The sequence below is a fragment of the Hibiscus syriacus genome, unplaced genomic scaffold (assembly GCF_006381635.1).
Source record: "Hibiscus syriacus cultivar Baekdansim isolate YM2019G1 unplaced genomic scaffold, ASM638163v2 tig00110469_pilon, whole genome shotgun sequence".
Lineage (NCBI taxonomy): Eukaryota > Viridiplantae > Streptophyta > Magnoliopsida > Malvales > Malvaceae > Hibiscus > Hibiscus syriacus.
Window position 1 is genome coordinate 1,306,762 of NW_024062751.1, and position 72,089 is coordinate 1,378,850.

General features: G+C 35.3%; 2 protein-coding genes and 3 pseudogenes across 2 annotated transcripts; 1 reads left to right on the forward strand and 4 right to left on the reverse strand.

The window, feature by feature from the left end:
* Positions 1-17,201: 17,201 nt before the first annotated feature.
* Positions 17,202-26,080, forward strand: LOC120127571 (annotated as a pseudogene).
* Positions 26,081-27,177: 1,097 nt separating this feature from the next.
* Positions 27,178-30,844, reverse strand: LOC120127586. Its single transcript, XM_039145442.1, has 11 exons — positions 30,776-30,844; positions 30,573-30,695; positions 30,364-30,487; positions 30,026-30,159; positions 29,799-29,943; positions 29,253-29,428; positions 28,942-29,182; positions 28,628-28,726; positions 28,255-28,400; positions 27,945-28,052; positions 27,178-27,373 (listed from the first exon to the last, which is right to left on the reverse strand). The coding sequence occupies exons 1-11, from the start codon at positions 30,842-30,844 to the stop codon at positions 27,281-27,283; spliced, it is 1,458 nt and encodes a 485-aa protein (XP_039001373.1). The 3' UTR covers positions 27,178-27,280.
* A 4,365-nt stretch (positions 30,845-35,209) lies between these two features.
* On the reverse strand, positions 35,210-36,027 carry LOC120127572 (germin-like protein subfamily 3 member 4). Its single transcript, XM_039145434.1, has one exon. It carries the CDS (start codon positions 36,009-36,011, stop codon positions 35,415-35,417), a length of 597 nt encoding a protein of 198 aa, XP_039001365.1. The 5' UTR covers positions 36,012-36,027; the 3' UTR covers positions 35,210-35,414.
* Positions 36,028-36,813: 786 nt separating this feature from the next.
* On the reverse strand, positions 36,814-38,135 carry LOC120127549 (annotated as a pseudogene).
* An 18,432-nt stretch (positions 38,136-56,567) lies between these two features.
* Positions 56,568-59,563, reverse strand: LOC120127588 (annotated as a pseudogene).
* Between the last annotated feature and the right edge of the window lie 12,526 nt (positions 59,564-72,089).

Sequence of the window (72,089 nt, forward strand, 5' to 3'; positions counted from 1 at the left end):
CTACTAACAAAAAAACTTTTTGTGGCAAGATAAAAAAACATCTCATTTGAGTAGTAGAGTACCATATAAAACATATGGGATGGCTTGTGAAGAGAATTTATCAGTGGGATGAATTTGTGGTATAAGAAAATATCCTCGTATGAGAAAGATTGGTGGTTTGTTATAAAAGATTTTGAAAGGACTTTGCTAATTTAAAACACTAGAAGGTAATTGATTTATAATGTAACATGCATCTTCACACATTTTCCCAAAATTTAGCAAATATTTGAATGAAAATGTTAAGCCGAGCGACCTTTAACAAATGTTTATGTTTTTTTTATCTCCCCATTTTGCTGGGGTGTACCAGCACGAGCGACCTTTAACAAAGTTTATGTTTTTTTCTTATCTACCCATTTTGCTGGGGTGTACCAACACAAGAACTCTGATATATTATTTCAAGGAAAAACAACTAAAAAAACCAAGAGCTAAAGAACTCCAATTCATTATCACTCTTAATTGTCTTAACAGAAGTAAATGATGGTTTTGAACAACAACAAAAGTTCTTAATAGAAAGAATGGCATCACTTTTATGTTTCAACAAGTGGATTCAAGTTATTTGAGTACAATCATCAACAGTTGTAAAACAATTTATGTCCTCTTGGGAAATTGAATGAGTAATTTCCCTATAACCAGATTAGTGAGAATACGAAATAAAAGCGGAATAATAACACCCTAAATGATAACGGAGTTCGACCAATTATGCCTACGTCTTCAGACTGTTGCAGATCTTTTACTAAAGGGAAAAAATTACAGGTGTTTACAAAACACTCAAAACTCACAGGAAAACTCTCTAAACTTAGTATTGGGAGAAAGAAATGATTTTAAAGCTAAATGGGTTAAGGTATTTATAGTTGAAGCTTAAGGACTAATCTTATAAATACCCTAAAGTACATAGACTAAATTTGGTAATTTTTCATTGCCAATTTTCACTATTTCAGTTGCTAACTTTCAACCAACTTGCTGCCAACTTTGAACCACCAAATTCACGGTGGCTACACAAAATATGACTATTGAAAGCTGCAAAATTTTGACTTTTCAACAATCTCCACTTGAATGATTTTAATCTATCTTCACACCTCTATCAATGCAGCATTTATGGTCTTGTTACTCTATCATGTCAACTGAAGGAAAGTTGTCTTCACATCTAACTGCTTAAGATGCCTCATATAGATTCTTTCTCCAAATCACCATGAAGGAAAGCTGTCTTCACATCTAACTGCTTAAGATATAGATTCTAACAGCTACAATTTTCAATATCAGTCTGATTGTAGACAGCTTCACGACTGGAGAGAAAATTTCATTAGTAATACTTTTTTTGCTGAAAACCTTGACAACCAATCTTGCTTTATAGCATTTTCTCTCATCGTGCTCTTCTTTGATCTTGTAAACCCACTTGTTATGGAGCGTTTTCTTTCCTAGTGGTACTTCAGCTAATTCCACGTCTGATTTGAAATAAGTGAGTTCATCTCATCTTTCATGGAAGACTCACACTTGACTCAATCTTCTACTGTATTACTTCATCATAGCACTCTGGTTCACCATTGTCAGCCAGAACAAGTAGTGCAAAGAAGGCGAATAACGCTGGGTTGGTTTAAAAATTCTGGAGGAGTGTCTCAGTTCTAGTGTGACAGATTATTCTTGAATGCTTCAGGACTCTAAACATCATTTCCAGAAATCTCCTCAAAGTCAACAAATTCCTTTGTTTCAGCTTCGTATTGGAGCTACTTGATTATATGGTTGACCTAGCTTTGTACTCACATTCTCATTAAAAATGATATCTCTGCTTCTGATGATCTTTCGATTTTCATAATCCCAAAATGGTAACCAAACTCATCACCCACCATAACAACAAAGACACATTTGTTGGACTTAGCATCAAGTTTCTTCTTCAGTAGAATTTATGTACATAAAAAAAATACAACCAACCACTCTTAAGTGTGAAAGGTTATTTCCAAAATTCCTCTGGTATTCCATCATCCAAGGGAACTGAGGGCCCATGGTTGATCAGTAAGCTACAGTGTTGATAGCTTCAGCCCATAATAATTTGGGCAAACCAACATGTATCCTCATACTTTTGGCACGTTCATTTAGAGTTCTGTTCATGCCTTGCTATGCCATTCTACTGTGGTGTCATGGAAACTGTTGTCTCCATATTGATCCTATTTTTGCACAAAATTCTCTGAATCTACTATTTCTGCACTCTCCTCCATTACATACCTCAACCACTTGACTTTTAAACCAGTCTCAATTTCCACCATGGCTTTCCATTTTCTGAAGGTGTCAAAGACTTTTGATTTCTTCTTCAGAAAATAAACCCACACCTTTCTTGCAGAATTCATCGATGAAGGTGGCATAATATAGTGAGCCTGCAAGATATGGAACTGGAGATGATCCCCATACATCAGAACCAACTCTAACTTTTCAGCCTTGGGTGTCTTGCCAATCTTTGTAAAACTGAATTTCTTTGTTTGCCAAAGATGCAAATCCTCACATAGAAATTCTTAAGAACACTCTCTCCCAAAGAGAACAATACAAATTTGCAAACTTACAAGGAAATCCTCACAAGGTAGATTGTTTGCACAATTCTAGAACAAAGAAAAGAACTAAAAATGAATAAAATTGAGCACAATAAGTGTTCTTGAAGCAAGATGAATATTGAATAAAAAATAGGCTTGAAATGCTCAAACTGAGGTTTGATGCTTTCTCTTTGATTTCTCTTGATTCTAGTTGCTTGATGTTTCTTGTTGTGATCAATGGATTCTAAGCTTGCTTAAATACACCTTGAATCACTTCTAAACGTTGGGGATCATTAATGAGATAATAGTCGTTTTAGTGTGAAAACAATTAATTAAAACAGTTGGTAGCGTCAATGCATTGATGCATACCCATGGTGCATCGGTGCATCAGTGTAAAATTCAAATATTTTGACCGTTGGACCCTTAGTGCATCAGTGCACTAAGAGAGCATCGATGCATCAAGTGCATTCGATGTTTCAAAATAGCCAGAGTGCATCGATGCATCAAATGCATTCGATGTTTTCATAAAATCCTCAGTGCATCGGTGCATGGTATGTGCATCGATGCATGAAATGCATTCGATGTTCAATTTAATTCATGGTACATCGATGCATGGATTGGTGCATCGGTAATCCAAGCATCGATGTATCACTCTGAAAAATTGATTTTAGGCTTGATTTTGGTTCAAAATACTTTGTGAAAATTGTTTCAAAAATATATTAACTATAAAACACAATTTTACACATTTAGTAAGGTTTGAAATTGATCTTAAAAGACTTGGAGTAATAATTTGATATTCAATTAATTAAATCAAATATACTTAGAAAATCATTTGTAAAATCTTAAAATTCATTTAAATTTAATTTGTAATATCGAAACACAAAATGTTTTCAACAATCTCCCCCTTTTTGATATAACAAAACATTTGTGTTATTTTAAGATTTTCTAAAAATTAATTTCAATTTAGAAAAATTACTCCCCCTTACTATAACACTTCTCCCTTAAAAACATTTTAACACTTAACATTTTCTCCCCCTTTTTGTTAAATCAAAAAGTAAAAATTGATTTGAACAAGGTTTTGAAAAACATAGCCAATTGATTAAATATCTATATATATATATATATAGCTTAAGCTGCTAAGATCACAATCAAAAGAGAGTTAGCCATTAGTTTCATGATCAATATTCATAAAAATGTGAAATGGTAAATTGGTCATATTACAACTAAAAAATAACTGATGCATATGTTGTAACAAACCAAAATATATATAATATCTAATAGTCGTCCAACAATCAAAGAAAGATAACCCAAAATGTTTTAACAATTCAAGTTCATCCCCAAAAAAAATAAGTCTATTCATCCATTGAAGGATTGGGAGGAGGAGGAGGGTGACGTGCTCTCATCTCAAGTGAGAGTGCATCCAAACGATCATTCATATCTTGTTGTCTAGCTCCCAAGGTAGAGAGCTGGGACTCAATGAATGTGAAGCGCGAATCCATGGACGCATACCGTAAATCAAATGTCTCCAAGAACGAACGAAATTACGGAGGCATTTGTTCTTCTTGTGGAGTAGGTTCCGGTGCAGGCTCGTCATCAGGTACTGATCATCAATGTCTTGCATAAGTTGTTGAAATTCAGGATCATCGTCATCAGCTGGAGCTGGAGGAGGAGGAGCACGAGAGGAGCTAGGAGCAGCTAGTGATGAACTAGCTCCCGGAGTTTGCTTTCCGGGTCTAAAAACCCATTGACCGGTAACCTCGTCTTACTTCCAATCCACTTTCTTCAAGGATGTGAGATTGATTTGATTTTGAAGAGGGATAGGATTGTCAAGAGAAACGTCTAGACCAAGTTTGATAAAGAGGTTACTAAGAAGACATCCATAAACTAATGTTTCGATGTTTTGAATGGAACAATGTTTATGACATCAACTAGTTGACTGAAGATAATGTGGGGTAGATTGATTTTGATTTATTTTTAAGACAACACCACCATAAATCCATAGCACGAAGTGTGGAGTACCTACCTCCGGAGGTCTAACCACCAAGAGATCATCAAATGGAAAAAGATCGTGATGAGATCGTAGAGTACTAACACTTGAGTTTGGAAGATAGGGATATTCCACATTTTCACTTTCATTATATACACTATTATCATCTAACCCAAAACGAAAAGCTATAGTCTCGGGGTCAATATTATACTGGCCTAAAAGATAGGATCTAATGGCTATAGTTCCACATTGAGTTTCATTTTGAATACATACCGCATTGGAATAGAAAATGCGGACCAATTGTTGATAGACGATGGGTTTAAGTTTAAACAATTTATCAAACTTCCAAGCTTTAAGAATTGGAAGGTATTCGAAATCGATGTCAACCATAACTTGAAGCGAATGAATACGCTCTTCACGGATTCTATAAGTTTGGAAAGAGTTTCTGTACCTAGAGTATAATTCGTCTCTACGACACTCACGCATGTTAAAACAAGATCCTAATAAAGATGAAAGTGGAGGAGGAACGGGAGGACGGTTTTGGTTTAATCGACTCGAAGATGACCTAGGTCGTTTAGGATTTGACATGATTAAAGGAAATTGGAATAAGGAATGTCACGTGCAATTTGAAACACATGTATGCATTATCAATCTCAAAACTCAAATAAGTCTTCAATAATTCAAGGTTCTCTAAATCATATCCTAATGAGCATGTTTTGAAAAACTATTTAAGATTAGTATGTGATAATCATAATATAGTTTTCATGAAAACAAAACAATTAAATCAAAAATCTTAAATTTTTTTTTTAAAAAAATTCGAAATTAATTTTTTTTTTTGAAAAATTGTTTGTTTTTGACGAAATTGGTAGTAAAATCTAGTTTGAAACCAACAAACAATCAATGCCTGATATAATGTGCATTCTAGAACTAATCAAAACTAGTTCTAAAATCAAAAGTTTGTAAAATAGAGGTTTTTAGAAAAATACCTTGAAAATTCGGATTGAGAGGGATGAGGAGTTATTTTGTACGATTTAATGATTGATGCAGGTTTGCAAGTTGAAAATCTTGAAGATTCCGACGAAAAATTATTGATTTTGAGCAAGAATGGAGATTTTAGAGAGAGAGAGAGAGAGAGGGACGAACGGTTTGGAGAGAGGGGTTTTTAGGTTTTGAGAAAATGAAGAAAATAAGGCATTTTATCCCAAAACCCGACGGATGCATCGATGCATGACCAGGTGCATCGATGCACATTCAAGGCGTGCATCAGTGCATCAACATGATGAATCGATGCACATTCAAAGGGATGCATCGATGCACTGTTAAGTGTATCAATGTACTAGGCATAGAAATGTCAAAAATCCGTTTTAAAACACTCATAATGGTAAATTAATTAGCTCCAGTGGTATTGGCAACTCAAATTTTGAAAATTAATCATGTTCAAACAATCAAATTAATCTATAACAACAATTTGAACATAAAATTAATTCACCAAATTACATAAACTCCCCCTAACTAATAGCAAGAATGCAATAAAAAAATTATCATTATAAGCATTTTTCATTTATTCTTAAAAGTGCTAAAAACTATTTTAAACAATAAGTGAAGCTAGGTCAGTTAAACCTAATTCTCTCCTAAGTGTCCAAAATCTTTCTTTGTCTAAAGGTTTTGTAAAGATATCCGCTAATTGGTGCAAAGTATCAACAAATTCTAGAACTACATATTCCTTAGTGACATGGTCTCTAATGAAGTGTTGTCTTATTTCAATGTGCTTAGTTCTAGAGTGTTGGATGAGATTTTTAGTGAGACAAATAGTATTAGTATTGTCACACTTGATAGGAATAGTACCTACTTCAATTCCATAATCAAAAGGTTGTTGTTTCATCCATAAAACTTGTGCACAACAACTACCAACTGAAATGTATTCCGCTTCAGTGGTAGATAACGCAACGCAATTTTGTTTCTTTGAAAACCAAGAAATCAACATATTTCCAAGGAATTGGCAAGTACCGGAGGTGTTTTTCCTATCTAATTTGCATCCATAATCCGCATCAGAAAAAGCATGCAAGCTAAAGTTAGAGTCTCTAGGATACCAAAGTCCTAAACTAGGAGTGTCCTTAAGGTATCTAAAGATTCTCTTAACATGATTCCTTAGGACATTATTGAAATCTAGCACATAAGCAAACACTAAACATAATGTCCGGTCTACTTGCATTTAGATAAAGTAGAGATCCAATCATTGACCTATATAATTTAACATCTACACATTTACCTCCTTCATCTAAGTCAAGCTTTGTTGAAGAGCTCATTGGAGTGTCATGAGGTTTACCATTTTCCAGTCCAAACTTCTTGATATCTTGACATACTTAGCTTGATTGATGAAGATGCCATCTTCTTTGCTTGATTTGGAGTCCCAAGAAAAATGAGAGCTCCCCATCATGCTCATCTCAAACTCACTTTGCATTAGCTTAGAAAATTCTTGGCAAAGAAATCATTAGTAGAACCAAATATTATATCATCAATATATATTGAACTACTAATAAATATTTACCTTTATGTTTTATAAACAATGTAGTGTCAACCTTCCCTTTTGAAAACCTTTTTAATTAAAAAATTGACAATTTCATACCAAGCTCTAAGAGCTTGTTTTAAACCATAAAGAGCTTTTGTCAATTTAAGAACATGATCCGGAAATTTTGAATCTTCAAAACCTGGAGGTTGTTCCACATACACTTCTTCCATTATAAAACCATTTAAAAATACACTTTTAACATCCATTTGATATAATTTAAATTCATGAAAACATGCAAATGCTAATAACATTCTAATTGCTTCCATTCTAGCTACGAGAGCGTATGTTTTATCATAGTCTATGCCCTCTTGAGTATACCCTTGAGCAACAAGTCTAGCCTTGTTTCTCACTATTTACCTCTCATCAAGCTTATTTCTAAATACCCATCTAGTACCTACAGTAGATTTATTACTAGGCCTTTCAACTAATGTTCATACTTTACTTCTCTCAAATTGATTTAACTTCTTGTATAGCCATAATCCAATGTTCATCATTTAATGCTTTTTATTCTTAGGCTCTATGCATGAGATAAATGCAACATAATTACAATTTCTAAGAGAAGATCGAGTTGTTACCCCTTTTGCTGGATCACCTATAATTTCACCATCCTTGACATAGTTGTACTCTCTTGGATAAGATACTTCCCTTTCTTCAATGGTTGGATTCTCAAGAGGATCATGACTTTCTTCATTTTTCGTTTCTTCCTTTGATGATGGTTCTCCAACGTCATGTCTAACGTTATTTGTATTTATAACACCTACTCATCATTCACAAGAATCCTTCCTCGGAAGGGGTTATCATCGAAAACAACATGTATAGGCTCTTCTACAACTAAAGTCCTTTTATTAAATACTCGATAAGCTTTAGAATTTAAGGAATAACCCAGAAAATTCCTTCATCACTTTTAGCATCAAATTTGCCAAGGTTTTCTTTACCGTTGTTTAAAACAAAACATTTACATCCAAAGGATGAAAATAGCTAATGTTAGGCTTTTTATTTTTGAAAATTTCATATGGAGTATTCTTTAAAATTGGCCTAATCATTACTCGATTTACAACATAACAAGCGGTTTGTGGCTTCTGCCCAAAAATATTTTGGCAAATTATTTTCACAAAGCATGGTTCAAGCCATTTCTTCTAAAGTTCGATTTTCCTCTCAACAACTCCATTTTGTTGAGGGGTTCTAGGTGCTGAAAATTTGACTAATACCATTAGAATTACAAAACTCAGTAAATCCAAGATTTTCAAATTCAGTGCCATGATCATTCCTAACACTAGTTATAGAGTAACCTTTATTGTTTTGGATTATTTTTAAAAATGTGATGAAATATTCTAGTGCTTCATCTTTAGTACTTAAAAATATAACCCAAGTATATCTAGAGTAGTCGTCTACCAAGACAAATGCATATTGTTTTCTACCCAAGCTAGTAGTCCTAGTTGGCCCAAAAAGATCTATATGGATCAATTGTAATACTCTACTAGTTGATACGTCATTAATGGATTTAAAAGAAACTCGCTTTTGTTTTCCTTTAGCACAAGCATCACAGATTTTATCATTATCAAATTTAAGCTTAGGCAACCCTCGAACTAAATCACCTTGAATTAGCCGTTGCAAAACACTCATACTAGCACGTCCTAGTCTCCTATGCCATAACCAACTATCATGTTTATCCTTAGCCACTAGGCACAAACTAGTCATATTAACAAAATCTAAATGCACCATGTATATGTTTCCTATTCTATGACCAACAAGCATAATCTGATTAGATGCAATGTTAATGACTTTACAACCATTAATATCAAACATGACATTGAATCATTTATCACAAAATTGACTAATACTCAATAGATTATGATTTAATCCATTTACATATAAACATCTTAATTTGTATGGAAGAGGTATTACCGATAGTACCAATACCTTCAATGTGACCTTTTGAATCATCACCAAAAGTCATTCTCCTCCTGGCATTAAGATTAATGAACGGCTTTTGTCTCCGATCATGTGTCTTGAGCATCCACTATCAAGGTACCATGAGTTTGAATTTATTTCCCGTGCCTTGTAGCAATGCTCCTTTTCCTACAAACATAGATTAATTTCAATTTTTGGTACCCAAATTCTTTGGGTCCATATTCATTAGTTTCCAAAATCCTAGTCCCTTAGGTATCCCATTTGTGTAGGATATTTATCTTTAGTAGTAATAAGCTCCTTAGGAACCCATATACTTCTAACGATTTTTCCATTAGAGGTTCTTTGGGGACCTCTATGATTGTAGTTTTTAAAACTTTTCTAACAAAGTTGGATTTTGAATTTTCTACACTTTCAAAATGTTTGTTCCAACTTTATCAAAAGAAGCTTTAAGATCATCAATTTTCTTTTGATGATCATCATTGACCTTTGAAAGTAATTTTGCAAATCTAAATTTTTCTTTTCAACTCTTCTAGTTTGATTTGTAAATCTTTGATTTTACTTTCAAGATTGTTGTTGGTTTTGGATATGAGTTTATTTTCATTTTTCAATTTTGAAACATCATTTTATATTTTAAAAACAATTTCTCATAATCCGAAGCCAACCCATTATATTCCTAATAGCTCATCATAGGATAAATCATTAAAATCAAATGAGTTAGAGGTTACCGTAGAATCATCCCCAAATGCCATCAAGCACAAGTTTGCTACTTCTTGTTCCTCTTCATCGGAACCTTCTTCATCGCTCCATGTAGCCACATGAGCCTTGTGCTTATTCTTTGATTGACCCTTCCTCTTTAATTGTGGGCAATCATATTTGACATGCCCTGGCTTTTTGCATTCATAGCAAATGATCGAGTCCTTTTCTTTTGGTTCATTTTTGAGGCCTTCATTTCGTTTGAATTTTCTTCCTCGGTAAGGTCTCATCATTTTTCTGAACTGTTTGGCAAACAATGCCATTTCCTCGTCATCATCATCTTCATCCGAATCACTCTCATTTTTGGTGGATTTGAGAGCAACTTCAATGTTTTTCTTCTTCTCCTTCTCCTTTGGTGTATCTTCAATCTTATCAAGGTCCACCTCATCTTCAAGCATCATTTCATGAGTGAGGAGTGAACCGATTAACTCTTCAAGAGTTAAGGATGTTAGATCCTTAGACTCGATGATTGTCATCTTCTTTGATTGCCACGATTTTGGGAGAGAGTAGACTAACTTCCTCACAAGCTTTTCATTTGAAATGATCTCTCCATATGATTTGAGACCATTGACAATCGTTGAAAATCTATCCGTCATAGCTTTGATATCCTCATTTGGTTTCATCCTGAAATTTTCATAGCTATGCGTTAGAATGCTAATTTTATATTTCTTTACCTCATCGGTACCTTCATGAGTGACTTGAAGTTTATCCCATATTTCTTTGATGGTTGTACAAGATGAAACTCTTCCATATTCATCTGGTCCAAGAGCACAAAATATGATATGGATGGCTTTGGAGTTGAGCTGGAATATTTTTGTCTCTCCTTCACTCCATAATCTTGGAGAGTGAGAGGCTTGAAGTATCATTCTTCTACGACATTCCATGCTCCCATGTCACTTGCTTGAATGAAGTACATCATTCTATTATTCCAATAGGCATAGTTAGCCCCATTGAAGAAAGGATGCTTGTTGACGGGCATCGAATCGAGACCGGAGTCGAAGTTTGAAGCGGAGGCCATTGATGACTTTGATTATCGATATAACTCTTCCCGAATCGACTCAAGAGGTGATTAAACCTTCAAATGAGTTAGGCTTGATACCAATTAAGTTAATCGATTGACGGAATCGGCCAGAGGGGGGTAAATTGGCAATAAAAATTTTGGTGGAAGCTTTTGCAGAAAATTGAAAATAATTGCACAGCGATTTAGAGTGCTTTGACTTTCTCAACCAAAGTCTACATCCACTACCTTAGCTATCCATACTAAGGATTTTCCACAAATTCACTAATTTTTCTTTCTTTTGACGACAAAGAGTAACCTTACAAACCCTCAAGAATTATACCCCAAATTCTTAAGAACACTCTCTCCTAAAGAGAACAATACAAATTTGCAAACTTACAAGGAAATCCTCACAAGGTAGATTGTTTGTACAATTCTAGAACAAAGAAAAGAACACTCAAAAAATGAATACAACTGAGAACAATAAGTGTTCTTGAAAGCAAGATGAATATTGAATGAAAAAAATAGGCTTGAAATGCTCAAACTTGAGGTTTGATGCTTTCTCTTTGATTCTTTCTTGATTCTAGTTGCTTGATGTTTCTTGTTGTTGATCAATGTCTTCTAAGCTTGCTTAAATACACCTTGAATCACTTCTGAACGTTGGAGATCATTAATGAAGATAATATAGCCGTTTAGTGTGAAAACAATTAATTAAAACAGTTGGGAGCGTCAGTGCATCGATGCATACCCATGGTGCATCAGTGTAAAATTCAAATATTTTGACCGTTGGACCCTTAGTGCATCGGTGAACTAAGAGTGCATCGATGCATCAAGTGCATTCGATGTTTCAAAATAGCCAGAGTGCATCGATGCATGGCTGGTGCATCGATGCATCAAATGCATTCGATGTTTTCATAAAATCCTCAGTGCATCGGTGCATGGTATGAGCATCGATGCATGAAATGCATTCGATGTTCAATTAATTCATGGTGCATCGATGCATGGATTGGTGCATCGGTGCATCACTCTGAAAAATTGATTTTAGGCTTGAGTAAGGTTTGAAATTGGAGTATAAAAGACTTGGAGTAATAATTTGATATTCAATTAATTAAATCGAATATCTTAGAAAATCATTTGTAAAATCTTAAAATTCATTTAAATTTAATTTGTTATATCGAAACACAAAATGTTTTCAACAATAATCTTCTATTCACGGCCTAAAAAGGTTGTACAATATCCTTCTCCATCAAGTTTTCCAACAGAAATAAAATTTCTTTTGAGGCCAGTAATATGTCTCACTCCTTTCAGCTTCCAGGTGGTATGGTTTGGCAACTTTAATCGGATGTCTCCTTTTCCGACGATCTTCAAGGTTTCATCATCAGCTAGATGAATCTTCCCAAAATCATCACTAACATAGTTCTCCATGATTTTTTGGCATGGGGTGGCTTGTAAAGATGCCCCTGAATCCAAAATACATGATTCAATCAGACTGTTGATGCTTAGAATCATGGCATCACCTGTTTTCTCTGTCACGTTGACAGATTCCTGTACGCCGGTATCTTTATTCAGTGCTTGACAATCTCTTTTAAAGTGACACTTCTTGCCGTAATTATACCAGTTCAAATATTTCTTTCTCGTTCTTGATTTTCCCCTTCTAGATTTTGATCTGCCACGATTTGGATTTCTTTCTGAAGTTATCCCTCTAGACTCCATGTGTAAGGATGAGGAACTTGATGTTTCACCTGATTCTCTCCATCGAATTTGTTCACTCAATACCAGATCCCGAACATTATCGAATTTCAATTTACTGTATTCCAACGAGATGCGGACTGCTATAACAGTAACATTCCAACTGTCTGGTAGAGATGATAAGAGAATTAAAGCTTGAACTTCATAATCGAATTCAATTTCCATGGAACTCAACTAGGTTGTGATTGTGTTGAGTTCATTTAGGTGTTGAGCCACTGATTCCCCTTCCACCATCCACAAATTAAATAATCGCCTCATCAAGTGAACTTTGTTTGAGGCCGATGGCTTCTCATACATACTAGAGCGAGCCGTTATAAGACCCGCCGTGGTCTTTTCCTTTGCTATGTTGAAAGCAACATTGCGGTATAACATCAGTCGGATAACTCTGAGGGCTTATCTGTCGATAAGAGCTTAGTCTTGATCCTTATGCCCTCTGGTTGCTTTCTTGAGAAATGTTGATATAGTTTTTTCTGGTACAGAAAATCTTCAATCTGCATCTTCCAAAAACCAAAGTCTGCACCATCGAACTTCTCAATTTTCAGCTTCCATTCGTCTGCAGCCATCGCTCCCACTCGAATTTGGCTTCTTTTGGATCGTTTCTGGCAATTCTTGCGAATCACCGTGTATTAGAACACCTCTGTCGACAAACTCGTATCGCCGACCAAATTTTACTATTCATGAAATTCACTATTCACGTGAATTTTAACTTCGCAGAAAAACTGACAAAATTCACCACTAAAAGCTCCTTATACCAGTTGTTGGGAAATTAAACGAGTAATTTCCCTATAACGATATTAGTGGGAATGTGAAATAAAAGTAGAATAATAACACCCGAAATTGATAACGGAGTTCAGTCAATTATGTATACGTATCCAGACTGTTGCAGATCTTTTACTAAAGGGAGAAAAATTACAGGTGTTTACAAAAACACTCACAACTCACAAGAAAACTCTCTAAACTCTAGTATTGGGAGAAAGAAATGATTTTGGGATGATTTTGAAGCTAAATGGGTTAGGGTATTTATAGTTGAAGCTTAATGACTAATCTTGTAAATACCTTAAAGTACAGGGACTAAATTTAGTAATTTTTCGTTGCCAATTTTCCACTATTTCAGCTGCCAACTTTCAACCAACTTTGAACCACCAAATTCACGATGGCTGCAACAAAATATGACCATTGAAAGCTGCAAATTTTTTACTTTTCAACATGTCCACTATGAGTAAAATATATGATATGGTCTCGATTAGTATGTATTGGTTCAAATGGTTGTGAAGCACTAAAACAATTTATAGAAAATGATAACCTAGATTGATTTGCTAAAGGGCAAACAATATACTTTCGTTTACAATCATTTTGTAAAGCAATAAAATGTAAAAATTGAATTTTATGTTATGCATTAAGAGAAATATGCCCTAATCTAGCATGTCGAATAGAATTTTATTAATAGAAGCAGATAGCATAAATTGTATAGAATGAGAAACTGAAATAACAAAATTTAAGGGAGATGCAACACTCGGATTTGTAGAAGACATGCTAGAAACCATACTTGAAGAATAAAAAAAATATAAGCCACGAGACTTTCTACAAATATCTTTCATCCTTTCGTTGTAGAGATCCTCTAAAATACAAAAGTCAGGATAAAATGTCATACTACAATTAAGGTCTTTAGTGAGTTTAAAAATTGAAAGTAGGATTTATGTAAAATATGGTATATCCAGAACACTGGAAAACACATGGGTAGGATCAAAAGAGAAAGAGCTAACCTGGGTAATATAAACTATTTTACCATTCAAAAGATGAACAAGTCGAGATTAATTAGCACATGAAACAAGAAATTTTAAGCTACGAAAGTCAGACAACATGTGGTTAGTAGCTTTTGTATTCAGTATCCAAGATAAAGACTTATAAGAAGTACCTTGATAAATAGTACTTGCTAAGTTAGCAGTTATCTCAATCGAGGGAGCCTTATTCAGAAGCTCAAACAATTGATTGTATTGTTCACGAGTGAAAACCATAACAGCTCTGATACCATGTTAAATGAGTTAATTTAATTGAAAAGTATTAGTATATATTCAAACTATTCATTTACAAACACTATATTTATACGTTTAATAACACATCTGCTTTGTTAACCACTAATCTAACAGACTAATCACTCACTAACAAATTTCTAACTACAAATAAAATTAACCCAATTAACAACTGGAGTGTGATGTTTCTCAATCCATGGTATTTGAACATTGTTCTATAATAATTGAGAAACTGATATATTTATACATCATGTTAATACAACAAAAATACAAAATTGTATGATAATGAAATAATTTCTAAATGATTATTTGATTTAGTACAAGTAAATGTAGAAATAGAAGTAGAAGTATTTTTATTTGACTATTTTCGTTTGACATATTTAAACTTTCACCATCGAAATGATTTCTCGAAGCGTTACAAATAGGAGTTGAGGTTGCATTTGTTGCTTTCACCATTGTTGCTACAGATCTGGAGGAGTTGATAGGCATTTTTCATGAAAAAGTAGTCTCAGGATCTCACAAAATTTGGATAGCTTTTTAAATTCAAGTCAGCTTCTTCTTCAAATGCAGTCTTCTCATATCGTTATACCCACATTTGATATTTTACTGCTTTATATTTTTGGAGTCTCGAGAAAATAGATACAAACATAACAATAAAAAATAATTTTTTTTCAAAGAAATTTTATTACAAATACAAGAAATACTAAAAAAATAGAAGTTTATGAATGCATGTAAATTTGACATATTTTTTTTGGGTAGTGTAATAAATATTGATGTGAAATTTTAAATTGATTAAGACCACTTGATGATATGGTAAAAATTATTCATGAAATAATTTCACAAGTGAGTTGTTAATCTCATATGTTAATATTAGTTAATTATAGAAGAATGTTTTTTTTAATAATCTGAGGTAAATATAAGACAATATATGTTTGAAGATAACTTTCAACTTTTTAACATTAAACGATCACACCCCTAACATCTATAGTGCTTGAATTTAGGTCTTCAAGAATAGTAACAATTTTTTTTTATCACGGAGTCCACTTAAATTGTACTAGAACAACGTTTGTGAATCTCTGACAAGTTCAGATTAGCAAATTTTAATAGAAAAAAAATAGAATAAAACAGAATGGGAGGGGTAGCCACAGAATAAAGCTTTTCTTTATTTTAAGTTTAAATTATTAAGGGAAAAATTGGAGGTTTTTGACATAATAAATAATTAAATAGTTTGATGCGGTAGAATAATTTTATTTCAGCTCTCTGAGCTGTTAAAATCCTGTTTTAAATTATCTAGATTATATTTTTTTCTTATTTTCTTAAAAAAATTATTAGAATATTTCGAGGATTGCATTTGTATGCCACTTAAATTAATACTCACACATAATTAGTACATTCACAATGTCTTTGGTCATTACGAACAATTTTTTTTTACTGTCAATAAAAATCATTAGTTTCATTTAAAATAAAAAGTTATTTAAAATTAGAGAAAATAAATGTTTATAATTATAACTGTAAATTAAAAACACAATTAGTATAATCATTAACATAAAAACCTAGTCACTTGAGGTAATACAAAGACCATATAAGATAAATATTAAAAGTTCATTAAAAAAATTCGAATGAAATATAAATACAAACATATCTAAAAATCATAATAAATGATCAAACTATTAAAAAATTATCGATAAACGTAAATAAAAATTAAATGTTTAAAAAAATCATCTGCAAATACAAATCACGTATCTAGATTCGTTACTAACAGTTAATAGCAAATTGTTGGTATTTGGGTTTTAGTATTACATCTAAATTACTAAAGAATTAATAGTATTACATTTTAAAAGTATTTTGATTTTTGTATTAAATATGATTTAACTTTTTTATTTTTATCAACGGTTTTTACACTTATAAATGAGGATTTAATCTTAAAATCAGTGGTGGAGTCACAGCTTAGTGAGGGTAGGGACGTGCTCATCTTGAAATCTGATTTTTTTTATTAGTTATTTATTTTACTAATAGTGTTCACCTTGAAATTTTTTGTGTTCATCCTGAAATATGAGTTTTATTCGATTAGTTACTTATTTTGCGAATAGTTCTTACCTTGAAATTTTATTTGTATTCATTTCATTTTAAAAATTTTATGTTTTTAAGATATGTGTCTATCCTGAAAAATATTTTTAGATCCGATTAAAACTATGATTTACTTTTAATTTAATCTTTAAAATATGAAACTTGGACCAAAATCAGAGGGAAGAATGAGTAAAATTGAGTGTTGAATGCACGTTGAAGAAATCTAAAATAATGGGAGCTTCCAAATGAGTTCCCTCAATCATGCTGACAATATATTTGTACAATTTCTCGCGAGATTTATCACAGTCCCAACTGCGATATAAATGTAAGGAATATTGAAGATCATTGTCCAATGATAATGGCGCTCCTTCATTAACGAATACTCCATTGTTGCCTCCTCAAACCTTCTCTCTCTCTCTTTCATAAAGTTTGCAGAACCCAGTAATATATATATTGATCTAGTTTTTTCTTCAGAACAGTCCAAACAAATTAAAGAATATTATTATATTATTCTCTTTGTTTTCTTCTACTATTCAATCCGTTTACATTTTTAATCTAGCTGGCTTGAAAACACTGAATCGGCTAATTTGGAATCTAAGAACATGGAGAAGATGAATTCGGAGGATGGTGGTAACTTTTACCATCATCATCGTCATTATTCCGATACTGATGTTCTAGGATCCGATAAAGTTCCCCCTAGTGGTACCTTGAGCGGACCCTTGAACAGAAAGGTTGCTGCGGGGAAGAAAACTGCCCAATTCAACATTCCCGATCGGACGAAAGGCGATGGCTATGTCGAGCTTACCCTCGACGTTTGCGACGATTCGGTTGCGGTCCAGAGCGTAAAGGCCTCGAATGGGGGTGATTTACATGAGGATCCCGAGCTGACTTTGTTGGCTAAAGGTCTTGAGAAGAAAGCTAACTTGGTGAGGAATGCTTCGGCTAAGATTAGGCAGGTGGGGCATGAACTTAAGCGGTTGACGTCGTTCTCGAAGAAGCCTGCTCGGTTCGATCGGACTAAATCCGCGGCAGCTCATGCTCTCGTTGGACTCAAGTTCATCAGCAAGAATGAATGCGGGCATGGATGGGAGGCTGTTGAGAATCGGTTTGATGATATTACAGCTTCCAACAATGGAACCTTGCCTCGGTCACGGTTTGGTGAATGCATAGGTATGTGTTTGAAGTTAAACCAAATGTAAACCATCAACATATTTTCAGGTGATTCAATTAAGTGAGATTTCTTGTGTAAATCAATGGCAGGAATGGAGTCTAAAGAGTTTGCGGGGCAGTTGTTCGATGCCCTTGCTCGGAAACGAAACATTCACGTCTATTCGATCGATAAGGCTCACCTGAAAGAGTTCTGGGATCAGATCTCAAATCAAAGCTTCGATGCTCGACTTCAAACTTTCTTCGACATGTAAAGTTGATCATTATGTTTCCATTTTCATAACCATTTCTTACATTAATTGTTCATTTAGAGCATTGGTATTTAATCAAATGATTCATGAAATTACAGGGTGGATAAAGATGCAGATGGAAGAATAACAGAAGAAGAAGTCAAAGAGGTATACCATATGAATCAATTGCAGTAATTGAAAGTAGTTTGGTCGAAATTTATACCTTAAAGTCTGATTTACTTTCACAGATTATTAGTCTCAGTGCATCTGCAAACAAACTCTCAAATATCCAGAAACAAGCAGAGGAATATGCAGCTTTGATTATGGAAGAATTAGACCCAGACCACCTAGGATACATAATGGTAAGTTTCAAGCAATTCTTACATTTGTTTGGTTTTTGGCTTCAATCTTCATAAACCTTATGTTTTAAACAGATAAACAACTTGGAAATGCTTCTATTACAAGCACCAAACCAATCAGTAAGAGGCGAAAGCCGGAAACTGAGCCAAATGCTAAGCCAGAAGCTTAAGCCTACATATGACAGTAATCCAGTTAGGAGATTCTGCAGGGACACCAAGTATTTCGTGCTAGATAACTGGCAGAGAGCTTGGGTGACGGCCTTATGGATCACGGTCATGTGTGGCTTGTTCACCTACAAATTCATCGAATATCGGAGGAGGGAAGACGTATATAAAGTGATGGGGGACTGTGTTTGCTTTGCCAAAGGTGCAGCTGAGACACTTAAACTGAATATGGCACTGATACTGCTACCGGTATGTCGTAACACCATAACCTGGTTAAGAAACAAGACGAAACTAGGCGTGGTGGTTCCCTTTGATGACAACCTCAACTTCCACAAGGTAACAAACATTAATATGTCTTTATAAGCTAAGTTCATTAATGGAGTTTAAAAATTACTTTCAATGTATTGCAGGTTATAGCAGTGGGGATTTCTATAGGGGTTGGGATACATGGGATTGCCCATTTGGCATGTGATTTCCCTCGCCTGCTTCATGCCTCACCTGATGAATATGAACCAATGAAACATATTTGGTGAACAAGCCAAAAGTTATTGGCATTTTTTGGAGCACATTGAAGGGATAAGTGGGGTAGTAATGGTGGTTTTAATGGCCATCGCTTTCATGTTAGCGGCGCCGTGTTTCAGGCGGGGTCGGATGAACCTTCCGAAGCCTCTGAAGAAGCTAACAGGGTTCAATGCCTTCTGGTACTCTCACCATCTGTTCGTCATTGTTTACACTCTCCTCATTCTCCATGGAATTAAGCTCTTCCTGACCAAGAAATGGTACAAGAAAACGGTAAGCACTGATCAAATTCCCAAAACTAATTTTGGTATTTATCCAAAACTAATTTCATTTCTGTCGGAAAATGGCAGACTTGGATGTACTTAGCAGTTCCAGTTATCCTGTACTCATGTGAAAGATTAACAAGGCTTCTTAGATCAAGCATCAAAGCTGTTACAATACAAAAGGTTAGCTATCCATCATCATTTTATACGATCAAACTCGGGTTTCACCCGGGTTGTCATTCAACAAGTTGTGGGTTCGGGATTACTAATCCCGAGCCCCAATCTTGTTCCGGATTCCTAATCTTAGAGATTTTCAGGTAGCTGTTTATCCTGGAAATGTACTGGCACTTCACATGTCAAGGCCCTATGGATTTAGATACAAAAGTGGACAATACATGTTTGTAAATTGTGCTGCAGTCTCTCCATTTGAATGGTAATTCTCCATGGACGTTCTGTTTTTTATTCTTCTTAAAAACAAGAAGTAAACCTTCATTAACATGACAAAAACATGAGAAACAGGCACCCATTTTCCATCACTTCAGCTCCAGGAGATGATTATCTCAGTGTTCATATTAGGACACTCGGCGACTGGACTCGACAACTCAGGACCGTGTTTTCTGAGGCATGTTTCTCCGATTGTTCCTTTTTTTCAGAATCGACGGCTCGACCATCTAATTAACTTGTATTTAACTTCAACTAACATGTTCTTGCAGGTGTGTCAACAACCTACTAATGGAAAAAGTGGCCTCCTTAGAGCTGACTGTATGCAAGGAACTAAAATCCCAGAGTAAGTCATTAGAATTCTCTTTTCTTTTTTCCGTACAAAACAAAAACATGGCCAACACAACAGCAACAAAACAATAAAAAAATAAAATAAAGACAAGAACATGATTTAAGGCATGTTGGAAGGAATCAAGCTTTGGAACTGTAGGCTTAAACAATTAAGGGTTCATGCTACATACGTGATGAGCACTATATAGGTCAAACCCTATTAATTTAATCAGATCAATGTAAAGAACAAATAAGAGTTGTTCCATACAACCCTTTTTTATGCTTTGTTTATAGGATCATGACACCGACTTTAATGGCTGAAGAGTAGCAAGATAATCCAAGCAATTTTAGCAGAAATGGGATTTGGCAATCTCTTGTTTTATAATATAAAAGACAAGCTAAAAAAGGGCTGGTCCACACCATTTCATAATTGCAGATATTTTACACCATTTCAATTCAAGATTATTTTTCAAAACCCGAACTTTAATTGTATACTTTTAATTAGTTTATCTCTATCTTCAAACAATGCAATTTCTTTATGGTGTTAATGTCATGGTCACTGCCAATGGCTGCTCTAGAGATGTCTTTTTCCTTTGTCATTTCCCCTTGACATGTGATGCCATATGTTAGAATGAAATTATAAATCACATCAATATTTCATTACTTCTTTTTTTTCATTTTTTATTAAATATTATTGATATTTTAAAGAAAAGAAAACTCAATAGATGAAGGAAATTGAATGTTATTTTTTATTCAGTAATTATTCAGAATTTAAATATAATAAAATCAACAACCCACTAACAACATGTTCCTAAATTTAAGCAACATCCATGAACAACTCTTTCTAAACTTAAGCAACACACAAATAACAAATAAATCTAAAAATAGAAGTAGTCCTAAAGCACATCAACTAACACTCCTTGCTTTAGGGACTGCAAACACCAAGTGTTGTTCTCAAAACTTCAAATTTGCTTACTGGAAGTCGTTTGGTAAAGATATCTGCAAGTTGCTCCTCTGTTTTACAATGAACCAATATAACATCACCTTCTTTTTGTACTTCTCTCAAAAAGAAAATTTTAATGTTGAAATGCTTTGTCTTCCCATGAAACACTGGGTTGTGAGAAAGTGCTAATGTAGCTTGATTATCAACAAAGACCTTTGTGCTTTCTTTCTGTTCAAAATTGAAATCAAATAATAATTTTCTCAATCACATAGCTTGATTAACCGTAAATGCTATAGCAATAAATATTTCTTCAGTAGTGAGTTGAGTCACAATTTCTTGCTTTTTCGAGCTCGATAAAAAACACCAGGTCCAAAATTCAAATAGTAAATTGAAATACTCCTCATGTAATCATAAGGTGTTTGATCTTCATAAGGTTTATGATCATACCAGCCTCATAAGGTGTTTGGTTCTTGATTGTTTTTGTGGGCAATCTATTATGTAGAAGGATCGTGATATGAGCTGCCTCTGCCCAAAACTTCTTGGGTAAAATTTTTCCATGCAAAATTCATCTAGTCATTTTTAAGATGTATTTGTTTTGCCTTTCACTAACTCCATTTTGTTACGGCAAATAAGGAGTTGTCAATTGATGCTCAATGCCAACTTCTTCACAAAATGCATTGAAATTTTCTGATGTATACTCCTTGCCATTATCAGACCTCAATATTTGAATGTAATTGTCCCTTTGATTTTCACCATTCTTTTGAATTTCCAGAATGCTCCAACAACTTTTGGCTTGAATTTTAAGAAGAAAATCCAACACATTCTTGTGAAATCATCAATAAAAGCAGCATAATATCGATTATCTGCTAATGAAGGAGTTCTTTAAGGTCCAGAAAGATATGTGTGAATCAAATGCAACTTACAAGTGGCTCTCCATGCAAACTTTGGAAATGACTTTTTGTTTTACTTTCCAAACCGACAAGCCTTACATGTCAATATGTTATCAAGTTATGGAAAATCCATTGCCATGCTTTTGGACTTCATCTTCAATAACCCTTGATGGTGATAGTGTCCGAGCTTTTTATGCAACAACATTGTGAGGCTTTATTTTGCTAGAAAAGTCGATTGCTCCTCCTACATCGGATTGAGGGAAAAACTTCTCCTTGCCATCTTAACTTCAAACATTTTCTGATATGCAGCATCCTCTATCGCACATGTATTTCACTTTGAATCCCTTCTCTACTAATTGACCAACGCTAAGCAGATTTTGATCAATATCAAGTACATAAAGGACATCAGAAATAAACTTGGTACATGAACAACTTGCAATGGTTACGGTCCCTTTTCGTTTGATAGCAATGTATTCATATTTCCCAATTTTGACCTTTTTGGGCTCGGTACTCTTCAATTCTTTGAACAACCCTTTGTCATCCACTGTCAATGAGCCAACTTTCACTTAATTCGTGATTAGTGAATCAAGTTGCAACAAAAGTTGATCATCCTCTTCTTGATTTGTCACTTGTGCTTCATCTTGTTACTGATTTTTATACTTGCAAACAACAACTTCATGTCCCATCTAGTTACACTTGCTACACTTTGCATCTGATCTTCTCCAACACTTGAAAGGTGGGTGACCTTTTTTTCGCAGTGTTAACTTGGAGGATAGTCCTTCTTTACTCTTGGTTTTCTATTCCAAGCTTGGTTTTTGTTCCCAAATGCAAAGTTTTCTCCACTTGCAGCGTGAAACTTTTTGTTATTTGGCCTCCAGTTATTTCCATCATCTTGATGCTTAACCAGTAGAGCATCTTCAATGGGCACTTCTTCTCTCATTATATGCCTATACTCTTGTGCTTGCAAAGCACTTAAGAGTTCCTCCAAAGTAATCTTTGACAGATCTTTCATGTTCTCTAAGTGGTGATATGGCCTTAACCTCTCGGTATTGTTACAAGGATTTTCTACACAATCATTGAATCTACTAGAGACGAACCTAGCAGTATGACCTTATTGATTATGCTAACGAGTCTGTCAGAATACTCCTTGACTGTCTTGGTCTTCTTCATCTTTTGCAGCTCAAATTTATGTACAAAATTCAACACTTGCATCCCGCGAATTTTTTCATCTCCCTCGTACTTAGCCTTGAGATAATCTCATATCTCCTTTGCTGACTTTAGAGATATTATTCTAGTGAAAATAGTCGGTGATGTTGCAACAAATAAGCATGCTTTTGCCTTTGCTTTTCTTGCTTTCTTTTCTTTTTGTGCTTTGATCTGTGCTATGGTGGGGTTGGTCGGCAATGCTAGAATCTCATAGTCTTCTTCCACATCTTCCCAAAGATCTACAACCTCTAGGTAAGTCTTCATCCGTACTGCCCAAAATGGATAATTATCTCCATCAAATGTAGGCAGGGCAATCAAAGAAAAATTACTTTCACCTTTCATGTTATAGCAAAAACTAAGTCCCTTAAGAAAAAAAGCTATGTTGTCAATTGTTGGTATTTTAAAGAAAAGAAAATTCAATAGATGAAGGAAACTGCACTTTATTTTTTATTCAACAATCATTCAGAATTTAAATACAATGAAAACAACAACCCACTAATAACATGTTCCTAAATTTAAGCAACACCCAAGAACAACTCTCCTAAATTTAAGCAACACACAAATAACAAATAAATCTAAACATAAAAGTAGTCCTAAAGCACATCAACTAACAAATATTTGTTATCTCTAAGCAACAAGACAAGAAATTCAACATCAATATCTTAATGAGGGAATAATAATTGACTGTGTTGAAGCTGCTACGACAAGGGAAATTGGATTATATTTACATGAACTTGTCATGAAGAAAAACTAATAACATGATGTCTTTCAGCTTTAGAAACCAATGGAAATTAAAAATGTTTAGAAGTTGGGATGGATTGAGGAAGCGACTTAGGCAGTAGTCTTTGAAAATTTTAAATTATTATACATTTTAAGTTTCTTTTTGTGTTTTCTATTGATAATTTGTTTTTGCAATTTAATAAGTTCGTCCTCTTCTAAAATTTTAGAAATTTATCCTTAGAATAAAATCTTGTATCCAACCCTATTGATAAGCTTTCATTTGAATGAAATGGATGTCCATGTCCCAACCAAAAAAAAAAGGAAAAGCTTAACCAAAATATCAATTTCCATGTTAATTGTTGGTTAGCAAAGATGGATGAGTGACAGCTTCCAGAAAATTTTAAATTATTATATATTTTAGATTTTTTTTTCAATTTTATATTGATAATCTATTTTCATATTCTTGAATTTTACAACTTCACCACCTCATTAAAATTTAAAAATTTGCTCCTAACATAAAATCATGTCTCTATCCTGTTAATAAGCTTTCATTTGAAGGAAGTGGATGTCCATAAGACCATATCCCAACAACACACACACACACAAAAAAGGAAAAGGAAAAGCTTAATTAAAATGTCGATTTCCATGGCATATTCTTCAACATGATTGATGATTTCAACAGTTTCCCAAGAGTCCTAATCGATGGACCGTACGGAGCACCGGCACAAGACTACAAGAAGTACGAAGTGGTTCTGCTGGTGGGGTTGGGGATTGGAGCAACCCCCATGATCAGCATCGTGAAAGACATAGTGAACAACATCAGGGCCATGGAAGAGGAAGAAGTGTCCATCAGTGGTGCTTTGGAGAAAGGTAACGGAGTCGTTGAGATCAACAGAACCAGTTCATCATCATCATCATCATCAAATTCGAAAAGGAAAGAAAGCTTCAAAACCAGGAGGGCATACTTTTATTGGGTGACGAGGGAACAAGGGTCCTTTGATTGGTTCAAAGGGATAATGAATGAAGTCGCCGAAATGGACCATAACCATGTGATCGAGCTTCATAATTACTGCACCAGTGTTTATGAAGAAGGAGATGCTCGCTCTGCCCTCATCACCATGCTTCAATCACTCAATCATGCTAAAAATGGGGTCGACATTGTCTCCGGTACGAGAGTTAAATCCCACTTTGCCAAGCCTAATTGGCGCAGTGTCTACAAGCAAATTGCTGTCAATCACAACAGCTCTCGAGTTGGTATGTACACTGAAAACTACCCTTTAGAAGCATGTCATTTTGTCAAAAATATAATGGTAGGAATTACCCTTACACTTCATCAACATGCTCACATCAATTGATATAACTCAAGATGGAATCTAATCAACATGCTTTTTACATGCAAATAATCTATTAATTGATGAACATTAGAGTTAGGTACTAAGAAATAGTTACATGTTTTTAAAAAGATTTATTGTGTAATTGTTGACTTTAAGTGCTCCATATCTTCTTTATTTAGCTGGTTTATCAGTAAAGCAATGTTTCTTAGCTTAGACTCTTCGTTTGCTAGCTCTTTTGTCCCTCACCTAATTTAAAAGAGAAAAAGAAAAAAGATGCCTACCTTTTGAAAATAAACAAAAGACATAACTAAAAGCTTATTATTAAATGGCTGAGTGATAGAGCATAAATCTAACAGCTAACAATTAATTTATTTGTTGATGTGTAAGATTTTTTAAATAAGACAAAACATTTCAATTTTGATATTTTGGACAAAATAAACTAGATTAAGAAAATTAATTTATAATATTTTTTTAATCTAAATTAATTAATTAATAAATCAAATATAATAGTCATATAAAAATAATAATAATAATATACTTTGCGAATGTATAAAATCATATGCATATTTTTATAATAAAATATTATTTTTAATAAAACCATCTTGCATAAATGTTCACATGGGATGTTAGTGCATTCCATGATAATGATTAAATAATAAGTAAATGTTTGTACAAATAATGATGAGTGTTATTGACCAGGGGTGTTTTATTGTGGGGCACCGGCACTGACAAAAGAGCTTCGCCAGCTAGCTTTAGATTTCTCCCGCAAGACGTCCACCAGGTTTGATTTTCATAAAGAGAATTTTTAATTACCAGGATAAGAAGAAGAGCCTAAAACGAAAAGCTTTTAGAAGCTCAGTACGGGCAGTTCCGTCGACCTCCGGGTCTCATTTTGTACAAAGATCTTTGCCCCTCCAATTATAATATGCTTTCTAATCATGTATCAAAGTTTCTTTAATATAATAAATTCAAAATTTTCGTATTTTAATATACTTTTTCCAGCTGGAAAAAGTTTCAATAGGAAATTGGTTAATAATTGAGGCAAGCAAACGATAGTGCGCTGGTTGATTGAGATTTCAAAAGAGAGGTCGGTGTTTGATGGGAAAACAGGCTAGTCATGGTTTGCTCGTCTAAAAGCCAACCCAACAATTTGTTTTACCTGAACCGTTCATCTATTTATGCTTTCGTTTTATCCTCTCGAAACTGGGCCTGATTAGTTGGCTCGAGGTCAAGCCTTGATCCGCATCCTGATTGGGCTGGAAAGGGATCAGAGGTTTCTTCATCGACAAATTAGCAACATCCGAGATTCTGCTGCTGCTGTTGGCGGGAGAGCCTTGCTTTGATTTTAACTGCCTCGGCAACTCCAGCCTCTCCAGTATCCTTGTGGTGTTTATATCTAGCTGACTGATGTTGTCTGGTGAGGATACAAGCATAAACGATTGATCTGGCTTGGGTACGGTGGGGGAATATTTTATTGGGATTTCATTCACCACCAGTCGCTCCCATTCTTCAGCAATCGAAGCTGTTGTTTTGGGTTCAACTGCTTTATCTAGATGTGACGTTTCATCACTCACTACCATGACATGGACCGGTGAAGTTGGTTGTGCTTTCGGTTTGGTTGAGTCAAGGTTAGTCGGGTTTGGTTCAGATGTTGCGTCATTCGGTTTAGCAGCTACGGACCTGGAATATTCATGTCATCGATGAAGCAAAAATTATCAGAAAGCATTCAATCCGCATTCCATGCTCAAAGATGTATGATATGCTAAGACTCTATGCTCTGAGGTTGCAAACAAAACCATACTAACGCAAGGCATTTACTCTTTCTTAACTAAATGATCTGAGCTGTTCATGAAGGGGGGAACAAATGCATGTATACTTGACTGTTTATAACAATGTTATTTGGACTCGGACAAGAATGTTGGGAACGTGTATTGGTAGAGGGTTTTCGAAGGGTCATATTTCTATATATTTATGTTCAAGTATAGTTTGAGCACAATTGTAAGACACAAATACTTAAAGAAAAATTGAAAATCTAAACAAGCTAGATTTCTAATGACTAATTTATATGGACAGTTTAAAGAAGATGTGAACATGATTACCCAAATTGCAAGCTCTCTTTTACAAGCAAGTTGAGTTTTTTATGGAAACCTCTATCATACAGGACTGGATTGTAGTCTCTTGGTTCCAGCTGCCACAGATTCATAAAGAAAGAAATTGGAGCAAAATGTGAATGTCAGTAATCAAACTATATTTTTCATCTTTTTGCTATTCTGACATGCATATTTGAGATCCAAATCAAAATCTAGTGGCATTGTCAATATGCTTACAGAATATTTTAGTAGTGTTTTACATATTTGGGGTACATGTCAGTGTATGTTCAATTTTTTAGAAGTGGGTTTTCATGTATTTGAAGTCTTTGTAAAGTCATATCCCCATGACCATGTCCAAATATACGTCGGACATGAAGCTTCAAAAAAATGAAAACCTACAACAATATAATTTTAACCCATTTAATTTAATTAATGTGGTCAGTTGATCTATGTACAACTGCTTCAAGCCCTTTGCAACCGATTATAAAATCCAATGCAAAATCCAGAGGATATACAGAATAGTTTTAAAAGGGCAATATACCGCTTAGGATAATAAACAGACGATAAAAGGACAAGAGTGAGCTTGAAAAACATGGCTTTGAACAAATGTGAAACTAAACAATAAAAGACCGGGAACAGAGCGAGAAACTTCAATATAATACTTTTTACCTTGGATAAGGAGGAGTGTATGGCAATCTCAATCTCCTTGGGCACTGAATAAGCAATAAATCGATTGACATCAGAAAAAGGCAACACTTCCTCTGATCCTGCAAGGCGCTGTAAGTTTTAAAACATTAAACAACATAGTTATCAGCTAAGCTTAACTCCATTAGCAAGAAAATTTCACCCTAAAGTAGCAATATTTTTGGGGGTGGGGGGAGAGATTAGGTGGATTACAACGAAGACACTTGACTATAAATATTATTTAGTAATGAACATGTAGGCCATCCTTTAACAATGAAAGTAGCTTAATGTTCACCCTGAGAAGCATTGGTCCATTATCTGAAGGTTGAAGAATATAATAGCAATGGAACGTCGCCTCCCTCATTGTTTCTAGATTGCAATATGAAGAGCATACCAAGCCTTGATCTAATGAATGTAGAGCACTGCAAAGCCCTTTGAAAACTGAAAATTTGTATTTGGATCAGGAAAACGAAATAATAAAATGATGTGAAAAGAAAGGAAGAACAGTTCACAGAAAATTTTCTCACAGTTGCATGTAACAAGAACTTCTAATGGTATTAAAACTCAAGATAAATTTGCAATTCTGGAATAGTCTGAAATCATACACAAACTAACTCACTAAACATTCACAATGCAGCATGATAGCAAACAAAAGGACTTGCACGCACATTGAGCATTCAATTCTAGCTGATCCATTTCATCTGAAGCAGCTTCTATCTCTGGAGAAGCCGATGGAGTTACAAAATAGGGATTCCCAAATATAACTCCTGTATGAAATACCAATAAAGGAGAATATGAACCAAGGCATCGTTTAAATAAAATACTAGCATTATTCCCTTTTTTCCCTAGCTCCTATATTTCAGGAAAATTGCATGGACGACAGCTTAAATTATTTAATAACCAAGAGTCCTTTCAAAAGATGCAAGAGACTGTGGAAAACCCACTAAGATGTCGAAAATGGAGCTTCATTCTTGAGATTTACCTTCACTTAGAGACCCTAAGTTGATTCTGTCTATTATATTGAAGTTGACAGGTGAAGAAGCCTGATGGAGTTTCAGAGAGGTCTGAAAAGAGGGCATATACAGGATTGTGTTTTCTCCTACCTTCAAAGAATTGTCAATCACCTCAAAAGTCCCAAGTTCATGGCCAGTGAATTGACATGAAGGCCTTTCAACCCTAGTTTTTCCTGCATTGTCCAATGGTGCACCATGGCACCTGCACGTCTGTAGGAAGTGGATCAAAGGATTGTTATTCTGCTTGCAAAAGGGTTGAATTAAGGTACATGCTGAGTACCTTACAAGGATTGAATCCATCAATTATTTGATTGACAGAAGTAGATAAATTGCAGGATATCTGCTTCAATGAACCTAGGTTACTATTAAAGATGAAATGAGCCTGCAATGGCTCTTCCATGTCGTCCCTTAGATCTTGTAGCCATCGTTTCACCAAGCTGAGAAATACTTTGGCCTCTGTCAAAGTTGGTAGAATACTAAAAAAAGTTTAGATATTTATACGATAATCTTGTGTTTCAGGTGTCTCAACCTACTAAACATAGCCAGAAATTGTTAACAATAGCACAAAATTTCTTTGAAATCACGGCTCAAGCACAAAATAGCTCAACAATAATGATAGTGCCTTAATTAGTTTTAGGGATTTTATTATTTCTCTGAGACCTGGACAATAATTTGAAATACGCATTTGCCTCTAACTCAAGCTTCTATTTCACCATAGCAAGTATAATACTGATTCGAGATAGAACTCCCAAAGCTGCTCATAAATGTTTAAAACGCCTTGAATTAAACCTGAATTTCTAAAAGACATGCAAGGGAAGACTGTAACCTGGAAGGCAGCATTGAAAGGAGCAGTTGTCAAGATCAGATATGCATGTGGAAAAGGTGTTGATATTTGCCCTTATATCACTAAGATGGTTTGATCTTTGCTCAAGGAAAATGAACTCGACAGAAACGCACTTATCTGCAGCGTCCTGCCCAGAAACAGAGGTTGAAAGTTATTTCTACAAAGCCGAAGGGATAAAAAAACACAGACTTTGTTAACGTATAGCTCACCGTAAGAGTTTCTTTCAAGGGACAGTCCATAGTTTCAGGTAAACATGAACTCAATACAATCACTTTTCGCACGATATCTCTCCCTCCCCAAGAATATAAAACTTGATCACTCAAGACACTTGCAAGTTTCACATCTGCTAAATATCATTGATTGAAAATGAACAAACAAATAATGTGAAACAGTAATTTCAATATATTGCTCACATAAAAGTGGAATTCATGCATTTCGAATCATATAATTTTATCATAATCTTGAAAATCGGCGTTTATATTTATACCAAAACCTAATTAAATTTTCATTTCTCTTCCAATATTTGAAGTAAGAGAGAGAGAGAGACCGTTGCAAGAGGTAGATCCAGACTCGTTGATCTCAGGGGAAAACGAATCGGTGGGTAAACTATTAACAGCATGGTGAAAATCACGAAGACTGAAGTCTCCTCTTGGACTATACGCCACCTTTAGCTGTTTTCAGTCCATCCGATTCTAAGTCAAAATTCAAAAATGCATTTCATTCCGTTGAAACCTCAGATCAAATCAAAGGAGTTACCTCATCGGAAGAAGAAACGCGGTTTTTGATGACGTAGCACAAACCAACTCGGTCTCTGAGAGAATCCGATTTACTCCTCCAACTTGACGAAATAGTGTAGAAATTAGCCATCTGTAACAGTGACTGAAAATCGCAACCAAATTTCTCAGTTGATGGATTCAATTTAAAGCAGATTTTGAAATTAAAGTTCTGCGATCGATTACCTGCTTTATGTCTCTTAGCAATGAAGGCGATAGGCTTCGTAGATCAACCAAGAAACAAACGAGAACCATTTTCTTTTTCCTGTTTCCGTCGGAGCTCAGGTTTTTGGCGCGGAATAGCTTGGTGATGAAATGTCGATTTGAAAAGTTCATTTATATAGAAGGATCAAATATTTCTATTTCTTGATAAAGAAAAAAAAAATTGTTTCGACGCTTTTATTTTAGGTTAAACTACATTCACGGTCATTTAATCATGGATAAGTATTAAACAGGTAATATTTTTTCTAAAACTTAGAAATAGGTCACACAATTAAAATATTATTACAAACAGATCACTCGATCGATGAATATTAAACGAAATAGTGATATGGACTGATATAATAACAGTGTTACTCTTTTAAATTTATACAGTTTATCAATTTGGACCTAATCTGAAATAATTTAATAAATTTAACTCTTCATATTTAAAATTATTTTAATTTTTTTTATAAATGTTGCACTTTCATATATCCAAAATAACAAAATTTGTACAAAACTTTAGCCTAAATAAACAATGCAAGCACTTTACACATTCAGTCCCCACTCCAATCTACCAGCCGCAATAAGCTGCAAACGCTTAACCCCTACGTATTGGCCACTTTTAAATGAACTATCTCCTTCAAGCAATTTACCAAGTGGTTAAATGAATCATTGTTGTTCCTAAAAGATATGAGTTCGACCACCAACAACTGACATACGATGATTAAACGTTCATTGTCAAAATAAATATGAAAGAAATAAGAGACTTACCTTGCGCATTAACACATGCCCAACTCAACTCCCTATTCCACTCCATGATCGGCCTAGAGAAATTATATGCCCTCAAGATCCACTCCCAAACTCGCTTCGAGTAACAACACTCAAATAAGAAATGGTCATGAGCCTCAAGCTCTCTCAAACACAATAAACAAGTGCCATCAATATTCCAACCAAAAGATATTAAACGACCCCCGTCGGAAGTCTATCTAAAGCCGTCATCCACCCGTTCCCAAGGAACTCTCGCCCCCTGCACAGCACAGGCAAGGCACACCAAATCCTGGCCAACGAAACAGCAGGATCAGTGAGCGTGCTCAAAATCTCGACAGCTTCCGGTCGCATGTTCAGAAGCTTCGCCCACACCCATCCACCACGAGAACATCTCGGAACCTGTTAAAAAGAACAACCCCGCAATAACAATTTAATAGTAGCTTGTTTCACTATTGAATAATACAATTATTCAACTACAATTTTAATTTGATGGGATCACTTAGTTTGATAATATCATAAAAAGACTAAATTGATTTTTTTTAAATATGAAGGGTTAAATTTATTGAATTGTTTCAAATTATTAAAAAAATGATAGAATATGTAAGTTTTAGAGACTAAAAACATTATTATACCATATTGTATTAGATGTATGTTTTAATTTTAAGGACTAAATGATTTGTTTGTAACAATATTTTAATTAAATGATTTGTTTGTAACTTTTAGGAAAAAGTACCAAACCAATAATTAAGTGACCTTGTATGTAGTTTACCCTTTATCTTATTGATTTCAATAATAAAATTCTCTTGTTTTTAAAATTTAGGTATCTTTATTTAATTAAATCTATATAATATAAATAATATATAAAAAGAAATATTTATAATTTCATTTATGAATATAGATTGTACATAAAAAGGAGAGGATTGAACCATAATGCACTTTTGTTTGGTATCTAAACTTAACTTGATAGTTTATTTTGACTTTTGCAGGTTAAAAATACATAATTTTTACATTAATATTTTATAGTAAAATTTAAATATTTTATTGTGAACATACTATTTCGTCCCATTCTCATATCACATATTTATAATATATATGTATATTTATGTTATTTAACGTGTATATATATATATATATATATATATTTTTATTACAATTGCAGGTCCATTACAAAGTATTCGGCTCGAACTTATTACAAAGCTATCAGCCCCACTGGAGCAGCAATATGTGACCCACTCTAGAGCGACCCGGACCCGCTAGACCCAGCTCCTACCCGCAGCACCTAGAGTTTTCGAACCCTAGGCATGTCTCACCCAGCGTCGCTCGTGCTCGGTTAACAAACCCGATCTTCACGCCGGCCGTTTTTCACCATCAACAACGTGAGTAAAAGGGATTCATCCACAACCAACAAACAAGTGTTAGAGTTCAAATAAAACTCTAAAAATTTGGGGTTAAGAATAGTATTTTTTAGACCATAAATATTGTAATCATCAACAAGTGTAACAACAATTCTCATACGAAATACAAAGCAAAAAATTACGAGCAATCTTAGAGCGAAACCGAAAAGCAAGGAACTTTCTTTGTAATTTTCGAAGAGGAAATAAACTAGAGGTAAAAGTTCATACCTTTTTTAATTTTCGGCTTGCATGTTTTGTTGTTGCTATTGTTTTTACAAAACCAAGTGCCGATGAACATGGGGAAGAAGTGGTTTTTTCGAAACCTTTGACTTCAGATTTACCTCTCGAGGCTTCTTTTTTAAGGAAACTATTTTGATTTTCGGAATGAACGTGAATGAGGCTTTCGAATGGTGGTGGAAAGTGGGGATTTTGTCGCTGGAGTGCGGCGGCCGGCGCCCGCCCACGATGGCCGACGCTGCAGAGTGCGGTCGGGTTCTGGGTTCTCGATGAACACCGGCCACCCAAGTTCTTCAAAGATGAAGAACATTTCAGAGGTTTTAAAACCTCTGGTTTTGATCCATTTTGGGTTAAGGGTAAAAATAAAATGTTGTTTATGAAAATGGAATTTATAGTAACCGTGGAACCGACCCACAACCCGACCCGGTCGCCTTTAGATCCGCGCGTTTTGAAGAAAGGGGGGCAATAGTGTTTTTGGTCTCTCTCTATTTTTAAAAATTCATTTTGACCCCAATCGAATTTGCATCCTAATTTATTTTATCCTCAATTTAGCCCCTTTATATTTAATTATTATTTATTTATTTATTTATATATATATTCCCTTGATTATTTATATTATTATATTTTTTCCTTACTTTCTTATATTCTTTAGTTGACATTTTTTTACATTTATATTTTCTTTTTATATTTTTATTAGTTTACAACGCATATATATATTACTCTTATTTATTTATTTATTTGTCTATTAATATTTTGATATATACATATATTTTTAATTTATTTATTTATTGTATATATTATTGTTTTGACTATTATTTTCTTTATTCTTTTTACTTATCTTTATTCTCCTTCTCTTTTGATTTTCCTTTTCTTTTTCTTTACCTTTATTTTTAGTTTTATTTATTCTTTTACTTTATTGATTTAACTTACTAGTTTATCTTTGTTTTCTTCCTTCTTTATTGTTTTTGTTTTTTATTTTCTTTATTTAATTTTCTTTATTTATTTCTTACCTTATCTGACATATTTCTTGACTTTCTTAAGGGTATACTTTTAAAACTATCATAGGTAAGTAGTTTGGATCGTTGTTTTACCTTTTAATTTAAACTTTTCATTTTATTAATTAAAGATAACTGTAAATTACGTAGTACCGAAAGGACAGTTCAATGGTGCTAACCCTTCCTTGATTGTAACCGACTCCTGAATCCGACACATCTTTGGTAAGGCGCAGATCAAGTAAGAAATAAGGTATCCGATCAACCAATTTGCTTTAAAATAAATAATCGTTGGCAACTCCAATCTATTTTATTCAAGTCGGAGCCCAATTTCGAGGCCAACTGAAATACGGTCGCGACATTTATGAACGAGTAGTTTGGACGAAATCGAATATGAAAATTCTTAGTATACCAAAAAAAGGGAATATGAAAATCCTTGGCTAAATTTCCACACATAGTGATTAAGCCTCTGAAGGGTAGTTATTCTGATAATATTTCAGGCGGTTAGTTAAGTGATTGATACCTAAGGATGGGCATGGTACCCGAACCCAACGGATTTCGATCTGACCCGATCGGATCGGATTTAAAAAAGTTTTGGGTTCGAGTCGGGTCAGGTCGGGTTTTTTTAATGTGGTGTTTGGGTCGGGGTCGGATTTAGGGTGAAAAATACCCGACCCGACCCGACCTGTAAAAATATATAATTTTACCTTATATATTTAGGAATAATTACAATAATACCCCTCTATATATTATTTATTTTCAATTAAGTCACTGTTTTTATTGAATAAAAATATTTTTTTATTATTTCGGGTCGGGTCGAGTTGATTTTTTAAGTTATTTATCGGGACAAATTCGGGTTGGGTGAAAACTTGTTTTTGGTCTGGTCGGGTCTCGGGTGGAGGACTCCTTGTTATCAGATTGGGTCAGGTGAACCAAAAACCCAACCCGACCTATGCCATTATTTAAGAGGGAAAATGTCATTATTTAACAAAATAGTACAATCAAGATTTAGAGACACTAATTATGACTAAATACAAGAGAAAAGACCTTTCTTCTGCAAACTGAAACATCAGTGCACTCAAATAATTAACACTTTGTTTTACAATCAAAGGTTGCATTTTGCACTCATGAAGTATAAGAAATACCATGTATTTTTAAAACACAATGTTTTTTTTACTGGATATGAATTCTTGAAAAGTTGGCCATACTTGTTGCCCGAACAGAGATCAATCTTCATCTGATCCTATCTAATATTTCTTTGTTGGTCTCAAAGATGGCGCCACTAATGCTCACCACGCCAGGGTTCTGGCTGCTCATCACTGAGAATGCAATGGCCGGCTCATAACCGGCATTCAAGCAAAAATGGAGCATTCCCTTGGGAAACAAGAATACATCTCCTTCTTTGATAAACGACTGGAAGAGAGTGTTGTTGGTGTCGATGAAGCCGGCGAGAACGACACCTTTGCGGAGAAAGAACAACTCGGTGGCTCTGGGGTGAGAATGAGGCATCACCACACCATCGAGATCGAGGTCGGTTCGAGCAATCGATAGGCCTAGTGTGTTCAGGCCTGGGAAATCTGAGGCAGTGACAATATTCACATAGGAACGAAGAAAGTTGTCCGTATCCCCAGCTTCTTTCAGACTTGATGCCTTGAAATCCGAAGCAATGATGCTTGAAGGCTTCTTGCAAGGGAAACCGTTGATGAACACGGCTTCTTTCGCCGTTGTATCGGTCGGACAAGCGTCCCAGACATTATCGTTATCCGCCAGGCAAATGCTGATGGAAGTGATGCAGCAGAAGACGATGAACAAAACAAGAGCTGAATTCATTCTTGGTTCTTTTCTTATTAAACTATGGATGTCAGCTTGTTATATTGCAGTGTTTATATATGTAACATTTAGAGGTTGCAAGAACTGGAAGTTATTCATTTAACCTTGGAGTTCACTACTGGGTTTCATATGGATTCCATTGCTTTAAAGAAAAGATTATGTATGCTTCTTTTGCTGATAATTCCCTTCAATCTTTCATGAAAGCAACAGCGAATTCTATCATGGACCCGGTATTTTCAACTTGTCTAAACATGATTCCAGTGTTAATTGACTCTGCAACTTTTCCTTGCTATAACAGGAAAGGCAAGTGAATCTACAGTTAGGCTTAGGGTTCTTGCAGAAGCAATATGGCATGAGTCAAAATATAATTTGTCGCACCGGTAATGGAGCAATTTAAATCAGGTGTGCAGTTAGTTTCTACATAGGCCATATCTATACACTTATGGTTTTACTTTAGTCTCAGTGTCCTTAACTTTAAGCTAAACCTTAGAGCTTACTCTTCCATGTCAGTTATTCCCTCTGTTTTTCACAGTGTTTTTAATCATAGTGACTTTGGGTCCACGCTGCTAGGGTTTAAGCCATTGAAGTCAAACGTTGCCCCAATAAAATGGAAGCTAATTCTAAAACCATCCTCACCTATCACTCATCATTTTTGTTTAGGTATGATCAACTATTTATAAAATCGCTTTTAATTTTTTTTAATTCGATCGTTTTCTTTTTTTAATATGTTTAAATTTATTGAAGGTAATCAACAATCAATTGAACTAATGATATAATACACTAAAATCCTTTAAAAAGGTCACTATTTGAATCCTGACAAATGTAAATGAAATAAGCTAAACAGGAAAGGTCATCTCCATAGAGCCTCTGCGATATTTAATTTAGATTAATTATTAATAAACTGGTAGGTGGGTGGTCATGGGCTTTATGCATTTCCACTACTATTAACCCCCATTGAACGACAAATCTTCTCATAACCGATCGAACATTATCGTCTGTAAAACTCTGGACTTCCTTCCTCCCTGGCTTCCAGAATCCTGATTCCTCGCCCTCGTATAGCTGCAATCCGGCTATCCGAAAACCGAGGGACACAGTGGTGGTTCTTCCATCCTTGTCAAAACACTTTTTGATGTATTCATCGGATGCCTCGGGGTACCATGTTCTGGAACCAATCTTAACATCCATGATAGACGGATTAACACGACCCGAGACTATATCTTGTAAGACAAGGTGGAGGCACAAGCCATATCCATTTGATGCCACCAAAAGTTGACTCCCATAGAAAACAGGAAAAAAATTACGGATGCCATCCGGAACAACGTTTCATAGAACGCCAGCTCCTTTGAGCTAGGGGTGTAAACGAACCGAGTTCAGCTCAAGTATTGCTGAGCTCAGCTCGACTCGAAAACTCTGAAATGAAGCTTGACTCGACTCGAAAAGTCTCGAGCTTAAAAATTTCAAGCTCGACTCGAACTTGAAATCTTAAACTGAAGCTGTTGAGCAGCTCGAAATGAAAAAAAAAATCTTAAACTTAACTCGAATGCATCCTTAAACTCGAATTCGAATTCGAACTTGACCCTTAAATGCATGAAAACCTTATTGTATTTTTTAAATTAATACATAAATATTAATATTATTAATAATTTATTTTATAAAAAAAATAAAATCTTAATATATTATATTTTCGAGTTGCTCACGAGCTTCTCGAGTCGAGTATCAAGTAGCTCGTTTCGGCTCGTTAAGAACTCGAGTCGAGTCCATTCGATCCGAATATTTATCGAGTCTTGACCATGTTGATCTCGAGTAGTTCGCTATCTCTTCTCATTTACAATCCTACTTGGAGCCACGTAGGCCTGTAGAAACGTCCCGATTCATCGACAAGAGGGCCGAGTTTTCCATCGTGGCTAGGTGGCCTGCAACCTGGTGCTTTGGGGCCTTAAGCATGCTGTAGAAACTAGAATGTGCAATAGACCTGAGAACATGGATGAATCTTCATCATTCAGTCAGTATTCCCTTTGTTACATCAATAAATTAAAAAGGACTATCAGAATATCAGAGCATTTGATTCCTAAGCAATTAAGGACCTATCACCCAAAGCCACTTCAAGGATAGAACTTTTGAAACCAAATCGTTTGAAGTTCACCACTTGGTTATTCATGTACAAAGTCTTGAACTTTTAAACCACAAATAAGAAACATAAAAAAAACCCTTTATTTACACGTTATACGAACATTCTTCAGCTACAATTATACCCAAAAAAATACATAAAAATATCAAATTAAGTACCAACACACCAGCGTTGTTCTTAAGCGTGGTGCTTCTTTTACAATGCATTAACTAGAGGTTACCTGGAAAGTTAAAAGAGCTTCATTTGACCAAAAATGTGTTCTACTAGAGTTTACCTGGAAATTTACTGAAGAAGTTCAGTGAAAAAAGCTTTATAGGAAATGAAGGGCTTTCTGGGGCAAATCCATTGTTGGCTTGCTCCATTTTTTTTTGTGATAGTAGTATGATTAAAGGAAAAACATTCAAAAGTTCGAGTTACATCACATGTTCTTAACGTACAACCCTCATTTTAAATTGATTCCTAAACTTTTAAATGTTTTTATTTCATTCCTAAACTATGATTTTTGTTTTAACTTTGTCCTCAAAATTTTGAACATTTCAATTTCATCCCTAACCTATGACCTTCATTCTAAATTAGTCCCTAAACTTTTTGAACAAATCAATTTTATCCCAATCTATACATATATACTAATTATATCTCTTGTTAATAAAATCGTTAGACCAAGTTATGTTATTATACGTTTGAAAAAAATGAAAATTAGCATAAATTATGGTTGGAACTAATTACATATTTGGATGAATTTGAAGTTAAAATTGAAATATTAAAAATTTGGGGATGTAGAAAGAGGGTCATAGTTTAGGGATGGAATTAGAATGTTCAAAAGTTTAAGGACTAAATTAGAATGAGAGTCATAATTTAGGGATGAAATTGAAATATTAAGAAGTTTAAGGAACAATTTAAAATGAGGGTTATAGTTTGAAGACATATGATGCAATTAACTCTAAAAGTTATAAAATGATCTCTGACTATAGTGTACTATTTTTTTGAGTCCCTTAATTATTAAAAGTTTTCATTAAAAAATTGACAGTTGTCTTAGCTAAATGTTAACATGTCGACTATGATATAATAAAATTGTATTCCCATAATTATTTAAGTGATATTTGAATCTCTATTTACATTATTTCATCAAGTCAGTGCTTAAAAGCAATGATAATGCCAGCAGACATCATTTATTTTGTAATTTTTTATTGTTGGGTGACTCATCAAAAGAACACCCTATATTATTTATTTTGGTTATTTCTAACATATGTTACAGAATCATCGTTTTCTTTTTATTTATCTATATATTTATTAAAGATTTTGTTTTGGATGTCAAAATGTGTGGCCATGTTGGCTTTGGCTGGTGTTTCAGTTTGGGTGATTTTAGTTAATAAATATTTAGATAAATTATGCATTTAGTATCTAAACTATCAGTTTTGATTTGTTTTAGTATATAAACTTTCAATTTTTTAAAATTATACCTAATGTTTACTTTTTGTTTCATTTTAGTACCCGTTAAAAATGTAACATTAATTTTTGAAAAAAATTAAAAATTTAGGTATTAAAACGGATCAAAATTGATAGTTTAAATATTAAATGCATTAAGTTTTTAACAACTGATACTAAAATAAAATAAAAACTAAATGTGAGATATGATTTTAAAAAAAATAAAGATTTAGATACTAAAACTAGATTAAAATTAATAATTTAAGTATTAAATGCATAATTTACCTTAAATATTTTTATACCCCATCCCAATTTGAATAATCTAACCTAATTCAAAACATAAACTTAGTACAAAAGTACAAACCTAAAAATTTATTTATCAACCTAATCCAATGTAAACCAGTATTTTTACACAAAAATCACCCAAATAATCAATAATTACCTGTCATATAATTTTTCTTCAAATATTACCAATCTAACACCCATTATGACAGACTGGTGATAAAGCTCATTTCAAGATACGCGTCTTGCAGACGTGGACGGAAGGCGCAAATCATGAAGCACGTCTTCCTGGGGTTCTGTCTGAGCTGACACCACGGTGGAAAAGCGCGGATTATAATCCACGCCTTTGTGGCGTTTTCTGACAAGTCAAGAAGGCACAGATCATGAGCATTCGATTATTCCCCCCAATTATTGACATTTCTATTATTATCGCAGCTGCTTTAAATCCCGAATGAGTCATCCCCTTCCCTATAAATATCTCCCGAATCCAAATATCAAACCACACCAAAATTACATTCACATTCTTCTTTCTATAAATTTCTTCTAATAAGTAGATTTTATTACAGTTTTTAAAAGGTAAAATTATTTTTATTATATTTTATTTATTTCATATTTAATTTGTTCGACCAAATTTTATTGTACTAATTATTTTTTATTACTATTTTCTATTATAAAAAGGAAGGCGGTATTATATCTCAATATATTTTGTCGATAAGGTAATAATATTAAATTGGGTTATTAAATTATTGTGAATATTTTTTTTATTTTTTTAGTATTAATTAGTTTATATTTTAATTTGTATACTATTTATTTAATTAGGAGAATGATTGTATATTAGAAACAATTATTCATTTTGCAGATATAAGACTTTCAATCTTTCAAACTCTTAAAATGAGGCGTATTTCAGCTATTGTTTATTATGATGGAGAAATTCGGGAAGATGAAACTGGTGTTATCTTCGCATCAAGTTATTTTGTCACCTTATCCTTCAAGAGAAATACCACTCTTGACGAGCTGATCAATTTCAAAGAAGGTTCATGTTGGAAGTACTAGAAGATTGTCCTCACTTTGGTATAGATTTCTAACTGCACTATTTTCGTTAACTTATACAACGCTCGAACTCTCCAACGATGACGATGTTGCTATGATGGTTGATGCTCAGAATCAAAATTCAGACGCTGTTACACAAATTTATGCCATATTTGTTTAAGTGTATGCGGTTCGTGGTATGTCATTATACTCCCACTATGGGATGGCTCAACAAGTTGATCAAGTTGACAAATCAACTCAAGTAATGTGTAATGATTTTAACTCGTTAATGGGAATCCATATTCTGGTGACATCCCATCAAGTTCAAGGGAAAGACATTTATCTGTCAATTTCTTTAACCTTAATATGAAGATTCCCTCGACACATCAATCTGATCAGTACCCATTTGACATGATACCTTCAAGTTCCATGGGAGGCATTCAACTGTGAGCTGCTTCGACCTCAATATGGATATGCCTATGACACAACACTCAGTTCAAAACTTGTATGACACGATGCCTTCAATTTCAAGGGGAAGACATTCAACTACGAACTTGTTCAACCTAAATATTGGCATCACAGAGGAACCCTCATCTCCACTAGAAGAACCTTTTCGTGAGCCAGGTTCGGATGGTGTTGAGACTGGACTATTTGTTCAGTTAGAATCATCGCAGTTTAACATGGAGTCCGATGATGATGATGTAGATGAAGTTCCCACGATGATGATTTAAGCATCAACAAGTAATGGGCTACTAAACTAAAAATTAAATAAAAACATTACAAACTAAATAGTAAAAACAATTAAAACAATTAAATAGAAACATTGAATAAAAATGTTACAATTCAAACAATTAAATAAAAACAACATTAAGAAACAAAATAAATAAAAAGTCCATAATTCAATACATTTGTTGATAAACAAAGAAAATTAGGTAAAAACATTACAAACTAAACAAGTCTATCGATGTTTGCGTCTTGAATGTGTTCCACAGGGCGATAATTTATCTATTTCGATGAGGGTTTCTTCGTATAACTTGTTATTCCTCCTCACTCTCATAATCATCAGCAGCAGTAGTAGCTACATTTTGTTGATGAGGGACAAATAACGATGTAGCACCTCCATAGAATAAGGACCCTGGACCTGTATGACTAATCATCCCACTGCTCATAGAAAACTACGAAAACGTTGACATCGATAACTACGATCCATACTGAGCTGGAGGTGTCTGTGTCTGTGATGAATCACCACCCGCCAAATAAGTAGTATATGAAGCTCACGCTGGATCTATAAGCATGTCACTATAATATCCGCTAGGAGGTGTCATAAAATCCTGCAATGGTGGCATCTGAACCGACTGCGGTGGCATCTGAAATGACTGTGGTGCCATCTGAAATGGTTGTTGTGCCATCTGAAACGAATGCGGTGCCATATGAAATGGCTACGAGGCCATCATAACTGGTGGTATACACATGTATAGTGGCAGGCTAGAAATGTAAATCGGTGTAGACGGTGGCTGATGTGATGGTTTCAGCGTTGCATTTGAGGACGAGGTTCAAGCGTCTGCTCTCCATCTAAGAGTTGAGGGACGATGATACTGTGACGGTGGATGCTTTTCTCGACGTCGATGAGTGGTTTCACATCGTGCTTTCTCAGAAAGTATGTATGTCTTCCCATTCGTCTTGAACCACTCATAATAATCACCCGTAACCGAATAATGATACACATAAATCGGATCCCTAGGGGGAATGTGTCCACGTCAATCCTCCTAGATCATTATCCACTTGATATACTTCAACAGCCAATTGATATCCGTTTTGCCCCCCATCTATCGATGTTATGCATATTGTCGAGATTCTTAGGTGCTACAGGAATATGTTGTACGGAACCAAATTGGCGGAGCATACGATCAATAGGATGCCACTCGATAATAACATAACATATCAGAGGAACTGTAACACCCCAACCCGTACCCGACCCGAGTACAAGTCCGAGGTGTCACATTGACTTTTCAAACTTTGACTCTTTTGAAAAACAGAGAAATTTAAAACTTTGTTTAAAGCAAAATACGTTAATTTAAATAAAAATGACCACAAAATACAAACTCCATCAGAGTACTCGTAATTAACGACTTATTACATGCCAACACTCTATACACACCAAAATACATACTTTGTCAATTACTTCTGATCTAATCTTCTAGTAATAATACTGTCCTTGCCACTTCTATTCTTGCTCTTCTCGTTTCTTGGTACCTACGTGTAAATCACTTACACGCTAAGTCATAGACTTAGTGAGGCAATAAATAAACATGTAACAATAATTTCATGAATATGCATTCTTACCATTTAATCATAACATTTCAATATGCATGTATATATTTCAATATGACATAAATATAAATCATGTCATGCACATGTGAAACTTACCTTCTTGTATCACTTTCACTTTAATTTATCTTGCAATTGTATTGCCCATGTATATTATTGAGAATAGAGGTATGTGAGTTCACTGAGGTTGTGCACACATATGTTGTCACCATAGCTCGTACAAATGTCCCGAAGGACCTATCATCCCGAAGGATGTCATCTGTGTCCCGAAGGATGTAATCTGTGTCCCGTAGGACCTATTATATGTCTTATAGGACATATGTAACCCTCGACTCTTGGCATGCCAACTATACCTATAACTCTCGTATCATATACTATGGGCATTAATTATGAATACATTTCTCATCACTTGTTCTTTCTCTTCTATCACATACCACATGTATGTGTAACCATGTATTTCATATCATATGTATCTCGTATTACATATTCATATGTCATTTCATATCATATCACATATATCACGTATTGCATATTCATATATCATTTCATATAGTCACATAGCTTATCTCATTTCACATTGGTCATGTCTCATAACATATATCACATATGCATATTATGTAACATATATAATAACCTATACTCATTTCATGTATTCATGCACATATAAGAATCACCAATCAAATAACATTTTAGGAGTCACTTCTTACCATAGTAACTCCATCACTGACTCATCGCAAGCCAATGTTCGTTCAATAATATAAGTACAATTAAAATTGCACTCACCTTAGCCTTGTTTGATTTGAATCAATTTTAATCCTTTGATTATTCCAGAACTTGTTTAGGCTCAATATCTACATAAATATCACATTTCAAAACAATTATCAGAAGCCTAAACCTTAACCTTGATGTTAACAACTTAAGCCAGATTATTGAACCAAATTTCATTTTTCCTTTAGGGAGAATCGATACCCCCTGAACATACTGGAAATTTTTCGTTCAAGAAGGGGAATCGATTCCCCTTCATAGGCATCGTTTCTCTCTGCCCAGAAATTGTACTTTAAGCTCGAAAATCATCAATTCTTCACTCAATTCTTCTATTTTAAACCCATATCATATCATTAAACTCAACTACCATTACTTAAACCAACTTATATCCATGAAAATCATCTATAACTTAAAAATTCTATCCCTCATATGTAATTCAAGAATCATACTCAAATTTCAATATGTTCTAAATACAATTATAACACTTCATATTCCTTAATTATCATGATAACAAGTCAATTTTAACTTCAAATTCAACTTATCATCTAATGATCAAAACCTAACCTTTAATTTAACAAATAATCAACAACTCAGAAAACACTTACCTTTGCCTAGCTTCCACGGTTGGGAGAAGAAGAAAGGAAGAAGAAAGAGTTTTTAGATAACTCTTTCCCCCACCTCCACATGATTTATTCATATTATTGGGAAAAAATATCTTTCATGCTAAATGACCATTTTTCCCTTTACTAATAACTTTCAGGAAATATTTCTGAACAAATCATTAAACTATTCAAATATCATACTTCGATCACCAAACTCTGAAGTTTTATAAGTTAATCACTAACCCGTATTTTGGGATGTTACAAATCTCTCCCCCTAAAAAAATTCGTCCTCGAATTTTCATTATACAAAGAGATGGGGATATTGAATCTTCATGTCCTCTTCACGTTCCCACGTCGCTTCTTCCACCTTGTGATTTCTCCACAACACTTTAACTAATGGAATAATCTTGTTCCTTAATTGCTTGACTTCGTGAGCCAATATTTGAACAGGTTCTTCCTCATAAGTCAAATCTGGTTGAACCTCGATCTTTTCGGTAGACACAATATGAGATGGATCGGATCGATATTTACTAAGCATTGAGACATGAAAGACGTTATGGATTTTCTCCATTCCAGGTGGCAAAGCTAATTGATATGTCACTGGTCCCACTCTCTTAACAATTTCATATGGTCCAATAAACCGATGACTCAATTTTCCTTTACGTCCAAATCTCAATACTTTATTCCAAGGAGACACTTTCAAGAATACTTTATCTCCGATTTGAAACTCAATTTCTTTCTTTTTTAAATCAGCATATGATTTCTGTCTATCAGTTGCAGCTTTAAGATTATTCTGAATTACTTGGACTTTCTCTTTCATTTCCTAAATCAACTCAGGACCAATAACTTCTCGATCCTTAAGTTCATACCAATTCAAGGGTGTACGACATCTTCTCCCATATAAAGCTTCATAGGGAGCCATTTTGATGCTTGACTGGTAACTATTGTTGTATGCAAATTCAACAAGTGGCAAATATTTTTCCCACGATTCCTTAAATTCGATAACACAAGCTCTTAACATATCCTCCAGAATTTGGATAGTTCGTTCAGACTGACCATCTGTCTGAGGATGAAACGCTGTGCTAAAATTCAGTCTTGTGCCCAGTGCTCTATGTAAAGACTTCCAAAATCGTGACGTAAATCTAGGATCCCGATCAGAAACTATGGAAACAGGTACACCATGTAACCGTATAATCTCTCTGATATACAGTTCAACATATTTATCCATAGAGAAATCAGTTCGTACCGGAATAAAATGGGCTGACTTAGTTAACCTGTCTACAATCACCCATATTGAATCTTTTTTGTTCGGAGTTAAAGGCAACCCCGTCACAAAATACATTGTTACATTCTCTCATTTCCATTGAGGAATTGAAATTGATTGTAAGAGTCCCGGCGGAACCTGATGCTCAGCCTTAACTTGCTGACAAATCAAACATTTTGATACAAATTTCGTAATGTCTTTCTTTATTCCCAGCCACCAATATCGACTCTTGAGATCCATATACATTTTGTTCCCTCCTTGGTGCATCGTTAATGGACTACTGTGAGCTTCCATTAATAAATCATTCTTTAATTCATTATCATCTGGAATCACTAGCCTCCCTTGATAATATAGGTTCCCATCAGTTTTCATCTCACAATCTGTACACTCTCCATTCTTTATTTGCTGCAACTTCATTGAACACTTTTCATCTTTAGCTTGCAATTCTTTAATTCGATATAACCATAATGGTTTGATAGTCAATTCTGTACAAATCGCACCATCTCTGCCTAATGATAGTTTATCATCCATAGCTCGTAAGGTTGCAAACGTCTTTCGGCTTAAGGCATTCGCTACCATGTTTGCCTTTCCGGGATGGAAATCAATCACAACATCATAATCTTTGAGAAATTCCACCCATCTTCTCTGTCTTAAATTCAACTCTTTCTGGGTCATCAAGTACTTTAAACTCTTGTGATCTGTATACAAGTAGCATTTTTCACCATACAAGTAGTGACGCCAGATCTTAAGAGCAAACACTACTGCAACCATCTCCAGATCGTGTGTCGGATAATTCTTCTCATGCGACTTTAATTGTCTCGAAGCATAGGCCACTACCTTCCCTTATTGCATTAACACACATCCCAAGCCATTATGAGACGCATCAGTATACACTACAAAATCCTTGCCAAACTCAAGTTGAACTAACACTGGAGCTTCTGTAAGAATCTTCTTTAACTTTTCAAAGCTCTCTTGACATTCTTGAGTCCAAACAAATTTTACTTCCTTTTTCAACAGTTTAGTTAGGGGTAATGCTATGATCGAAAATTTTTTAACGAACCTTCAATAATAACCAGCTAACCCCAGAAAACTTTGAACTTTTGACACATTCTTTGGAACTTCCCACTCCATAATAGCTTTAATCTTTTGAGGATCCACTCTAACTCCTTCTGCAGAAATTACATGTCCAAGGAATGTCACTTTATTCAACCAAAATTCACATTTAGAGAATTTAGCATAAAGCTTCTTGTCTCGTAAATTCTGTAAGACAATCCTCAAATGAGAACTATGCTCTTCCTCTGACTTTGAATATATTAAAATATCATCAATGAAAACCACCACGAACTGATCTAAATAGGGTTGAAAAATTCTGTTCATTAGATCCATGAAAGCAGCTGGTGCATTCGTAACTCCAAACGACATCACTATAAACTCATAGTGACCATATCTTGTTCTAAACGCCGTCTTTGGAGCATATTTATCTTGAATCTTTAATTGATGATAACCCGAACGTAGATCAATTTTTGAGAACACTGAAGCTCCCTTTAATTGATCAAATAAGTCATCGATTCGAGGAAGTGGATATTTATTCTTGATAGTCACTTTATTGAGCTGTCTGTAGTCAATGCAGAGATGCATTGAACTGTCCTTTTTCTTAACAAACAAAGCTCCCCAAGGTGATACACTTGGTCTAATAAAACCTTTGTCTAGGAATTCTTGTAATTGAATCTTTAATTCTTGCAACTCTTTTGGAGCCATTCTGTATGGTGACATGGCAATAGATGCAGTTCCAGGCATTATTTCAATTTGGAATTCCACTTCTCTGTCTAGAGGCAGACCTGGTAACTCTGCAGGAAATATGTTAGAAAATTCTTTGACGATAGAAATTTCTTCAATCCCTTTTTCCTCGATTCTAATATCCCGCACATTAGCAATTAACCCTTGACATCCATGTAGCAGTAACTTCTTTGCCGACATTACTGAAATTACATTTGCCAATGGATTCCATCCTTCACTGAACACTATAACATCCACTCCGTCAGGACTGATTAATGTTACCCTCTTCAGTCTACAGTCAACATTAGCATAATAGCGATATAGCCAGTCTATTCCCAGTATCACTTCGAATTCGTCAAAGGGTAATTCCATCAGATTAACAGGGAATTCGATTCCTTGAATCTTTATGGGACACCCATGACACACTCTATTTACCCGAGCACTATGCCCTAATGGATTTGTTACTATCACATCATTACTAATGACTTCTAATTGAATTCCCAGTTCACTCACCAATTTACTACAAATATATGAATATGTTGACCCCAGATCAATCAATATCATAACACATTTATCATACAGTTGAAAGGTACCTATAATTATCTCAGGATCATCACGTTCTTTATTGGTCTTGAGGTTATACACCCGAGCAACAGAGCGCCCCTCTTGTTGAGTAGAAGATTCAGGCTGACTTCTTCCTCTACCTCTACCCCTTCCTCTCTGAGACATCGAAACAGATCGCTCCTACTGTGAAGGCTATACGGACCTCACTGGACAATCTATCATGAAATGTCCCGTTTCCCCACATCGGAAACAAGCTCCGACTCTTACTCTACATATACCACTATGATATCTTCCACAAGTTTGACATTGTCTTTCTTGACCCGGATTTGCTCTCCCAGTACCAGGCCCTATTGATTGAGTTTGTCTAGCTCTCATTTGATTTGATCCTCTAGCGAAAGATGCCATTGATTCAGACCTCGCCTGAGAACGAAAACCAGAATCTCTACCTCTCTTAGGTGGTGTAAAACTTGATGAAGCCCCAATTCTTTTAGACGGTTGGGCTCTCTGATCCCCAAACCTTTCATTCTGAGCTCTCTCTAAAGCTTTAGCACGATTGGCAATCTCTTGGAACAAGGACAAGTTCAACACGATCAATATTTCTTTCAACCTCGGGCGCAAGCCTTCAACAAACCATTCACAAGTATCTTTTTCTGTTGGAATCAGTTCAGCAGCAAAACGACTCAACTTATTAAACTCACACTCATATTCATATACGGTGCGATTCAACTGTTTCATACTCATAAACTCTTGCTTCATTTGCCTTATAAACTGATCTCCAATATACTTGTGCTTAAACTCTTCTAAAAACAAGGACCATGTCACTTGATCACTGGTCATCCTCAAGGTAACATTTATCCACCAGATTCTTGCTTGTCCACGAAGCAAAGAGACCACTCCATCTAACTTCTCAAAATCAGAACAATGGAGTCCATTTAACATAATCTTCACATCATTGAGCCAAATGTCCGCATTAACAAGATCTTCATCGGCTTCACCTTTGAATTCAGGAGCTCCTAGCCCTTTCAACTCTTTCGCAATATTTATTCTTTGAGTTGAGGAAACAGGAGGTTGAAAACGCGTCAATACCTTGTCTAAAGTTCTAAAGAATACATCTTGATCATTCACAGGAACTCCAGAGGGTGTCTGTTCTTCACTCTGCCTGGCCAGTGCAGTTGAATTACTGCTTTCAGCGGGTATATCATCTCTCACTTCATTTCTAGAACTACCTTGTCCGGATATCTATAAAAATACAATCATATAGTTCTATTAGCACAACAGTATACTTACTATTCCATCAGATAAGAAGTTTTCACTATTTTGTTGGTATGTATACCTTATAAAACACTCTAGACTCCAGTTTATGCCAAGAATCGACTAAACCTTAGCTCTGATGCCATTCACTATAACACCCCAACCCGTACCCGACCCGAATACAAGTCTGAGGTATCACATTGACTTTTCAAACTTTGACTATTTTGAAAAACAGAGAAATTTAAAACTTTGTTTAAAGCAAAATACGTTAATTTATATAAAAATGACCACAAAATACAAACTCCATCAGAGTACTCGTAATTAACGACTTACTACATGCCAACACTCTATACACACCAAAATACATACTTTGTCGATTACTTCTGATCTAATCTTCTAGTAATAATATTGTCCTTGCCACTTCTATTCTTGCTCTTCTCGTTTCTTGGTACCTACGTGTAAATCACTTATACGCTAAGTCATAGACTTAGTGAGGAAATAAATAAACATGTAACAATAATTTCATGAATATGCATTCTTCCCATTTAATCATAACATTTCAATATGCATGTATATAAATCATGTCATGCACATGTGAAACTTACCTTCTTGTATCACTTTCACTTTAATTTATCTTGCAATTGTATTGTCCATGTATATTATTGAGAATAGAGGTATGCGAGTACACTGAGGTTGTGCACACATATGCTGTCACCACAGCTCGTACAAATGTCCCGAAGGACCTATCATCCCGAAGGATATCATCTGTGTCCCAAAGGATGTAATCTGTGTCCCGTGGGACCTATCATATGTCTTATAGGACATATGTAACCCTCGACTCTTGGCATGCCAACTATACTTATAACTCTCATATCATATACTATGGACATTTATTATGAATACATTTCTCATCACTTGTTCTTTCTCTTCTATCACATACCACATGTATGTGTAACCATGTATTTCATATCATATCACATGTATCACGTATTACATATTCATATGTCATTTCATATCATATCACATGTATCACGTATTGCATATTCATATATCATTTCATATAGTCACATAGCTTATCTCATTTCACATTGGTCATGTCTCATAACATATATCACATATGCATATTATGTAACATATATAATAACCTATACTCATTTCATGTATTCATGCACATATAAGAATCACCAATCAAATAACATTTTAGGAGTCACTTCTTACCATAGTAACTCTATCACTGACTCATCGCAAGCCAATGTTCGTTCAATAATATAAATACAATTAAAATTGCACTCACCTTAGCCTTGTATGATTTGAATCAATTTTAATCCTTTGATTATTCCAGAACTTGTTTAGGCTCAATATCTACATAAATATAACATTTCAAAACAATTATCAGAAGCCTAAACCTTAACCTTGATGTTAACAACTTAGGCCAGATTATTGAACCAAATTTCATTTTTCCTTTAGGGGGAATCGATACCCCCTGAACATACTGGAAATTTTTCGTTCAAGAAGGGGAATCGATTCCCCTTCATAGGTATCGTTTCCCTCTGCCCAGAAATTGTACTTTAAGCCCGAAAATCATCAATTCTTTACTAAATTCTTCTATTTTAAAACCCTATCATATCATTAAACTCAACTACCATTACTTACACCAACTTATATCCATGAAAATCATCTATAACTTAAAAATTTTGTCCCTCATATGTAATTCAAGAATCATACTCAAATTTCAATATATTCTAAATACAATTCTAACACTTCATATTCCTTAATTATCATGATAACAAGTCAAATTTAACTTCAAATTCAACTTATCAACTCTTTTCCATGATTTCATATAAAAACTCATTTTCTTAAATCTCTTTTAACTTCTTCATCTTTTGATTATAAGACAACTTAAGTTTTCCTTAAGCTTAATTATCATCTAATGATCAAAACCTAACCTTTAATTTAACAAATAATCAATAACTCAGAAAACACTTACCTTTGCCTAGCTTCAAGGGTTGGGAGAAGAAGAAAGGAAGAAGAAAGAGTTTTCAGATAACTCTTTCCCCCACCTCCACGTGATTTATTCATATTATTGGGGAAAATATCTTTCATGCTAAATGACCATTTTGCCCTTTAATTATTTTGATAATTATTAATAACTTTCAGGAAATATTTCTGAACAAATCATTAAACTATTCAAATATCCTACTTCGATCACCAAACTCTGAAGTTTTATAAGTTAATCACTAACCCGTATTTTGGGATGTTACAGGGACCACTGCCATCCATACATCTAATGAGCCACTCAAGTGAGGTGCAATGCAAAGCCTCATTTCTTGAGTAAAATAAAGAGCTCATTCAAACTAAAACAAATATATATAATTCTTATCAAAATAGTATTCTAATTATATAAGGATAATTAAAGGTAAATAATAAAATTTAAATACATACATTTGTACCAGCCTTCTGATCAATGAGTAGCCGAATTTCTTCCAATTCATCTAGTATATCACAATGATTTTTCCTTGTACATGACCACCTATTCAATGTAAAAAAAATATTTCATTATATATTCAAAAAAATTATTTATATACGAACTCAGTATTGAAATTAAATAAACAATAACGGGAAGACTAACGGGTTATTCACAACCGGACATAAAACGGGCATGCGATACCACGTCCATGATTGGATAAGAATAAAACATCCGCCGATAGCATTTTTTGATAATCAGTTGCCTGACACATTTCTCTATACAAAGATGCCAAAACTATGGAGCCCCAAATGAGTCCGCCGGCAATGTGAAAATCTTTGTGGTGACGCAACCACATATAATGAACTTGGTTGTGAGATTTATTGGGCATCAAGATCCCTCCTATGAGTTGTAATATGCAATCCCGGACAAATATTTTAGTTTGTTCCTCGGAACAGTCTTCACTTAAATGTTGAAAATTTGTACCACCGTTGAAATTAGAATGAATACCTCCAAGATACTCCTAGCACAAGGAATGCCAATTACCATTCGCCACACAAGAAATAGCATCCCCATCTAGCGAAATCCTCAAATGTATGGAAACATCCTCCAGTGTAATAATGCACTCCCCACACAGAATATAGAATATGTGTCTCTGGTCTCCACATCTCATTCAGTGCAGAAATAAGGTTGGATTCAAGGTTACAGTGCCCTTCATATTTCTCTATGTAACTGAATCCAGCCTCAGCTAAATTCGATCAGACACGACTCGGTATCTCTAACTTAGCGTTACGAATAAATGGATCCAATATACGGTCATTCCCCTAATTAAATAAATAATATACAAATTAAAATATAAACTAATACTAAAAAATAAATAAATAAATAAAACATTTACAATAATTAAAATAACACAATTTAAAATTATTATTGTATCGGCAAAATGACTTGAGATATGATTCACATCTAAACGCATTAACCCGTCTTCCATTTTATAACTGCAAGACGTAATAAGAAAATTAGTAAATTAAATAATAATAAACTATTAAATTATTATAATATAATTAAAAAATTATAGCTTCTAAAAACGATAGCAAAACGTACTTAAAGCTTGCTACAAGAATTGATAAGGAAGAGAATACAATTTTTTGGTGTGGTCTGAGTGTTGTATGGGAGGGTATTATAGGGGGGAGAGGGACGGACAGTTGGGCGATATTAAAGGGGGATAGGTGGTAATTTTCGCGCCTTCCCCCACTTGTCAAATTCCCCGCGAAAACGCGAATTATGGTATCAGCTCGGACAAAACCCCAAAAAGGTGCACTTCATGATACTCACCTTTCGTCCACGTTTGCAAGGCGTATCATGAAATGCGCTTTATTATCACTTTATCAGAAAAGGTGCTAGATCGGTAATATTTGGAGAAACAATGTCTGACAAGTAATTATTGATTGTTTAGATGATTTTTAGGTAAGAACGCCTGTAAACCCAACATTATTTGTAGTTGGCATCCGTTAAGTAAAGGGTATATTATAAATTTCATTGCTCAATTTTTTCTTAATATTATTTTGATTATTTAATAATGTTAGATTCATTCATTGAACTTTCTATCTTAATCACTCGTGTGTTAAATCATAAATGGAAGATGACTCGTAACTATGTGCGTTGATGTAGATTGTTTTTGTTGACATAGTATTCATGTGTTATCCAAATCATTCGTCTTTTCTCTCTTAAGGATAAAAAAATTTATACTTTCATCAATGTATCACGACAACATCATAATTATTAATTTTTAGTGTCTTCTTTGATTACTCAAGACACCGACAAATCCATCTCGTCATATCCTACCACTATATCACTTAACATAAAACGAATTAAATCAATATTACTAGTTTTGTACCAGCACTTAAACATTGTATTTATACAGTGCCTGGTAGAAGGACATAAAGTCCTTCAATTTAGGGTTCTACAATCTGTTTCACACCTCTCTCAAGTTTGGGGGCAACAAATAAAGAATATATCCAAAGCTCTACAAAGGTCAATTATTCTAAGGAACCAACCAAATTAAATAATCAATAAAAAATTTATTTACATATTTTAATTCAATTTGTTAAATCTCCCACTAATTTTGGATTAGTGTCAATGGGCACATAGATTCTCAGGTCTCATCATTTTTCGTTATGGGGTAAGATGTAAACAAATAAGTGGACGCTCCAAAGGGAAAGGGCATATTCTTGCCCCCTTTAGGCTTTGTATAATATATATTATATATTCATTTTTGCTCCTGATTTTGCTTTAACTAACTTTTCATGTGTTTATGGTTCCATTTTCTTCTTTGGAGAGGAACCTTTTTTCCTCTCTATGGTATAATTGATCCAACATTTCCTATATTTGTATTACTTTTCATATCCTTCATTTATGATCTATTAAATTTTTATATTAATTTTAAGGGTTTTTTTTAATATTTTAAAATGATTTCAATATAATATTTATCCATAAAATTTCTATCACATCATCATTCATATATATATATTGTCATGTCAACACATTAGCTTATTACATCAATAATATAAGTTGTTACATTAATATAATTAATTATTATGATAATATCGTAACAAACAATAATAAATTTTGTTGATTGAAAAAAATATTAATACCATCTAAAAAATTCGAAGATGAGAATAATGTAATTATAAAAAGAAGTACAACATTATTAATTTGAGACAAGTAAAAATGAATATTCTTGCCCAGTTGCCCCATCTAAATATATATTCGTTTCTGGCCATGACTTTGCTTTAACTAACCCTATATTTGTTTATGGTTCCGTTATGTTCTTTTGAAAGGGAATCATTTTCCACTCTATGATATAATTGACCCTGCATTTGCCTATATTAATTTTAATATGTTAATCATTCGTATTATATTATATTTATTTTTTTACTTTCCCGGTTTTCAAGGTCTCGTTCTAATTAATCTGGATTGACTCGTGTCGCGCACTTGGTTTTGGTGGGTAAGTCTCTCAGCGGGAATTTCCTGCATACACAAGGACTTAAATCTGAGACATGTTAATTATTTATATTATAGTTTTCTTGATAAATTCTAAATCTAATCCTAATTTTATCTAGAGAAGAGGACAAGGAGATATTCTAAAAGAAAAAAAAGAGTGCTCTTAATAGGTCTAAAACTCATGACCTAAAGAATATGAAGAAATAAAAAGAAACAACTTAACCAAACGATTAAACGTGTTTACTTAATTATTTATATTATATTATTATGTTGATATTTGCAGTCGAAAATATATATAGTGTATCATATTTTTTTAATTTAAGGATAAATCATATTTACATATATTTTACAATGAATAAACTGTCTACATATGCAACATGGAGTTGTTCGAAAACACATGCAACATGAAGTATATTAATGCTATAGTGATCAGGAATAGATCGAGTAATTAATAGAGTAAATTATTTTTAAAAAATTTAAATTCTCATGTAATTTAAATATTATTCATTTTTTTATAATCTAATTTTACATCTTAGAATATTATGAATTCATATTATAACATAATCCTCATAAATGTTCCTCATCATGATCTATAAAAATGCAAAAGAAAAATAAATACTCTGAGTGGAAGATAAGAAGATGACCCGATAAAGGAATTATACGTCGGGGACCATTACGAAATTGACACCTTGGTTTGATGCGTTTCCTTTGTCTTTTCCTTCTTATTCTCTCTCATTTTCCTTTGGGGAAAAACCCCAGAAATATTGGACTTTGGATACGTGTGAAAACTTCTCAAAGGTGTTTCTATATATGCAAGGTGTTGCAGGAACAAAGACACCATGCAACGCAATAAAATTGATCTTGATTCTTTCGTCTTTGTGAGCTTTAAATTTACAGACAAAGAGTATGTGGAGTAGGAAGAAAAAGAAGAAGAAGATACCAGGCATTGATAACCATTCCTCTTCAGGTTGCACCTCGTAGAGGATTTTGAAGGGGTTTTGAAGGCAAGTCATTGGAGGCAAAGGGAAGGTTACGCCTTTCTTTCTGATCTTTTTTTTTTTTTACTTTACATGTTCCATTTTCATTTCTGCATCTTCGTTTTCAATTCTGAGTTGAGAGATTCAGATCGAAATGAACTCATCGCTTGTTCTTTTCATTGTTTGTTGAACAAAAAAATGGGATCTTGTAATGTCACCTTTGCCGTTATATTTCCTGCTGTTTCAGCGGATAAACGAAGGCCCATTTCATATTATGAATAATTGCTCTTCACCAGTATGTTGTACGACACAAGTTCCATCATGTTCTATGCGTTTAGTCTTTATACATGTTTGCAGATACAGAATGTGCAAGACAAATTCGTCTCGAAAGAAAAGCAGTGTCCGGCATATATTCGAATATGAATACAAAAGATGCAGCTTCCAATAACGAAAACCTTGCAGCTCTTTGCTTTGTTGACATTCTCAGTACAAAAGAAGCTGCAAGGATCCCAAGACTTTCAAACCCCAAATTTACTAACAATGATTGTCATGTTGAATTGAAAATTTGTGTCAAAAGCAGCAATAGCATCAGATATATTATCGAATAGAATGCATGTAAAATGCAGATCAATCCATTTCATAACCTATAACCTTCCATAAATCAACATTTATGAGATAATAGATCCTTCGTCTCGTATTTGACACGAACACGATATGAGCTCACAAGAGATGGGAGGCATGTCATATAAATCCGATTCTCAACGTTTCGTTTCAATAAGACTCTTCTAGAAAAATGTTCACTACAAAACTATGCACCGCATTCTCGAGGGGGAATTATAATCATATCTTATTATCTTCGTATTCGTCGTCAACTCAAGGTTCCGCTGCAATAAATATAAGGCGGCTAGGTCCGACTGCAGAACTTTAGGCTCTAGTCAAGTTCTAGACTCTTTTTCATTGCTTCATAAACCAAATATGTAATGCTTGCAGATGGGACAACCTTCAGAAGATTAGGGAGAAGTCCTTTGTAAAAACCTCTATAACCTTCATTCCGAAAGGTTTTCCAAAATACATCAGACATTCCGTTATATGCAACATCTGCGGTAGCACGTTGAGCTTGCATTCTGGAAAAACAAAGAAATCAGCAATATGTTACACTGATACGAATTAACCACAATTACCAGAACAAAAAGACATCTACACATTATAATCATACCTCGTTCGAATAACCTGCAAAGGATAAACACAGGTTGCTCCCAAAGATCCAGAAATTGTTCCACAGCCTAGTTGCACAAGTGGACCGGGTTCTATGAAAACATGAAAGGGTCATCAGAGAGCATTTTGAGTAAGAAATTCAGAAGAAGCTCCCAAGTTAGTGAAAAATAAGAAAACAAAAAGGCAGATAGAAAAGTACCACTATCTTTAAGAATATATGACCTTGAAATATCTTTCAAGGTCTCATAGACAGTAAGGTCAATGCCAGAATAAGGGATGATCCCAAGAAGAGATGGGACAAGACCTTTATAGAATGCTCGAGGTCCCTCCTGAACCCATATGTCCTTAGTTAATTTCCCCAAGTTTGGTGGCTTTCCACCTTCAGAAGCACAAGTCTGTAATCGAGTTTTTACAAGATCCATTGGGTAGATAGCACATTGTGCCACTGCACCGGCCAATCCACCAGCTAGAAGTCTCCCACTGGCGCCTATATCATCACTCTTATCCCCCGTACTGTCTCCTATTACATTCTTCAACATTTCATATGCATAGAACTTTATGGCACTTTCAGGAGCTACCTTGACAACATTTAACCCATTGCCACGGAAAAACCCTAAAACACCATCTTCCTTCAATATCTTTTTTACAGCTGGCAGAATATTAGCATTTGTTGTTTGCACTTGTAAAACAACCTTGAGGCGATCGAGAGGAGCAGTTGCAGTGCGAGAAGCTGCTCCGGCTATTCCTCCTGCAATAAAATACTTGCTGCTCTTAACATGCATATTGATGCCTTGAGGAATAACAGCCGTTTCTCCGATATCTACGAGGCAAACCTTTTCCCAATGATGATAGATGCTTTTCATAGTAGCTTCATGAGGATAGAGTAGAAGGAAATCTCTCCATTCTTCGAATGTAATAATTCCATTGTTGTCCTTATCAACATGCTCTACAAATCATGCAAGCTCCTCATCATCGATATGAATCCCTGCAAAATAAAAACTGCCAGGGCTTATAAGATGAAAACAACTGTTGAATTGCAATCATGGAAACTACCAGCCACTCAACATCCAGCAAAACAAACTTGACATATAATTCTTATACCGACAAGAAACTGTCTCTTAATAGGGCATTACGAGTAAACTAACAAGACGGCCTCAGAGGTCAAGCCCGACAAACCTTTCCCTCAATGGTGGCAAACTCACTTGACACCTGACATAGATCCTTAGTTGCCAAACCGTAGGATTAGCCAATGCGCCTCAATAAATACAGATACATTCATAAAAGAAATAGAACAAACCTATAAGTTCAGATTTCAGCTCAGCAAAACTTTAGTTTCAGAATAATTTGCAACTTAAAGAACACAAATCTGAACAACAGAAGAACAGAAAAATAAAAAATACATCCCAATTCCCTTCTTCTTTGGTTGATTTAAGAACTAAAACACAAAAAGTTTAATACATCCACACCACGGGACACATATCTGGCGAGAGAAAATTTATACCCTCTCATAATCTTCCATTGAGATTATTTCAAACAAAGGCATTGCCTAACTGTAACCTATTCCGGATTCTGTTCAGAAATTAGAACAAGAGAATGCATTCCCAGTTTCCCACAACTTGAAATGTAATCTATTCTGAACAACGCATACTGCCAGAATTCAAATTGCAAACCAAATTAGTGGTTTTGGATTAATTACTTTTAATGACATCTACTTTCCTTACAGGTACCTAGCAGTTCCGATTGAAAACAAGTTTTTATTAACGAATGGGGTATTCAAAAGATTGAAAACAACATAAAACCTCTAAATTTATAAGCAAACAATCACACATTGTTCAAACTTTATAATGATTTCATTGTCAACCTCAATCAATGCAACAACCTCACCAGACCAATCAAGCATAAAATTCAATTAATACGAAAATGCAATGAGAAAGAGCGTGGCATACCAGCCTTGACAAGCGCATCCCAAAGCTCCTCAGGCAAAATGCAGCCATTGTGTTTCACGTCAATAGCTTGGAAAATCCTATAAAGCTCAAGCTCTTTATCATCCATGTACCTTTTAAATTCTTGATAATCCACGCGCCCATCTCTGTTGGCGTCACAAACTTTCAACAGATCGTTGGCGTACTTGTACTCGGCCGGAATCTGGAGCGCCGATAGACCCTTCTCGGTCTGGTCATAATCCAGGAATCCCACATTGGCTGCATCGAAAAAATTGAACAAACCCCGAATCCTCAAATCCCTTTCTTCCTTCGTCTCGCGCAATGCCAAGAGAACATAATCCATTGTGACGGGTCCGGGTTTCTTGACGGGGTTGATACATTCGGGTTCGGGTTTGGGTTTCGCCTCCATCTTAGGCAAGCCTACATGTTCCACGCCCTGCTCTGTTGCGCCAGACATAGTAACAACAACAAAACGATGACGTTTGTGATTACCTTAAGTAAGAATTCACCTATTTTTTTTTTATTTTTTTTTTGCGAACGGCGTCTCTTGGAACTGTTCTTATCTGCAATCATGGAGGTTCGGAAAGAAAAAAAAGATGTCTTTTTTTTATATATATAAAATCGGAAACAAAGAACATAAAAAGTATTTTTTTTTCCTACTTGGTTTGTTAAATGGAGCGTACAAATAATATACCGCAAGAATCAATTAAGGAAAGGATCCAAAAACTTGAGTGAAAACAAGAAAAAGACTTTCTTTTGGTAAGGTCGGTCAAAAAAGAAGGGAAACCAGGGTCAAAATTCCAAGGAACAGGCTTCCAGAATCAAAACAAAATTGAGATGAATTCCAACTCTTCAATGGGTTTTGATTGCTTTCTTTTTTGTATTTTCCAAAGATCAAAATCAATCAAGCAAACAATAACACGACCGGATTGAAGGAAGGAAGGAAGGAAGGAAAAACAGGGCGGGTTTAAGTAAAGAGAGACGAAGATATTGGGAATAAACACGTGCAAGATTATTTAAGGTTGGTATGGTTCAAGGTCCAGATCATGGTATAACACATATTGACTCAAAATTAAATTCCTTTTAAACAAAAAAAACATGGAGTTTGAGAGCGATTTGAATTGTGAACAAGAGGAACATCCTATATGTTAATTTCCTTGGGTCGGTTAAAAAAATTAATTGTGATTTTATTAATATAAAATCGAATTGACTAATGGATTTTAAGCATGCGATCAAATATTATTGAATTTATAGTATCAATAATGAAGTACAGTTCCATAGTTAATTGATTTCTTTTTAGGTTAAATTAATAAAAGAACTCACATTTTTGGCTAATAATTACATTTTTGGTTAAATATTAATAATAATCGCTTTATATATTAAAATAATTACATTCATTAACTGAAATTTGCATTCGAAGCAACAACCGGTGCAGTACAATCCGGGATTACAGATTGAAAACATAAAGGAGCAGCAGATATAGAGCCATATTTGGCTAAAGCGTGGGCCGCTCCATTGGCCTCTGTGCGAGTAAAACTAACAACAATATTAGGATGATCATCAAGAAGTTGCTTTGCTTCGTGAAGGAAAAAAGTAACAACCGACCGATCCGTAGACATATTTCCAAGGTGTTGCACCGTAGTCATGGAATCACTTTCAACCACAACAGCTGATAAACCCATCTCCACATCAATACGAATACCGTGGGAAATGGCCAACGCTTCAACGATGCTGGACTGATGCCAATGTGGGGCAGGGATAACTCGACCAGCAAGGACCCCACCGGCACTGTCACGGAGAATGGCACCAATAGTTGCCGTAGCAGGCGGTCGTGGGCATGCACTGTCCTCATTAACCTTGAAAGTACCTTGGGGTGGCTTTATCCATCGTAGAAGAACAAGATCGGCAGCCATGGAAGCAGAGGACGATGCCGAAGAAGTGACAGTAGAGTTGTATGCTGTTTGAAGCGCAGCAACCGAAGATCTTAATTGCCAACCGGGGAGTAGACGGCCTTCATGGTAGAGCAGATTTCGCCAGTGCCAAATCTTTCAGAGCAGGATCAGAAGAGAAATAAAACATTGCATAGTGAGTGACAACATCAAGTGCTCCAACCATGCACCAAACGACCACGACCACGACCACGACCACGACCACGACCACGACCACGACCACGACCACGACCACGAGCCGAGCCGAGCCGAGCCGAGCCGAGCCGAGCCGAGACGAGACGAGACGGACGGACGGCGGCGGCGGTGCGCGAGAGCCCCCCTTGTTCTCTATCACTCAACAAGGAAGTGGAATGTCAAGCTTTAAATACCATTCCCAATAGTGTTTCCAACACTATGTGGGATTGAGCATTACCAACATTCCCCCACTAATGCGAAAGAAATCTTCTGAAACTCGAAAACAAGCTTTCCAGAAGAGTAATAGCGAGATTAGTTGCTTAAGCACTAGTGAACATATTTGGAACTAGTACATAGCGATGATGAGCAATCCTTCTCTTAGATAAGTGAAACTAGTCTGGAACTTTCTAAGATCAGGGTAAACTCATAACACACAACTAACCCCTTCATCCACCTGAGTCCTCGATGTGTAAGATATATATATACAAAAGTATATATTTGGCCATCTTACCTCAGGATTCTAGTAAGTGTGCTAGAAAAATAGCCCAACATTTTTCATAGAAGGCGGCTAACCCTTTTCACTTACATAGGTTATTTCATCAAGTTTATCTCAACATAAACCACCCTTTAAAAAGGAATATGAAATAATTAAGAGCTTTTATAATAGCTCAACCTCACAAAGGGTATGGTGACTTTTTTCAAGTTCATTATAAATGAACCACCCAAACTCTGGGCTAAGAAGTCATTAAGAATAAATATTCAACCTCATTTATCGGTAAATTCAATAAGTCCTTCTCACTAGAACCATCCAAATACTTGGATTTGAATTTATTAAGAGTTTAACAAACTCAACCTTTCTGTCGGCAAGTTCATCATTTCCTACCCACTCACTCTGGGTTATGAACTTATTAAGAATAGATATTCAGCTAAAATCGGTAAATTCATCAAGTCTTTCTCATTAAGACCACCCAAAGCCTGGGCTATGAATTTATTAAGAGCAATTAAGCTCATCCTGGGCATGCACATTATTCATCATAGGGATAGGCAGTAGGAATGTGCACTATGAGTCTTTCCATGGTTTCGTTTGACCACATGGAACTTAGATAACTAAGTTGGGTACCTACCATGAATTCCTCAACCAATGGGCTTTAGACCCATCCCCCTCGACGAATCTAGGACCAGCTTCCGACTTAACCCTTTGGTAAGTGGATTTGCTAGGTTCCTTTCCGACTTCACATACTCTAAAGAGAGCACTCCATTCTTTATCAAGTGTCTAACTGATTCATGTCTTATACGAATGTGTCTTTTCTTACCATTGTAAGCTTGGTTCTTAGCCACACATATCGCAGCTTGTGAATCACACAACAATGAAACTGGAGGAGTCGGTCTTCCCCACAACGGAATAACTGCTAACAAGCTTCTGAGCCACTCGGCTTCTTGCCCAGCTAGGTCAAGAGCTATAAACTCTGACTCCATGGTAGAACGAGCAATACAAGTCTGCTTTGATGATTTCCACGAGATCGCTGCTCCACCCAAAGTAAAAACATACCCGCTCGTAGAGCTTACCTCATCATTATCAGAAACCCAGTTGGCATCACAATATCCTTCCAATACCGCAGGAAAGCCAACAAACTCAAGTTTCCAATTCACAGTACCCTTAAGATACTTCAGTAAGCGTTTAAGAGCAATCCAGTGCTCACCACTCGGATTATGAGTATATCTACTTAGTCTACTCACAGCATAAGCAATATCAGGCCGAGTATAGTTCATTAAGAACATTAAACTTCCGATTAATTTAGCATATTCAGTTTGGGAAACACTACTTCCTTTATTCTTAACTAGATGTATGCTAGGGTCATAAGGAGTTCGAACAGGGATGACATCAAAACTGTCAAATTTATTTAGCACTTTCTCTATATAATGTGCTTGACATAAAGAAAATCCCTTCTCAGTTTTGGTAATTTTGACTCCTAAGATTACATCTACTTCTCCCAAATCTGTCATCTCAAACTTAGTGGACAAGAAATTTTTAACTTTGTTAATGTACTCAATGTTAGAACTGAAAATCAACATGTCGTCAACATAAAGACTTATGATAACACATTTAGTTTCAAACATCTTCGAATACACACAAGCATCCGAACTATTCACAACAAAACCAAAACTAAGAATAGTTTTATGAAATTTCTCATACCACTGTTTAGGAGCCTGCTTAAGTCCATAGAGTGACTTTTTGAGTCTACAAACTTTGCCTTCCATACCAGGTGCCTCAAAACCTAGTGGCTGCTCCATGTAAATCTCCTCATCTAGATCCCCATTTAAGAAAGCAGTCTTAACATCCATTTGAAGTACCTGCAACTTATGAATAGAGGCTAGTGCAAATAATGCACGAATCGTTGAGATCTTTGTAACGTGAGAGTATGTATCAAAGTAGTCTAAACCAAACCTTTGAGTGAACCCTTTGACGACTAACCTTGCCTTGTACCGCTGAATCGAACCATCTGGCCTTAGTTTCTTCCGGAAGACCCATTTGTTGGAAATTGGTTTGAATCCCTTAGGCAAGTCAACTAATTCCCAAGTATGATTAGACATTATCGATTCTAGTTCATCATTAACAGCGCTTTTCCAAAAACTAGCATCGATAGATCTTATAGCTTCTTCAAAAGTTTTAGGATCCTCATCTAATAGAAAAATTTGAGCTATAGGATCTGAAATGAAGTCTAAATCATTTATCTCAGAAATAAAGGAAGTAATAAAGTCTGGTCCAAAAGAGGTTTCAACTCTTTGCCTTTTACTTCTTCTAGGCTCAAAATCAATTTGTTCAGAAGACCTAGCAGGTTTACTAGAAGAAGTTGATGGAATATATTCTATTTGTGTTTCAATATTTATTCTCGGTTCCTTTAAAGGAAAAGTATTTTCAAAGAAAACAACATCTCTTGATTCACAAATAGAATAATCTTGTAAAAGCATGAATCTGTATGCAACACTATTCGTAGCATACCCTATAAACACTGCATCAACGGTTTTAGGTCCGATGGTGGACTTCTTAAAGTCTGGCAAGCCCACTTTAGCCAGACACCCCCACACTTTCAGGTATTGTAAATTAGGAGCGTATCCTTTCCACAATTCATATGGGGTAGAATCTAATTTCTTATGAGGAACTCGGTTCAAGATATGAGTTGCCGATAGAATGGCCTCCCCCCACATGTTATCAGATAACCCGGAACTTATTAGTAAAGAATTCATCATCTCTTTTAAAGTTCTATTTTTCCTTTCGGCTATACCATTCTGTTGAGGAAAATAGGGGGCTGATGTTTCATGAATTATGCCATTCTTTTCACAAATATCTTTTAAGAAATTAGATCCATATTCACCACCTCTATCAGATCTAACTCGTTTGATTCTCCTATCTAACTGATTTTCAACTTCTGCCTTATAAATAAGAAAGAAGTTTTCAGCTTCATCTTTAGTTCTTAGGAGATAAACTTTTGTATATCTTGAATAATCATCTACAAAAGTTATGTAGTAGTGTTTTCCTCCTTTACTTTCAGTGTTTCTAAAATCTGCTAGATCAATATGAATGAGTTCTAACAGTTCAGTCTTTCTATTAGAAACAGTCTTAAAGTGAGGTCTAGTATGCTTAGCTTCTACACAAATCTCACATTTGTTAAACCTAGTTGTGTCTAGTTTAGGCAGAACATTCATATTCATTAATTTCTTTAAAGCATGAATATTCACGTGTCCTAATCTAGCATGCCACATATCAATGGATTCAACAATATAAGCAGAAGTGGTAGCTTTATTTTCATTAAATTGAGTTTCTATGACAAATAAACCATTGCTTAAAAACCCTTTCCCCACATAATCACCATTTCATGAAAGTACAAGTTTATCTGCCTCAAAAACTAACTTAATACCTGCCTTATTCAGAAGCCCACCACTTATCAAATTTCTACGAAAGGCAGGTACATACAGAACATTATTTAAAGCCAGAGTTTTACCAGAAGTCAGCTTGAGTAAAACCTTGCCTTTGCCTAGCACTTCAGAGCTGCTAGAGTTCCCCATGTACACACGTTCACCAGTGTTTCTATCCTTGAACTCGGTGAAAAACTCCTTCCTTGCGCAGAAATGTTTCGAAGCGCCAGTGTCAACTACCCATACTGAACTGTTCTCCACCAGATTAACTTCTGAGACCACCGCAGCAATGATCTCATCATCTTCTTCTACAACGTGCATATGTGGCTTGTTGTCATTCTGGCGGTCTGAGCGGTGTTGGCATTGGTAAGCCTTGTGGCCAGGTAAACCGCAGACATAACACTTGAACGTCTTTCCTTCCGGTTTGGCCTTTCCTGACTTCTTGAAGTTGGTAGCCTTCTGTGGTTTCGTCTTTTTGTCTTGATTCCCACGTTTCATGATCTTCTTAAATTTGGATTCAACCAAGTTAGCTCTAAAAGATAAATTACTCATAGAATTAGTAAGCTTATCTTTTAAACGGTTGGCTTCTTCAATCTTCATATGGCCCACAAGTTCTTCAAGCGAAATGTCTCTCTTCTTATGCTTAAGAGAGTTACGGTAATCGGACCAGGACTTGGGCAGCTTCTCAATGAGTACATTGGCTTGCAGCACCTCACACATTTGCATCCCTTCAGCGATGTCATCTGGACTTGATCCATTATTGGCTTGTCGTCTGTCATCTGGAATTTGAGCCATTCGCCGACAACGTACTTCTTGATCCCCGCATCATCCGCACCATACTTCTTGTCGAGAGTGTCCCATATTGCCTTGGCACACTTTTCTCTAAGGAACATATCAAATAGTTTATTTGACATGTGGCTGAGCAGATGTCCTCGTACCGTCTTGTTATCCTTATCGAATTTCTCGTAGGTAGCGAGAGCAGCGGCGGCAGTTGGTAAGGCATCATCATTGAGGACTGCATCCGCATCATTACCGACAGCTGGGGTTGGCGGCATGGCAGGTGGTGGCTTGAGCAACACGTAATCAAGATCAAGTTGCTCGAAGAATATCAGAATTCTTTGGGACCACCTTCTATAGTTCTTTCCATCAAGTGCATCGAGCTTGGAAAGATCGGGAATGAGTTTGCTCAAAGGTGTCGACATGATTGCAGTTTATGGAAATTCGTTTCTAAACTGTTGGATATATGAACTGCAAAACTACACCGTTAGAACTGACTAAAAATATAAACAGTAATTAAAAAGAACAGATTCGTAAACCGTGTCATGGTAAGAACCACTGCCTTAGAAACGAATTCGCCTCGATGTGTGTAATCGCTGCAGTAGGCGGACCGTCCCCCGAGGTTAACACGGTCGCTCTGAATTCTGTACACCCGAAACCGGAGTGGACTGCTGGTGGTATTGCACTTCTGATCGGAAAGCACTCAGAGAGAACTCACATAGAGAACTTTAGAAAACACTTTGTAAGTGAATTGTGAATGTTTTGGAGTGAGTTGAGAAGCTGAATATAGCTCTCTATTTATAGGCTAGAAATAGGGTTAAAATCGTCCATAAAATTTCAGGATTAAACCTCTTATTTGTAACAGCTGAAACGACTAGATGAACCTGACTCAGAAATAGTCCAGGTTCATTGTATCATTATTCAACTGTTATAACTCCCGAAATTATATCATGTAACCCCTGGAATTAAATCAAATAACTCCTGTAACTCCTGATATTAACAGCTTGTCTCCTCTGTACAAAGCTGTAAATCAGTCCAGGTACATCTTAACGTTTCTGATTTAAATTAGGAATAAACTGTTTAATTTCTGATAAAAAATAATTCAGCTGTTATTATTTGAAATTCAAACAGTCCTCAGCAGCCTATAAATATCAGTTGATATCTTTCACATTTTCCATTTGTTTCTTTCAAAGAGAAATTCCTCAAGAATTTTCTCTAAAAAGATAGTATCCGCGCGGACGTGTCGAAGACACGTATTACCACGACCACGACCACGACCACGACCTCGACCACGACCACGAGCCGAGCCGAGCCGAGATGAGACGAGATGGACGGACGGCGGCGGCGGTGCGCGAGAGCCCCCTTGTTCTCTATCACTCAACAAGGAAGTGGAATGTCAAGCTTTAAATACCATTCCCAATAGTGTTTCCAACACTATGTGGGATTGAGCATTACCAACAATGGGCATCGTCAGCAGTGAAGACCCGTTCAACAAGATGAGTATTCCATTAAGGGGCAACTAGAACCATAAAATCACAACAACGAATAGGATTCAGAGTACTGTCAGTATAAGAAGAATGAAATTGAACAGGAGCAGTCCCTCCCCATCGAGCTTGATGCATCAAGGTGGTACTATCGATGCCAACCCGCTAGTGAAAACCTGTACTTAGATGCTGGATTGCGGCAAACAAGCTTCTCCAAGCAAAAGATGGATGATCACCAAGTGTGGCCTGAAGAATAGAAATCGTCAAAAAATATTTTGCAGTAAACATACGAGCCACCAAACCATTAGGAAGCTGCATCATCTGCCACAATTGCTTACCCAACATCGTCACATTAAATGAGCGGAAATCATGAAAGCATATACCTCCCGAACGCTTCGATTGACAAAGTGTTTCCCATGCAACAAAAAGCCATCCCTGAAAAGAAGTGTCACCAGTCCAGAAGTACGATCTCAACAAGTGATATCAGATAGTACCTCATCTGGAAGTAAATAACAACCTATAACATAAGTAGTAATCGCTTGACCTACGACTTTTATATAAACAACACGACCCCCATAGCTGTTGCGGAAGACGGTTATCGGATAGAGCAAAATCGCAACTGATAATTTGAGAAAATAAAAATGAAGATAAAAGAAACACAAAATTTACGTGGAAAACCCCTAAATAATATAGGAAAAAAACCACAGGCAACGGTAGAAGAATTTTACTATGAGAAAATATGAATTACAACTTCTCTCAATCTACCAAGGAGAAAACACTGACAATTCTCTCTTGATAAAAATGAGAAAACAACTCTCAAGAAAACTCTCTAAATTCTCTAGTATTGGGAGAAAGCTAGAATGATTTGGGATGGTTTTGAAGCTAAATGGGTTAAGGTATTTATAGTTGAAGCTTAAGGACTATTCTTATAAATACCCTAAAGTACAATACTAAATTGTGATTATACCATTTAGCAAATTTCAACAATTGTATACTGCCTTTTGACCATTGCACCGAATTATGCATTAATGCACCAATTTCGGTGCTGACTTTTAACAATCTCCCACTTGAAGATTTGATTGGAACAATCATATCTTCACACCATTCTTTCTACCTTGTATCATCATGTTGTTTACGTTTCTGACAGGCCACAAGAGGATCGACACCAAGTAAATTTATCAACATTGATTGCCTTCGTCATGAAATCTGTTATGTTGTCTTTGGTATGGATTTTATGCATATCTACAGTCCTTTCTTCAACCTTTTCACGAATGAAATGGTACTAAACTCATATGTGATTTGTCCTTGAATGAAATGTTGGATTCCTTGCTAGATGCAAGGCGCTTTGACTATCACAAAATAGAGAGACATACTCTTGATTGTGCCCAAACTCCTCCAATAGCATCTACAACCAAATTGCTTATTTACTGGCTTGTGTAACTGCTACATATTCTGATTCTGTTATTGACGTAGCCACAACTGACTGCAATTTTGAAACCCAACTTACAGCTCCACCAGCAATTTTGAACACATATCCTGTAGTAGATTTTCTTTTATTTAAATCTCCTGCATAGTCAGAATCAACATACCCATTGATAAGTAAATTTAATCCTCCGTAACATAATGCAACATTTGAGGTCCTTTTGATGTATCTCAAAACCCTCTTTACTGTATTCCAATGTTCTTTGCCTGAATTCGCCATGTAACGACTAACCATTCCCACTGGTTGTGCAATATCTGGTCTTGTGCATATCATAGCGAACATTAAACTTCCCACTGCCGATGCATACGACACTCGAGACATCTCCATCCTCTCTTCTTCACTGCTAGGACTCATACTGGAGGATAATTTGAAGTTAATAGGAAGAGGGGAGAAATTGGCTTACAATCTTGCATGGTGAATCGTGACAAGATCTTCTTCAAGTAATTCTTTTGTGAAAGTCAAATCTTCATATTACTTCTGTCTCAGTGAATTTGCATCCCTAGAATCTTGTTTTTTGATCCCAAATCCTTCATTTCAAATTCCCTAGCCAGTTGTGCATTCAATTCTTCAATATGATCTTTGTTGGGTCCTGCAACCAACATGTCATCCACATACAACAACAATATAACAAAATCATTATCACCAGACCTCTTGAAATAAGCACAAGGGTCTGCATTAAGTTTGTTGTGTCCAAGGCACATAATGAAGGAATCAAATCTCTTATACCAACACCTCGGAGCCTATTTTAGACCGTACAGAGATTTGTTCAACCTGCAAACCAAGTTCTTCTTTTCTTTTTCTTCAAAACCTTCAGGCTATAGCATGTAAATCTCTTCTTCAAGATTTCCATGAAGAAAAGTTGTTTTAACATCTAGCTGCTCTAGATGTAAGTTCAATGTAGCACACATTGCCAAAACTACTCGAACTGTTGTTAGTCAAACCACATGAGAAAATATTTCATTGAAATCAATACATTCTTTTTTAGCATATCATTTGACCACCAGTCTTGCACGATACCTCTCCACTTGATCGTCACCGTTTCGCTTGATTTTGAAGACCCATTTGTTACCAATTGGCTTCCTTCCTTATGGTAGTGGCACAAGGTCCCATGTATTATTTTTATGAAGCGCTTCAATTTCTTCTTGCATCGCCATCATCCACAGTGAATCATCTGAGCTATTTATTGCCTCCTGATATGTTGATGGCTCACCGTCCTCTGTTAAAAGGTAGTATGCAATATTTCCTTCTATAACATAATCTGAGTGCCCATTGGGACGTCTTCTCACACGATCTGATTGACGAGTTGTTAGAGCTTCAGAACTCTATGGTTCTTGTTCATCATGTGCTAGTTCTGCTTCAGAAGAATCTCCTTGTTCAACCTCTTTTTCCTCATGTATCTGTATAGTCTCTGACTTTTCAGCGCTATCATCGTCTTCTTTTCTTTGTAGCTTATCTTCTACAAGGATAACATCTATGCTAATGATCACTTTGTGGGCAGTGGGATCCCACAAGTGATACCCCAAGAATTTGCATTTCTTGGATTTTAGATCTAGCTTTGAAATTTCTTGGGAGTTGTACATCACGTACATAATACTTCCAAATACATGGAGATTTGAATAATTAGCTGGTTTACCAGTCCACATCTCCATTGGTGTCTTCAACTCTATTGCAGTTGATGGAGCTCGATTCACCAAATAACAGGCGGTATTGACTGCTTTTGCCCAGAATGATTTTTCTAGGCCTGCATCCCTCAACATTGCTCTTGTTCTTTCTAACAAGGTTTTGTTTATCCGCTCTGCTACTCCATTTTGTTGAGGAGTGTTCGCCTCTGTGAACTGTCTTTTGATGCATTCTTTCCTGCAAAAGTCATCAAATTCTTCACTTGTGTATTCTCCTCCATTATTTGTTCTGAAACACTTGATCTTATTTCCATAATCAAGTTTCACTCGTGCTTTGAAGATTTTGAAAGTGGAAAACACATCTGATTTCTTCTTAATAGGGTACACTCAACATCTCCTGGAGTAGTCATTAATAAATGAGACAAAGTATTTTGTTCCGCCTAGGGATGTAACTGGTTCTTGCCATACGTCAGAATGAACCAATTATAGAACACTTTTGCCTCTAGAATTTGACGTGTTGAATTTCAACCGGTGCTGCTTACTTGTTATGCAATGCTCACACAAAGTAAGTGATACTTTTGTTAAGCCTGGAAGTAGCTTTTGCTCCACAATGACTTTCATTCCTTGTTCTGACTTGTGTCCAAGTTTCTGATCGCATATCATTGCCGAATCTGAACTACATGAGGCAACAGAGGCTTTTGCTTCTAGCAAAGTCTCTCCCTTTAGCATGTACAAGTTTGTTGCTATCTTTTCACCTTTCAGCACCACAAGCGCTCCACGAAACACCTTCATGATTCATTTTCGTGTTTCAATCTTGCTTGTATTATTATCCAACAATCCGTAGGATAATAAATATTTCTTCAGGCCTTTCACGTGCCGCACATCTCAAACAACTTTAATTGTTTCATCATACATCTTCAATTTGATGGTTCCAATGCCAATGATCTCTAAGGCATGATCGTTGCAACTATACACAGATTCTCCTGAGACAGATTCATAATGATGAAACCATTCTCTTCTTGAGGTCATGTGATATGTTGCTCTCGAATCAATGAGTCATATATCTGCAAATCGTTTCCTTACTTCCACGGTGATTGACACTTCACAACATAGAGCATCTCTATTATCAGAAGTGTTTGTTGTATTGCCTTGTGGATTGGAGTTTTTATTTAGACTCCAACAATCCTTCTTCAAGTGACCATTCTTTCCATAATTGTAGCACTTTAAATTCTTCTTGCTTCTCGACTTCGATCTACCATGTTTGTGACTGCTGCTTTGGTCACGTTCTGTTGATCTCCCTCTCATCGTTGTCAATGCTTCTACTTGTTGCATATTTACTTGTATGTCTTCCTTGTTCTTGCACCAATTTTATTCTAGTAGAAGAGTAGCTGCAACATCATCGAAGACTAGACTGGTGACATTATTGTTTGTCAAGTTGATGATGAGTTGATCATACGAATCCGGTAGACTTTGAAGTAAAAGTTCAACACGTTCTTGTTCTCCTATTTTACAGCTTAAAGATGTAAGCTGAGAAAATAAAGTGTTCAGTGTATTTAAGTGCTCCGTCAATGAAGTAGATTCTGGCATACGGAGAGTGTACAATTTCCTCTTAAAGAAAATTTTATTGTGCAACGATGTGGCCTCGTATAATTTGGTGAGAT

Coding starts and splice junctions, on each gene's coding strand:
- LOC120127586 (XM_039145442.1), bottom strand. CDS start 30,844: ATGGTTCTCGTTTGTTTCTTGGTTGATCTACGAAGCCTATCGCCTTCA. Junction 30,488..30,572: donor GCGTTTCTTCTTCCGATGAG/GTAACTCCTTTG, acceptor GACTGAAAACAG/CTAAAGGTGGCGTATAGTCC. Junction 30,160..30,363: donor TGGATCTACCTCTTGCAACG/GTCTCTCTCTCT, acceptor GATATTTAGCAG/ATGTGAAACTTGCAAGTGTC.
- LOC120127572 (XM_039145434.1), bottom strand. CDS start 36,011: ATGAATTCAGCTCTTGTTTTGTTCATCGTCTTCTGCTGCATCACTTCC.